A 63,478-nucleotide genomic window follows, 5' to 3' on the forward strand; every position below is an offset into this window, starting at 1 on the left:
TACTCATTGTTACTGAAATTCTTAAATGCGGGAGAAAAACACGTTGCTGAAAAGATTTGAACGTGTGTTATCGGCCTTGTTGTTACTGTCGTTGTTGTTCTGCTGCTTGATTGAAAACAACAAAAAAGGAATACCCCTGGGAAGCTGTCACGGTTTTCACATCAGGATGTTTTGCATTCACGAGGCACTCAGAATTCCTATTTTTATCCGAGCACATGACATTTTAATAACCGTCAAGTTGTGGCAATTTTTACCTAAACACTTGACAATCCAATGAGATGTACACTCTATGAAGGTTGCCACCATTTCCACCGTAGACCAAACCCAGACATATTTCCCAGTCAGCACGGAGTCTATCGGTACACTGCGATGTTCCGTAATATGGTTCAACGCAACACCGACAGCAGATCTCGCTACTAATTCGTTCCTGCTGTCCGAACGGGCAGTGATGAGAAGGAAATTGGTACTATTTGGACACATATATGTAGGACGGACGACAACAAGAAGAATTAAAAGTTTGTTGTTCGGGGAAAAATGGAAGGTACCGGAAGGAGAGGAAGACCTCGCAGAGAATGGGGCTTGATGACAACGACGACAACGACGACGACAGAAAGAGATCGGTGCCAGAAGTGTGGGACCACCACTTGAGCCATATTGGCACAAGACAGAGGAAAGTGGAAACAAATTATAAAATGTTAAGTGGACACCTATGGAGCCGGCTATCTGCCCATGGACCGTGATGATAATGATGATGATTTCAGAACAGAGATGCCAATTCCTGGACTGTCAAAGCCAAATGTGGACCGGTGGCAACCCTTTAAATATACACGCACACACAGTACACACAACAACAATAACACGCACGCACACAGTACGCACAAAAACACCAACACGCACACACACAGTACGCACAAAAACACCAACACGCACACACTACACACAACAACAACACGCGCACACACACACAGAGAGTATAGGGGAAGGATATCGATGTTTGTTGGTAGCCGAGGCGACGGCGATGTGGGTTGCGACTGGGGTTGGGGGGTGGGGGGGGCTGCTGCTGCGTGCGGGCTGGCCGACGACGGACAGAGGCCGAGGTGGGGGGGGGGGGGCGCCCCTCCACACCGATCTCCTAGCCCAGCGTGGGCCCCTGCAGGCCGCTGCTCAACTTGGGCCCTTGCAGGCCGCTGCTCAATTTGGGCAGCTTCGCTCTCCGCGCCGCCACGAGCGACGGCGACGACGACGGAGGAGGAGGAGGAGAAAGCAGCCGCGTCGTCAGAGCCAACGGCTGGGCCGCCGCTCCAGCCCGCACGCCGGGGGCCGACGACGCGGTCCTGCCGGGGCCTACGACAGGCCTCGACGCAGCGGCCCTGTCATAGTAGCAGGAGGAGGAGGAGGAGGCGCTGGCGGGCGACGCTCGTGGAGGCACGTGGCCGGGCCGCTCGCCATGGCCCCCCGGGCGCGGGCGCTTGAGGCCGTTGCTTTTGCCGTTGCTCTTGGCGGTCGGATGGACGGGGCCCGCCGCCGCCGCCGCTGCCGCCACCGCTGCCGCCGCCACTGTGCCGATGGCGGTGCGGGTGGCGGTGCTGGGGGCGGTGCGGGTGGCGGTGCTGGTGGCGGTGCGGGTGGCGGTGCTGGTGGCAGTGCGGGGTGGCGGTGCTGGGGGCGGTGCGGGTGGCGGTGCTGGGGGCGGTGCGGGTGGCGGTGCTGGGGGCGGTGCGGGTGGCGGTGCTGGGGGCGGTGCGGGTGGCGGTGCTGGTGGCGGTGCTGGTGGCGGTAGAGGAGGAGGAACCGTTGGTGAGGCCGTTTGGCTGCGAGGGCTGCGAGGGCCGCTCGGCGCAGGCCGGGGTTGGGCTGCGGTTGGAGGGGGCCGCCGGGGCCGGCCCCGCGGGGGAGGTCGCGGGGGGGGGGAGGGGGGGGAGGAAGAGGGGGGGGGGCCGCGTCTCCTCTCGCGCAGGGCCTGACTCTTGAGCTGTGCCTCCAGCGCCGCCTCCTGCTGCCCGCGCCGCATGCCCACGCACACGGGGAACACGCGGTAGCGCAGGGGCAGGGGCCCGTCCTGCACACACACGCACCGGTGAGCAAAGACACACACACACACCGGTGAACACGCGCACACACACACGCCGGTGAGCAAAGACACACAGACATAAAAAGATCCCCCAAGTAGCCTTAACAGACTGTTGGGGCAAGTGCTATTAGTGAGTAGCACCTATGAAGGCCGGCACGGCACATGTGGGGGTGGGTGGCCAACACCACGCCCGGCCGCCTTTGTCTCCCTAGTGGCGATATTTTACGCGCTGCACCAGGTACTCATTTGAGGCCGAGTCGACCTAGGGGAGGCCCAGAACGGGTTCTGATCAATCGTCACCGGTGTTGGTGGTCGCCGAGCGGGATTCATAAAGCGCACGGCACGCTAACCGCTGCACCACCGCCGCACCACCAACAGCATGGCTCGGAGCCTGCAAGGGTCGGGGGGTGGGTGGGGTAGAGGGGCAAGCAAGGGGGCAGGGCCAGGACAGCCTCCGAGTGCGGCTCGCTCACCCGTCTCCACGCGTAGATGTAGGCGATGTCCATGAGCGTGTAGTAGTCCTTGAGGCTCTCGTCCTCGTACATGACGTCGACCTGCGGGGCGGTGCGGTCACACGCGCGGTCACGCAGGCCCCGCACGCACAAAGACGACAGACGCCATTCTCACCCCACCCCCACCCCCCCCCCCCCGTGTAGCCTGTAACAGGCTGTTGGGGGTCACGTGCTGCGAGCAGCAGCGCCTATGAAGGCCGGCACTGTGATACACAAGGGGTGGGTGGTCAGCACCATTCCCGGCCGTCTTTGTCTCCCCGGTGGCGATGTTTACTACACACCACCGCACCAGGTGCTCATTTGAGGCAGAGTCGTCCTAGGGAAGGAGGAGGCCCAGGACCGTCACTGTTCGTGGCTTTGAGTGAGTGGGAAATTGAATTCTGGTCGCCAGGTTCGTAGCGTGGCACGCTAACCGCTGCCGCTCCCCCTTGTATGCACGTGTACACACACACACACGTCAATACACACACGCAGATTCAGGAAAACAACGCGCGCACAAAGCCAGATGTTCAAGTGCCACAGCGGGGGTTGTTGTGCCACCTGCGTGCCGACTTCCCCTCCAGCGTTGCGCTCTGCTAAGAGGCAGCTGCCTGTCCATGTGTCATGGTCGCACACCGACCGCCGTTTGTTAGCGTAGCGTGAGCTCACCTGGTAGTTGCTGGGGACGTCCATTTTGTTTCTCAGGAATTTCCGCAGGTGCATCACCGCCATGGCAGCTGGGCACTGCAGGTAGCGCTTAGCGCAGTCCTACAGCGGCACGGGGTGACACATCAGCAAGGGGTGACACGGGGTGGCACGGTGACACGGGGTGACCGGGGTGGCACGGGGTGACACGGTGACACGGGGTGACGCGGGGTGGCACGGCAGGCACCAAACACAGCACGCGGAAGTCCTGCACAGTGTGGCCGTATTACAAGGGGGGGTCAGGTGCGGCAAACAACTCAGCCGGGGGGGGTCATAAACTCTCAACAGACGCTACGCGCTCAGGAGACTAAGCGCGGGGTCACAATGCCGATCCATTCTGAAAGGGCCGCCGTCGCCGCTACTGCGGCGGCCGGAGTTTGCGTGATGACGGTTTAAAAACAAAACAATAAAAACCCCACCACTGTTGTTATAACGGCCGAGACTTCAGTAGGGAATGCAGGGAGCTCAGCTCTCTGTGGCCGCCCCCACCCCCAACGTATCTAACCTGCACGAGCCATACAGCAGCTTTACCTTGCCGTTGATCTTGAATTCCTCGCTGTTGGGAGCGCTGCAAAAACACAAACGCAGTTCAACGACACACCGCTGTTCCACGTGGCGTCTGCAGCACAGACAAAGTGATAAATAGTAACGTGTAAAAAAAATATATATACGTATATATGTATAAAAAAAAGAATTTCGCTAATTTGTTATAATTTTCGAATTTTACGTTGGGTACTACAAATGTGATGCTGCCCTGGGAGTTAAACTTTTTCTGCCGTCGTACGTAGCCAACGGCGCGAATCGGAGGCGCGGGCAAATGATGGCGCTTTGAGTGGCAGATTTGTGCCGGGCGCGGCAACCACACAGGGGTGTAACACAAACGTGACCCTTTCCTGCTCCGGCCCAGTGGTGGAAAATGCACATTCCTATGGCCGGGAGTGAGTTTTACGCACAGCACAAGCCCGCTGCTGTTGACTTCCGTACAGAGCAAAACTCATTTATTGACCCCCCTGGAAGCAGGACGATGGGCCGAGTGAACCCTGGCGAGCAGGATTGAAAGTCCGCTCCGTTCTGATGGCAAGCCGCACACGTTAAGCGATGACTCACCGTACAAATAAGAAATTACAAAATAATTAATTACTGGATCACCACCACCACCACCACCAGCAGCACCACCACCACCACCAGCAGTGCGATCATCACCACCACCAGCACCATCACCACCACCAGCACTAGCAGCACCATCACCACCACCAGCACCACCACCAGCACCAGCAGCACCATCACCACCACCACCACCATCACCACCAGCACCAGCACCAGCAGCACCATCACCACCACCACAATCACCACCACCACCACCACCGTGGTGTGACTGCGCCACTCACGCGTGGCTGGCGGCTGCATGGTGGTACTCGATAGAGAGGCTGATGATCTCGTCGTCGGTGATGATCTGCTTGTCTTCGTCCGCCACCTCTCCCCGCGCCTCGTTGGAGCCGACTGCAAACGGCAGGCGGGTGGACGGGGAAACCGGCGTCACGCTAAGAACACGCTAAGAACATTCCAAGAACCCCACCGTGCGGCACGGATGGTGACAACGGCCCGATCCCTACGCCGCGATCGGTACGTTACATCTCCTTAAGCGGCATCCTTCGATTAGCACGGTTGGCTACGTACGGTGTGAAATAACATCAACATACGTACAACATACGTACAACATACGTACAACATACGTACAACATACATACAACACGCGTCGAGCGCCAGCCATCGTGTAACGCCTGCACTCCGTGGACTGTGCTGGCAGCCAGCCCGGTGGCGCATCGCCTGCAAGGCTGGTCTCTCCTGCCCTATAAAAACTAATCTAAAACTAACTACAAACACATTTATTTTTTACTACCAGGTAAGGCCCACTGAGCTATGTAGCTCATTTTTCAGAAGAGACCTGTCCATCACAAATGACAGCCCAACGAAGTGGTGGCTTATCGTCACGTGGACATTTAAATGCGTGATGTCGATTCGAAATGTGGGGGAGAAAAACCGGAGGACCTGGAGAAAGATCCACGCGACCACGGGGAGAGAGAGAGAGAGAAAGACACGCAAACTTCAAATATACAGCAGGCATCAGGGGTCGGGATCATAGTCACGACCTCCTGTATCAATCACCTCCACCACTGGCATTATCATCGCGACATTGCCAGAGCAACCGCCACCACGTACCGCTGGAGAGGTCCCACTCACCGTCAGCCGCAGGGTGCGCTGAGTAGAAGTCTCTCCTCCTCTTCATCTCGCCTGCAGCGACACGCAGGGGACGTGTGAACATGGAGAAACAGGGACAGAGGAACGCGGGACCCCAGAAAACGGTCTTGAGAATCGGCGATGCCTTCCTGGATAATAAAATTAAATTTTAAACCAGTGCGGGGGGGGGGCCTTGTTTTTATATCGTGAAATGGTAAAGGCACCGTGACCATTGCCAAGATCAAGATGTTACCACGACCACACCACCACCACACCACCGCCAAAACGAGTATCTAAGTGCATTGCGTACGCATCAGCACAGGGAGAGGAAAATGCAACTCCACCCCTCCTTGCGTGCCACAGTGCCGCCTTCATTAGGTGCTGCGAGTAGCAGCAAACAGTCTGTTAACGGCTAGACGGGGGGGGGGGGGGGGGTCTTCGTCTTTGTTGTGATGCCAAGGGGACAGCGCGAGCGCAAAGAGGTTTACCTTTGAAGAGATCGGGGACGAGTTTGTAGACGATGTCTTGCAAAGTCTTGTCGGACCTGAGACACGAGGGACGCGTTAGTGCCAAGCGTGTGAACGTGGAGCTGTCATCTCCATCTGGCTGTCGCCTGATGAAGCTAGTTGGAATTACCGGCGAAACGTCGTATTCAGATTGTAAATGTTGTGGCTTGGCTCTCCAACACACCGGTGTGCTGTACTAGTGATGAATTGGCACATTCTGTTTACGTGACAAACCTTACTAGTTGGCTGTGTCGGGTGGTGGCGGGTTTAACGACTTATTTATATATTTACTAAATCTAACCCAAGCAAATGTAAACCTCTATTATGGTAGTGTAAAGACTTAACTTCAAAACACGACGTAAAAAAGTGGGACTTTTGTTTATTTAGATTTTCAAGTATTTTTGAAGCTTTGGGAGAACCGTGCCCGTGGTGTCCCCGCGCGGTTGCTGCCTTGCTGTAGGAGCTGTTCCTATCCTGTAGGCAGAACTTTTTTCGCACCGTACGTAGCCAGCCGTGCTAATCGGAGGTGCGGGGGAAGGACAGCAAACTAAATGCAAAAAGCGGTCGTCAACAAATTAATTTTCAATCTGGGATTTTAAAGTGCACAGCTCCGGTGCCTTCCTGATATCGGAAGGAAGAGCGTTCCAGACGGCCGCAGAAGCGCATCTGAAAGCTCGCGATGTGGTGGCCGTCTTTGTTCTACGGTCAGCCAAAAGCCGCCGCTGCTGCTGCTGCTGCTGCGAGGATGACCGGAGTTCGTGCGATGATGGTTTACGCTCCTCGACAAGATCAGCAGCGAGGTACTGTGCGGTTCATTTGCGGCAAGCACTTTGTACGTGACGAGTGCGACGAGGTGCTAATGCCCGTGCGGCGAGGGCTGGGACGTGTGCATGCACCACGGTCCGCAGCCAGCCGTGCTAACCTGAGGTTGAGGAGTGGCCGGGTCTTGTGCACCTGGACGTCGCACACCGGGCAGAACTTGCTCGACTCCAGGTAGCGGACGATGCACGTCTTGCAGACTGCAAAGGGACAAAGACAAAGGTAACGATCGCCCCCGGTATAACCCACCACAGGCTGTTAGGGCAAGTGCTGTTAGCAAGCACCTATGAAAGCCGCTATGGCACCTTTGTCTCCCCAGTGCTTATATTTACACACCGTACCAGGTGCTCATTTAAGGCTGAGTCGACACAGAAGAGGCCAAGAACCCGGTTAAAATATTTATTGGTGGAATTGAACTGGGGGTCGCCGTGCTCGTAGCGTGGTGTGCTAACCACTGTGCCACTGCTCCCCACAACAAAAAACAAAGATCCCCCGTATAGCTTCAACAAAGTGATGTTAGCGAGCACCTATAAAAGTTGGTATGGCACGCGAGGGGGTGGGTGGCCAGCACCAGGCCCGGCCGCCTTTGTCTCCCCAGTGCTCGCTAAAAGCACTTGCCCCAACAGTCGGTTAAGGCTATACGGGGGATCTTTGTGTATGTGCCTGTGTACACGAGTGTGTACGTGTGTGTACACGAGTGTGTGCGTGTGTGTGTGCACCACTAGTGTGTGTGTGTGTGCAGTATGTACACTACTAGTGTGCGTGTGTGTACACGAGTGTGTGTGTACAGGAGTGTGTGTACACGAGTGTGTGCGTGTGTGTGTGTACATGAGTGTGTGCGTGTGTGTGTGTACATGAGTGTGTGCGTGTGTGTGTGTACATGAGTGTGTGCGTGTGTGTACACTCGTGTGCGTACACGAGTGTGTGCGTGTGCGTACACGAGTGGAGACACTCGGTGATGGTGGTGGCGTCGATGAAGTATCCCCCGCACAGCACGCAGATGAGGTGCGGATTAAACTCCGTCATCTTGATGCGCGTCGTGCGGTGCATCATTGGGTGGCTCATTCACTGTGACGATGAGGAGGACGGGGAGGGGGGGCAGAAGAAGAGGGGAGGGGGGAGGAGGAGGTGGGGAGTGAGGACGAGGAGGGTTGGGAAAAGAAGAGGGGGAAGACATCAACAATGGCATCGTTAGTGATACAGGCAGAGAGAGACACAGAGACACAGAGAGAGACACAGAGAGGGATAGACACTTTTTATTTGACCAGTCAAGGGCCCAATGAGCTGCGTAGCTCAGCCAAGTGGCTGATCATCATCATCACTTTGGCTAATGCGATAAATTTCCTAACACTTTCAATGCGTGATGTTGATTCTAAATGTGGAGGGGGGAAAACCGGAGGTGCTGTAGACAAAATCCACGCGACCACAGGGAGATAGACAAGCAAACTGCAAATACGCACGGCAATATAGCGATAGATAGACACAGAGATACAATATAGCGATAGATAGACACGGAGATACAATATAGCGATAGATAGACACGGAGATACAATATAGCAATAGATAGACACGGAGATACATCTGCTCCCGATAATATTGGTCTGGAAAGCCCATGGGCCAATCAACGACAGATCTGTTAACATGTGAAGAAGAGAACAGTTATTTACGTAGGATTTGACTCATAACGCTCCACAACGACGCGTGGCGGGTTGGAAGCCGAGTGGCACTCATCCTGCGCCAGTGCTGGAAATTCCACGTTTCTATGACGGGATTGAGTCTCGCGATTGCCGCGACGTCGTGATAAGCCCTTCGCAAATATTGTACAATACGCCATCCACGGTAATCACATAATTTGCGGGGTATTTTTCATAACATTGTTGTTCATTTCATTTTCATTCAATATTATTTTGATTTCCTCACGAATTATTAACCAAATAACGCGTTAATTGTAGTTTTAAGTATGAGTGCAGTCGTGCTGATTAAATCGTGGAACCCGCATGCCACTCCGAGAGTGGCCACCAGAGGGCGATGCAGCTCCACTCACCACTCACCCCCCTCACCACTCACTCACCCCCCTCATCACTCACCCCCCTCACCACTCACCACGCCCACCACTCACTCACCCCACTCACCACTCACTCACCCCCCTCACCACTCACTCACCCCCTTCACCACTCACCACGCCCACCACTCACCACTCACCCCTCACCACTCACCCCTCACCACTCACGCCTCACCACTCACCCCCCCTCACCGCTCACCACTCACCCGCTCACCACTCACCCGCTCACCACTCACCCGCTCACCACTCCCCCGCTCACCACTCACCCCCCTCACCCACTCACCACTCACCCGCTCACCACTCACCCCTCACCACTCACCCCCCTCACCACTCACCACTTCCCCCTCACCACTCACCACGCCCCCCCTCACCATCGCTCTCTAGGATGTGCAGTGCTATGGAATAAATATCACACAACAAGACAAAGATCCCCCGTGTAGCCTTAACAGACTGTAGGGGCAAGTGCTGTTAGCGAGTAGCAGCACCTATGAAGGCCGGCACGGCACACGATGAGATGGGTGGCCAGCACCACGCCCGACCGCCTTTGTCTCCCCCCAGTGGCGATGTTTACTACACCGCACCGGGTACTCATTTGAGGCCGAGTAGACCTAGGGGAGGCCCAGACCCGGTGTTGGTGTCGATCTCCCTCTCCGCACAACGTGTCGTCACGCACACACACACGTGATCCATGTGTAGATACCCAATTGCATCATAGGGAGTGATGGCGGCGTAAGCCGCAGGCATAAAACCCGTGGGGTATCTATACATGGATCACCGTATATATATTTTTGGTGAGTAAACTGTTTGCGAACACCGTTCAAGGCTGGGGGACTGTGGTGTGACCGAATACCAAGCCCAGCCGCCTTCGTATCCAACCATCGTCTATTTCACACACACACCGCCCCAGGTAAACTCATTTGAGGCTGAGTCGACCTAGGGGAGGTTCAAGATTTTCGCAGCAGCCGCAGTGGGTTCACCACCACCACACCACTACTGCTCCTCCCTTGAAGAATGGCAGGAATCACTGAATGTCACGATCTACGGCTCTGACACGTTCACCACACGTTCACAAACACACACAAGCAGAGGTAACACACACAAACACACACAAATACACAAGCAGAGTTAACACACAAGCAGTGTTAACACACCCACTTAATACACAAGCAGAGTTAACACACAAACACACACAAAGTTAACACACACAAATACACAAGCAGAGTTAACACACAAACACAAATACACACACAGAGTTAACACAAACACACACACACACAGAGTCAACACACACAGAGTTAACACAAACACACAGAGTCAACACACACAGAGTTAACACAAACACACACACACAGAGTTAACACACACGAACACACATGCAGACTTAACACACAAACACAAGCAGAGGTAACACATTCACATTCAATAACACTCCGTGGCCTTAAACCGATTTATGTTTCACAACAGACGATGTTTTGGGGACGTTCTTCATAGGATAGATAATATGATAGCACATACATTAAGTAGCGTATGCTCTACAGGAGTCATTGCCCGAAACGTTGCCCCCCCACCCCCTCCCATTCAAAGCCGCAGTATCATTGACGAATGCGTCGAGGTCTACATATATATATAGAGTATAAACACAAACATCCCCCGTATAAACTTTAACACACTGTTGGGAGCAAAGTGCTGTTAGCGAGCGCCTATGAAGGCCGACACGGCACACGAGGGGGTGGGTGTTCAGCACCACGCCCGGCCGCCTTTGTCTCCCCAGTGGCGATGTTTACTACACACCGCACAAGGTGCTCTTTTGAGGCCTGGCAGAGGTTCACACAATCGCCATTGGCAGTAAAGCAGAAGTCGATCTCGTGTCGCCCGGTTCAGAGCAGAGCGCACCAACTACTGCGCCACCGCTCCTCTTCATGTAGACACACAGAATATGTATTTATTCTGGAGGAGGAATCCGATGAGCTGTAAAGCTCTTTAAAAAAAACAGATGTTCAGTGTTGAACCACGAGGGTCAGTACGTTACAACAAACAACACAAAACACACTACGATAGGAGGGCAAAGTCTAGGAAAGTTGGTGCACAAATCGCTTAAAAGAAAACAATTACAAATAACACGAAACATGTTTTTGTATCTTACCAGGTAAAGCCCACTGAGCTGGAGAAGATATTGTTCAGCAGCGACTTGACATCACCAATGACAGCTCAACGAGGTGGGACATTTAGAAGAGCCAAATACTTTATCTCCAAAATAGGCGGGCGACCCGAGTTCGATTCATACTCATTAAATAATGAGACATCCATTCAACATCGAGAGAAATTACTTGAATGATACACGTATGACATTCTGATAAACATATTATAAAGAGTGATATATTATTGTTTATACCTACGTGACTTTACTGAAAGAACCAAAGAGTATGGATTCCTGCAGTCACGAAAGCTTCAAATCAAGATTGAGATTCGATATATTGGATCAGATTAGTAGATGTTAGATTACGAGTTATCTGTTATTTGATGAGATATCTACGGTGAGATTCGATTATTAGATATTAGGTGATGTATCGTTTAAATGATATGTCCGTTGGGTTAGGATATTTACATCTTATCGAAGACATATGTATGTGGTGCCTTATTGCAAGGCGCTTTACAACAATTATAAAATGGTACATAAGATGATGGGGGTTGAGATGAATGGTAAGTTTGTTATGAAAAGTGGTGGTGTAGTTATGGTGACAGTAGAACAAGTGGGGGTGGTTAAGAAGGTGTCGGGGTAGTGAATAGGGTTAGAGTCGTGATAACCGTGTTGGTTAACATCGTTGTTTAACCATACTTCATCACGCTGGTCAGGGTGGGTTGATAATTATCACTCGGCACTGGCGTTTTGAGCTGTGTTCTAGAGTCGAACTCAGGAGACCGAGATAATAGTGCAGCTTACTGTCTGCACGTGTAACGTTGTAGGAATAAAACAACGTATAGCATAAACAGACTGTTGGGGCAAGAGCTGTTAGCGAGTAGCACCTATGAAGGCTGGCACAGCACACGATCGGGGTGGGTGGCCAGCACCACGCCGGGCTGCCTTTGTCTCCCTCGTGGCGATGCTTGCTACAACACACCGCACAAGGTGCTCATTGGAGGCTGAGTCAATCTAGGGGAGGCCCTGGACCGTTGCAGACAGTGAGTGGGAATCGAACTCTGGTCGCCGGGTTCGTAGCACGGGTACACACACGCGTGCGCACAAAGGGCGAACACGTGGTTCCCACACGACGCATGAGCACACACAGAGACAAACATCTCCATGCATGTAGCCTGAACGGAACGCACCGCACGCACGCGCGCGGACAAAACGTGCAGCAGAGGGGCTGTTAAGAAACATTCCTAGACGACTTATTTATGAACACGCACATATGGTGTAGTGGTGATGCTGCTGCTGCTGCTGCGTTGGCAGCGGTGCACACAATGAACAATAACACTCAAACACATTCGTTAATAATAACAACACTGGGGCCTTGCAATTTAAAATAAACATAATAGGCGACGTTTCAGGCAACGGTCCTTCTGTTCGGAGCCCTTTGGCTACGAACAAGGAATAGTTCTTCGAGTTAAGGTCAAGCAATGGTGTTATTGACGAATGCATATCGTTTAGTGCTATTGAAGCGTACGACTTTCTCAAACACACAAACACTAAACTCGTGTTTCACGTATATACATACATAAACACGTTCGATATATACACACACACAAGCACATCGATAAAAAAAACATATACAAATCTTCTCCCGTATAACTTTGACATATTATTGGGGCAAGGGTTGTGAGCGAGTCTCGCCTGTGAAGGGCGATGCACGGCCGAGAAAGAGCAACACACTAAACCGGTCCTGGGCCTCCCCTAGATCGACTCAACCTCAAATGAGGACCTGGTGCGATGTGTAAACACCGCCACTGGGGAGACAAAGGCGGCCGGGTGTGGTGCTGGTCACCCACCCTCTCGTTTACCGTGCTGTTCTTCATAGGTGCTCGCTAACAGCACTTGCCCCAACAGTCTGTTACAGGCTATCCGGGGGATCTTTGTCTTTTAGCAGTGTATAATATACATATATATGTGTACATTTATATTTATATATTTACGTATGCGCGCGTATACATATATACATGTTTATATATGTATGTCTATGTACGTATACACACGCACAATATTAATACGCATTTCCGCGTACAGTTTCGTTATACAGAATACGCACGGCCATACACAGAGCGCACGGCCATACACAGAGCACACGTGTATACATACATACATACACATACTACACATACCCCGACATGCATACGTCCATCCATACGCGACACACACACACGTGCTCATGTACAACACATGCATATAAAAGGAAGCATTGCATTAATAAATCATCGACGGCGGCATACATTTTAATAGATGTTTGCGAGTGGACGCGCCGATACAAATACTGTCGCAGTTCTAGACGGGACCACACACCAACCATTTTGGTACAAATGTATAATGCTATATATACTCTTTGGTTCTTTCGGTAAAGTCACGTAGAAAGAAAATACAATAAATAATAGAATACGACGTTTCGATTGCAACACAAGCAATCGTCATCAGGTATGAATGAATGAGAAAACAAACATAGTAAACTTAGAAATGTAATGCAATACAACACAGAGAGTCGGCTAACACAACAGTGAACACTTTACCTGGTTGATTACGTTCTTCCAAATATTGTTTTGAAGTTAAGTGTGAGAGAGACAAACACAGACACGGAGAGGCATACACAGAGAAACACACACAGAGAGAGACAAACACACAGAGACAGACACACAGAAAGACAGACAGAGAGAGAGACACATGGGGGAGAGACACAGAGAGAGACACACAAGCAGAGACAGACACACACAGAGACAGAGAGAGACACACACAAGACACACACACACAGAGACACACAAGCAGAGAGAGATACACACATAGACACACACACACACAGAGACAGACACAGAGAGAGAGACATGGGGGAGAGACACAGAGAGACACACACAAGCAGAGAGACGCACACACACAGAGACACACACACAGAGCTATAATACTACCGTCAACTCTCTGTGATTGTACAGTTACTGCACAAGGATGAAATCCGTAAACCAAAAAAAGATTACCGAATATCAGAATCCAAAAAAATATTTGTCCTGGAGGCGGAATCCGTTGAGCTGTGAACCTCTTTTTCGCAAGTGATGTCCAGATATTGACACGGGTTGGCGAGTTACAAGACGGAGGGTGGGGGGGTAAGTCGCTCAAACAAATAAGTAAATCTCTTTTTCAGAGGCGACATTGACTATCGCAGATCACAGCTCAACGAAAGTGGCTTCTCATCATCACGCGGGGATCGATTGGGGCCAGAACACCCCGAGCATCGACACTTCTAAACGTGGAGGGAATGAAACGAAGGCAATGGAATGAAACGAAGGCAATGGAATGAAACGAAGGCAAGGAAAATGAAACGAAGGCAATGGAATGAAACGAAGGCAAGGGAATGAAACGAAGGCAATGGAATGAAACGAAGGCAAGGGAATGAAACGAAGGCCATGCGATTAAACGAAACGTAGATGATGTGAGAGCAACACGAGCGGAGTGCGATTGCGTTTAAACACTCGGCAGGGTCAACATGAGCCCAGAGCTGCATCTTACTGCTACTGCAGTTGCTGCACACACAGACACAGATCCCCAATATAGCCTGCACAGACTGTTGGGGCAAGTGCTAATAGCGAGTAGCACGCCTATGAAGGCCGGCGCGGCACACGAGGGGGTGGGGTAGGTGGCCAGCACCACGCCCGGCCGCCTTTGTCTCCCTAGTGGCGATGTGTTACGCCAGGTACTCATTTGAGGCCGAGTCAACCGATCACACGAGCCACGGGCATTATCGGTGAACCGAGTAATTCGCCCGCCGTGGAGTGTGACGCTAAAGCCGACAGACAGCAGAGGGGAGAGAACGCCTATTGAAGATAATAATACATTTATACGGTACCTATACATACTGTAACAGTCTATACAGCAATACGCACACACATACATGTGCATATGTATATATCCTGATTTACATATATACGCGCATTGGTATACACACACAAAGGTAGAGATCACCCGTATAGCCTTCACAGACTTGCGGTACAACATACAGAATGATTATATCTGTTGGACTTTTTTTTGCGAGTATCCAAAGTGTTGAATAATAATAAAATGCTTAAACCTTGCTGGCAATAAAACAGGGAGGCATGAAGACGTTCAAACATCGAATACGCGCACTTCTGCAAGGCATCAAGTCTGCGTGAACCACAACGACTTGTGGGCAAACATGCAACACAACCATGCTTGGATAAAAGAAATAATAATCATCATCATCATACACGCATTGTTGCTTTGAAACTGATTTGCCTACACCAGAGGTGGCCTTCTTTTTGGCATCGTTTCACTCGTGTCAGACCAGGGGACAGTGCCCCAAGACGAACACGATGTGCACAGTTCAACACACGAGCTACAGGTTTAGTACGGCGGTCGTCAAACAAAAAGAACGAGAGGAGAGAGTTTTTGTTGGGGGAATTCGGTCAAACAAAACAAAACCCCTCGATATTTCAGTACGAAGACGGTGGTGGAGCTCCTTGACAAAGAACGGCCACGAAGCAGCGGTTACTTAAAGAGCCACTGGTTTAGTACAACACAGGATGTGGTACATCTTAGTACAACGCAAGAGATGTTATACTACGACAAGACTGCCTTGAGTAATGAATACATGTTAATGCAACACGCACAATCCATTTTAGTTCAAACACAAGTAATGCGTTTAAACACAGATAATACATTTTAGTATAACACACAGAATACATTCTAGTACAGAATGTATTTTAATACAACCCACAGACTGTTTAGTACAACATACAGAATCCATAGCACAACACACAATGTATTATAATATAACACGGGATATTATATCATTTGTACAACACACAAAATGCGTTTAGGTACACACGGAATTCATTTTAGTACAACACAGAATAAAACATTTTAGAACAAACGCAATGCATTATAACAGTACAACACCGAATGCGTTTTTACACACAAATTCACACAGCTATGCAGGCATATTCACAAATGCATCCACACACACACTCAGCTATGCTATGCATGCATATTCACCAATGAAGCTACACACGCATACACACTTAGCATTGCATATGTATTCACCATTGCATCCACACACAGACATGCATGATGTATGCGTTTTCACCAACGCATCTTCACACGCATGAGTTTTCACCAAGGCATCCACACACACAGCCATGCATTAATTTTCACCAACGCATCTTCACACGCATGCGTTTTCACCAAGGCATCCACGCACATTCACACTCAGCTGTACAGCCTGCACTCCACAGCCAGCGTGCGGACACACACAGCGTGTCGTCATAGCGCCAAATCATCGATCCGTCGATCACCGGCGACGCTCAGAACCCGGAGTCCGACGCGAGCCCCAAACTCCGCCGAATCAACAAATCGTCGAGGTCCCCCCTCGCTTTCTCAAATCGCACCGTATTTCCCCCGATCATAAGACGCATTTCAGCTGCAGGCTTTCAAACGAAATATTTGGGAGAGTGGCAGTGTGCGTCTTATAATCCGGTGCGTGCGTGCGACCAGATTTTTCCATCTGGAGCGTCTTATAATCCGGAGGACTGCGGCATTCGGTGAGCAGTGCACCACGCTGTGGCACGGGGCTATGTGACCCGGGGCGAGGGGATTAACGTCGCGAGAAACAGCTTGGGTAGTTGACATACTCCTCTCACTTGCAATTCTAAGAGCATCACGTGTGCCTTTGGCCGAAACGTCACCCAGTTGTCTATGTATACACACACGTGACAAGCCTTACTAATTAGCTGTGACGGGTTTAATGACACTTTCAAATATTTACGCGATCCAACCCAATTTTTTTGTATTTGTGGGTCACTATACCGAGTCTATGAGTGTCTCGTGCGAGTCATTGGTGACAGGGCTGAGGGTCATCATCATCAACAGGTGAGAACTCGGTGTAAATCACTGTGAATAAAGGGCCATCGCCCGAAACATCGACTATATCATACATGTATCTGTTTTCCTTTCAAGGCCACGATGTTGAACTTTGCGGGGAGCGGTGGTGTAGCGGTTAGCGCGCTGCGCTCACGGCCAACACCACTGACGATTTATCTTAACCGGTCCCGGGCCTCCCCTAGGTCGATTCGGCCTCAAATGAGTACCTGGTGTGGTATGTAGTCAACATCGCTACTGAGGAGACAAAGGCGGTCGGGCGTGGTGCTGGCCTCCCACCCCCTCGTGTGCCGTGTCGGCCTTCATAGGCGCTACTCGCTAACAGCACTTGCCCCAACAGTCTGTTACAGGCTATGGGGGGGGGGGTCTTTTGTGGACTTCTTTCGCACCGTACCCAAGCCAACCGTGCTAATCGGAGGTGCAGCTGACAGCGCAATAGGCGCGCTCCGCTACGCAACAACAAGGGGGGGGGGGGGGGCGAACTGGGAGCCTGCCCGGACGGAGCCCGCGGGCGAACGAGTTCACGGAAACTCCCGGCGAGTTTCACGGAAAGAATGGGAAGAGGAAGCGAGGCTCGGAACTCCAGTGGGGAGCGAGACACAGAGAGAGACAGAGAGAGACAGGGAGAGACAGCGAGAGAGAGACAGGGAGAGAGAGACAGTGAGAGGGAGACAGGGAGAGGGAGACAGACAGCGATACAGAGAGACAGCAACAGCGAGACGGAGACACAGCGAGAGAGGGAGACAGAGGCAGAGAGATACAGAGACAGAAACAGACACAGAGACAGAGAGGCAGAGAGAGAGACACAGAGAGAGAGAGCGAGAGAGAGAGAGAGAGACAGCGAGAGGGAGACAGCGAGACAGAGACAGACAGAGAGAGACATCGAGAGAGCAGCGTGGCTCTTCGGCTCAACGCGAGCACCGGACGTAGCAGCGGCAGCAGCGGCCCCCAGACCCCGGCGTGATTTACTGCGCAGCGCCGCGGAATCGTCTCTGTGCCGCGCTATAAATACAACCACTGCGCGGTGTGTGTGTGTAACGCGGTGTCTGTGTGTAACGCGGTGTCTGTACGTGCGTGTGTGTGTGTGTGTAACGCGGTGTCTGTACGTGTGTGTGTGTAACGCGGTGTCTGTGTGTAACGCGGTGTCTGAAGGTGCGTGTGTGTATGTAACGCGGTGTCTGTACGCGTGTGTGTGTAACGCGGTGTCTGTGTGTAACGCGGTGTCTGTACGTGCGTGTGTGTGTTTGTAACGCGGTGTCTGTACGTGCGTGTGTGTAACGCGGTGTCTGTGTGTAACGCGGTGTCTGTACGTGCGTGTGTGTATGTAACGCGGTGTCTGTACGTGTGTGTGTGTAACGCGGTGTCTGTGTGTAACGCGGTGTCTGTACGTGCGTGTGTGTGTTTGTAACGCGGTGTCTGTATGTGCGTGTGTGTGTGTAACGCTGTGTGTGTGTAACGCGGTGTGTGTGTGTGTGTAACGCGGTGTGTGTGTATAATGCGGTGTGTGTGTGTGTAATGCGGTGTGTGTGTAATGCGGTGTGTGTGTGTGTAACGCGGTGTGTGTGTGTAACGGTGTGTGTGTAATGTGGTGTGTGTGTGTGTAACGCGGCGTGTGTGTGTATAACGCGGTGTCTGTACGTGTGTGTGTGTAACGCGGTGTGTGTATAACGCTGTGTCTGGCTGTGTGTGTGTGTACGTGTGTGTATAACGCGGTGTCTGTACGTGTGTGTGCCACGCGGTGTGTGTATGTAACGCTGTGTGTGTATAACGCCGTGTCTGTGTGTGTGTGTAACGCGCTGTCTGTACGTGTGTGTGTGTAACGCTGTGTGTGTGTGTGTAACGCGGTGTTTGTACGTGTGTGTGTTTGTGTAACGCGGTGTGTGTGTATAACGCGGTGTCTGTCTGTGTGTGTAACGCTGTGTGTGTGTGTAACGCTGTGTGTGTGTGTAACGCTGTGTGTGTGTATAACGCGGTGTGTGTGTGTGTAACGCTGTGCGTGTGTATAACACGGTGTCTGTACGTGTGTGTGTGTCACGCGGTGTGTGTGTATAACGCGGTGTCTGTCTGTGTGTGTGTGTATAACGCAGTGTCTGTGCGTGTGTGTGTGTCCGCTCGTCACGTCCCTCTGTCCCGACGCTGCTGCTTGCGCCAAGTAAGATTCGACACCGCACAGTCGAAGCAGAGAGGAGCAATCACATAGAGACACCCACATAGACACAGTGTCTCTGTGGGTGTCTCTGTGTGGTTGTCTCTGTGGGTGTCTTTGTGTGTGTCTCTGTGGGTGTCTCTGTGGGTGTCTCTGTGTGTGTCTCTGTGTGTGTCTCTGTGCGTGTCTCTGTGCGTGTCTCTGTGGGTGTCTCTGTGCGTGTCTCTGTGCGTGTCTCTGTGGGTGTCTCTGTGCGTGTCTCTGTGCGTGTCTCTGTGTGTGTCGAGGCGGTGATGAGCGCTGCTGCTGCTGTTGGTTGTGGGAAGGGAATGAGAGGCGAGGAGGGAGAGGCTCACTGCGTGGATTGGGCTGCCCGGCTTGTGGGGGGAGCAGTGAGTTGGGGTAGCGCGGTTACAGACGGAAGAGAGAGAGGGGGGGAGGCGAGAGAGGGTGGAGAGAGAGAGTGAGGCGAGAGAGGGTGGAGAGAGAGAGGGAGGCGAGAGAGGGAGGGGAGAGGGAGGAGAGAGAAGTGAGAGGGGGGAGGGAGATGCGCACTGTACTGGCGCGATTGGCTGCACGCACACGCGCGTTCAACTTGACGGCAATGCGCGCGTATTTACTAGATGTGCACATTTTCTGCACCATGCAAGTCCTCAGATCCCCCGGTTATTAATAGTGTTGTTACAGACTGCAGGAGCAAGTGCTGTTAGCGAGCGCCTATTAAGGTCGACATGGCAGCGCACGTGGGTGGCGCGTGGCCTCTACCCCCCCCCCCCACCAATGACATTCGTCTCCCGGTGTTCGGATTACGGCTGAGTCGACTTAGGGGAAGCACAGATCCAGACCCCGCCTGGCAGTGCTGCTCGTGCTGCTGCGCTACGAACCCGGCGACCCGAGTTCGAATCAAAACCCCGGTGACGATTGTCTGAACCGGTCCTGGGCCTCTCCCCTAGGTCGACTCAGCCTCAAAATTAGAACCTCGGCGCGGTGTGTTGTAAACATCGCCGCTCGGGGAGACAAAGGCGGTCGGGCGTGGTTGCTGGCCATCCAACATCCCCCCCCCCCCGTGTGCCGTGCCGGCTTTCATTAGGTGGTGCTGCTACTACTCGCTAACAGCACTTGCCCCAACAGTCTGTCACAGGCTACACGGGGGACCTTTATCTTGTGACCAATGGGCAAGAGGTTTAAATAGCTTCATGTCGTCTGTAGCGAGCGAGTCACTCAACGTAGAAGAAGGGTCGTTGCTCGAAACGTCGCCTATTGCATGCGTTCCCTTTCAAGGCCCATAGAGTTATTAACAGTGAACGAGTCGAGGTATTTAACCAACGCAGCAGCAGCAGCGGCGGCAGTAAGACCGATACCACATAGTTAACTACTCAGGATGTTATAATATCAACGGGACCTTTTTTGCGTTCATCAAAAAGTGGAAAAATAATGGTACCCGTAGATGTAACTGCTCAGACCCGAGCTATTGATATAAACACTGTGTGATACGTGCATTGTATGTGTCCTGTTCGCCTTCTGCCGTTGTTATTCTGGTCTAACACTGGTGGTTGAGACAATGCTGTCGTCTCCCCCGTGTAGGACAATCAGTTTCAAAGACAACGCAGACATGATTCATGACAGAGCATGTTTGGCATGTTCTACCACATGTATGTGTGTAGTTAATGCTAACTTGATGTCTGGCAATAGGTGTGTGTGTGGATTGTGTGTTTGAACACCTATCACACCTCCTGTGTCCCATTGCCAGCCAGGGTAGTAAAGCCTCCCTCTCTACGCTTACTTTCGATATTCTCGAAGGGATTCTCGAAGGGATAGAAACCGCACGTCAGGTACAAAGGGTAACCCCCGAAGTCTGTAACTCAACGCGCTGACCCCCCCCCCCCCCCCCCCACTTTGAGAAAGAAACACAAATCCCGAAAACGACAATCTAAAATCTTCTTGGTTCTTTCGGTAAAGTCACGTAGAAGGGAAATAATAAAATAAATAAAATAAAACCTTTTTATTTTATCATTTCCCTTCTACGTGACTTTACCGAAAGAACCAAGAAGATGAATCCCTGCAGTCATGAAAGCTTTAAATCGACAATCTAAAAGTTCGAATTTGGAGCGACCAGCACGAGCCAACGTCATCTTTGGTATCGGCAACTCACGCGCAGACGACCTCCCCCACCCCCCATCGCCAGTGGACCGAGTAACTTGGCATCCCCGTGGTCGGAGTGCGACGCTACAGTTGACAAAAAGCCCGCCGATAAAGTCGGGGGGGGGGGCTTTGTGGTTCGTGCGAAGACGACGACCTCCCCCCGCCGACATCCGCCCCGTGTCGCCTGTCACGTCTCGACTGTCGTGGGTGGGGGGGGCACGTGCTGTTACAGCGAGTCGCAACCTGTGAAGGCCGGCACGGGCACGACACGAGGGCGTGGGTGGGTGGCCAGCACCACGCCAGGCCGCCTTTGTCGTGGTGCTGTTCACCCCACTCCCCTCGTGTGCCACGGTGCCGGCCTTCATAGGCTGCGACTCGCTGTAACAGCGCTTGCCCCAACAGTCTGTTCAAGGTTTTGCCCGAAAATATCGATGGCGATCACTCATTGCCCATTCAGTCAATAAAAAAACCCACGTCAGGTACAACTCACGCGCACACACAACAACAACAACAATGACACAGAGACAAAGATCCCCCGGGGTAGACTTAACAGACTGTTGGGGCCAAGCGCTGTGAGCGAGTAGCACCTATGAAGGCCGGCACGGGCACACGAGGGGGCCGGGTGGACAGCACCACGACAAAGGCGGCCGGGCGTGGTGCTGGCCACCCACCCCTCGTGTGCCACGGTGCCGGCCTTCATAGGTGCTACTCGCTAACAGCACTTGCCCCAACAGTCTGTTAAGGCTACACGGGGGAGCTTTGTCTGTGTGTGCACACGCAGTCTGTGTACTCGGCCTCGTGTGTAATTAACGCGCATCCACACACAGAGGGTCCTATTAAAGTCAACAATGAGCCTCAATGCTACCAAAACCCTAACAAACACACCGATCCACAATGGCGCGTTGTGGAGACACATGCGAACGAGCGCCTGCATGACATATCGAGGCGAATGCCGACTCCGACCCAGGGGGGTTGTGTTGTTAGATCCACGCCCGGCCGCCTTTGTCTCTCCCCAGTGCCGATCGTTATTTTTCTTAATTTCATGACAATAATAACACTTATGTGAGGCCGATTCAACCGTCGGTTACCCAGGTTCGTCACGGATGTTGTGGCCGTGAGCTAGGGATGGTGAGCGAGAGATGGTGAGCTAGGGATGGTGAGCGAGAGATGGTGAGCGAGCGAGAGATGGTGAGCGAGAGATGGTGAGCGAGCGAGGGATGGGGGTTTCTAAATCTCGGTTCGCCCGTGGTTTGTAGGCGCGCACCGCGCTAACCACCGCGCCACCACTCCCCGCGCAAGACCACCGGCTTTTTTAAAATCGAGATTGAAAACTCATTTCTCCACGACAACTATTTGTCTCTTTACTTTATTATCCTCCCCACACCCCGCACACGCCACCGCTTGGCACGGTTGGATACGTACGGTGCGAAAGAAGTTCAACACAGAAAGACGTTCAACACATTGATATAGCAGCAACGGGGTTGTCAAGCCGTGGGCTGCCTTCCGTAGCCGCCTCGGCGTTTTGGATGACGACGAACGATAACGAAGACAATGCATACAAAGAGACAAAGATCCCCCGGATAGCCTTCAACAAATGACGCGGGGCAAGTGCTGTCACAGCGAGCACCGATTCAGGCCGGTAAGGTGGGTGGGTGGCCAGCACCACGCCTCGGAAGCTCACCCGGGCACTCTTTCATTCCCCTCTACAAAGACAAAGACCCCCCTCCATAGCCTTAACAGACTGTTGGGGCAAGTGCTGTTAGCGAGCACCTCTTAAGGCCGGCACGGTACACAAGGGGGTGGGAGAAAAATTACGCCAGACCGCCTTTGTCTCTCCGGCGGTGATGTTTACACACTGCACCAAAGATCTCCTGTACAAGCCCTTTGCCAGGCTGCTGGAGCAAGTGCTGTGAGCACCTCCGATGACCACGGTTGGCTACGTACGGTGCCACAGAAGTTCAACAAGCTTGGCGAGCAGCACCTATGAAGGTCGGAAGGGGCACAACACGAGGGGGGCTGGGTGGCCAGCAGCACGCACGCGAACACTCACTCACGCACTCACGCGCCGTACATGGAGCGTGTCTGCGATTCCTAGCCGAGCCATTGCGCCCAGTGCCGAGGAGAGAGAGACGGGGCAAGCCAGAGATGGCTACGTACGGTGCGAGAGAAGTTCTACACACACATTCGACAAGTTAGCGGCAGTACAGCGCGCTCGCCTGGTAGAGCGGTGTCATGCATAGTGGTGGCCGGGCTAATGAGATCATTACTGACGTTCAATTAAGGGCATACAGCTGCGCGGAAAAAAGTGCGACTGTGCAGAACGCATCGCTAGAAGGGGTGCGCGGGATGTTGGCGATCGATGGTGGTGGTGGTGGTGATGATGGAGAGCGGTGGCGCAGTGGTTAGCGCACCGCGCTACAAACCCGGTGACCCGAGTTTGATTCCCGTTCACGACCAATACCAGCGACGAATATCTGAACCAGTCTTGGGCATTCCCTAGGTCGACTCGGCCTCAAATGAGTACCTGGTGCGGTGTGTAGTAAACATCGCCACTGGGGAGACAAAGGCGGCCGGGCGTGGTGCTGCTCACCCACTCCCTCGTGTGCCGCGTGCCGGCCTTCATAGCTGCTACTCGCTCACAGCACTTGCCCCTACAGTCTGTTCAAGGCTTGCCCCAAATATATATGGCCATCGCTCATTCCCCATTCATTCAATCCATTCATCATCATCTATTAGAATCAATTTCGCTTTCACCGAATTCACGCATCATCACAGATTCGCCCCCTCTCATCCATTGTATCCACCTCATCTCCACCATTAAAGTCACACGCGCGTTGTTGTACCGTTCTTAATTCTCTGTGAAGCGCTTTATAGATTGCGTATTTGATGTTAAACACACGCATGCACACACGCATGCAACGTCTCTCGCTCTCTCCACGGAGCTGAACGAGACAGCGACTCCGGCATCAATAAAAACACGGAACAGCGCGCACGCACAACAAAGGCACAGAGACAAAGGTCCCCCGTATAGGCATAACAGACTGTTGGGACAAGTGCTGTTAGCGAGCACGGCACACGAGGGGGGTGGGTGGCCAGCACCACGCACGACCGCCTCTGTCGCCCCAGTGGCGATATTTACTACACACCGCACCAGGTATTCATTTGAGGCTGAGTCGACCTAGGGGAGGCCCCGGATCGGTTGAGATAATCGCTACCACTGGTGTTGGCCGTGAGCGGGAATCGAACCCGGGTCGCCGGGTTTGTAGCGCAGCGTAGCGCTAACCTACCACGGGCACACAGATCCGTACGTTACGCTACGCGCTGACCCAGTCCTGAAGTATATCCACAGGCAGCTATGCCAACACACACGTGGGCATCGATTCACACAGCAATCGATACGGGGAGGTGGTGGAGCCAGGCCCGGGAGGGGTTGTGAGCGGTGGAAGCCGGATGGAGTCCACCGTGGAGATGTTGACTACCTCGCCTGATGTGCAGGAGGTCGTGGGTTCGATCCCGACACCGACGCCTGCTGCTGCTGCTGTAGATTTGGAGTTTTCCTGTCTCTCTCACCGTGCTCACGTGGATTTTTTTCTCCGGGACCTCTGGTTTTTTCCGTCCGCATTTAGAATCAACATCACGCGTTTAGACTATTCGGCTGCTGATATGCATTTCCACACGATGCTGAGCCACTTCATTGAGATAGCGTCTGTGGACATGTCGCTTGTGAAAAAGAGCTCTCTATATAGCTCAGTGGGCCCTTACCTGGTAAAATAAAAAAAAATGTTTTAGTTTTAATTCGATGGTGGCCTAAGACCAGAGGACCACAGTGCCCCTCTTCAGGGAATGCTGATGGGGGGGGGGGGGGGCTTTGTTTACGGTATTCACAGCCGGCTGCTGTGTGCGCTCAACGCCACGGCACACTCTCCGTCTCTGGCGTGCGAGTCGATCGCATCGTCTCATCTCCACGGCGGTCGCTCTCCCGCACGTGTCGTAGTGCCAGGCTTGTCCGTCGGCCATCATCGTCGTCACCATGATCGTCGTCGTCATCGTCGTCCCTTCCAGCCATGATGTGCCCTGCCCAAAACCCACTTTTCTAAAGAGCTACCGGCAGCCTTAATTATAAGTGTGCAGCGCTATCATTAACTCGAACGCTAAGCGGAGCATTTAGGGCAGCTGTCACAGGCTTGCTGGCTCTCCTCCTTCTGTCGTACGGCTGCTGATGTCGATGCAAACAACGACGATTTCACCATTCAGGTGGTCAAGCCAGACAACCGCGTTTAAAGGAGCGGAGTGTATCATCATCGCTGTGCCTGTGTATCGTGGCATCGCGTCGCTATACGTTGCACGCTCTGCTCTGGATGACCACAGTCTGCATCAGCAGCAGGCCACGCTTTCCCACCTGATGACGGAGTCTTGTGTTGCGCCCGAAACGTCGTGATTTATTTTATTTTTTATACCTACGTGACTTTACCGAGAGAACCAAAGACTGAGGAGGTTTGTTTTGTGTTACATTTGTGCATCGGGGTATCTGCATCTGCTGCTGCCATGGTCTGTGCAGTGTATGGGGTTTAGGGTGGACCAGGAGCTTCTTGGAAGATCAGAACCCAGGAAGATCTTCTGAGTTGGTTGTCTTTCCCAACGAGCTGTGTGCGAGCTATTTTGAACTCCATTCAGCTTCCCCTGCTTGCTGGCTCTGACACTGCCCCTGTGGACATCTGGGCAGCACCATGTCGCGAGGGCCCTGGGACACACCGACACTACAGGCTTCCGAGCTCGACCAGGAACTAACTACGGCGGTGTGACCACAACACCGAACGCTCGCTCGTCCTTACCAGGCAGGGCTCAACAGCTCGCTCGAGATCGCTGATGCCAGGCTGGCTTTGTAAGAAGACATTAGCGGCAAACGACACCCGACCCCCCCCCCCCTCCACGACCCCCCTTGGTACAAGGTACACACACGCGCGCGACCATAATCATCATCCTATATTCCACACCTACGTGTGGTGCAGAAGAAGTTCAATATAAAAAATGCCTAGCGCGTCACAGCAGTGGCCTAACACGTCACAGCAGTGGCCTAATGCCTCACTGCAACTTGCACCTTCACCCGACACGCATGGAACCCAAACCCCCAGCCCCTCCCCCCATCACTCAGTGGATTCCTCCAGGATTCAGGGAGTAAGGTAAGGCCCCCCTGAGCTATGCAGCTCTGTTTCAGAAGCGACATGGCCACAAACGACAGCTCAACGAAGTGGCGTATCACCATGTGGACATTTATAGCAGCCAAACACTCTAAACGCGTGTTTCTAAATGTAGAGGGATAAACCAGAGGACCCGGAGAAAAATCCATGCGACCACAGGGATAGAACAACACGCAAACTCCAAATATACAGCAGGCATCAGGGCCGGGATCGAACCCACGACCTCCTGTAAACCAGGCGAGGTAGTTAACATCTTGCCACCGTGGTGCCGGAAGCGCTGCGTCTAACGCCGTGACATCGAAGCGTTGTGGGGGGAGGGGGGAGCCAGAAGCGGGGGGCCCAGGGCGGTCGCGCCGGTCCGCCGTGCATCCTTGGGGCCGGCTCCGGCCCTGGTTGGCAACGGTCACTCGCGAGAGGTCGTGGTCAATGCCGGATCGGAGCAGCAGCAGCAGCAACACGAACGGCGGCCGGAGCAGCAGGAGCAGCAGGAGCAGCAGCAGGAGCAGCAGCAGGAGAAGTGCGGCCGAGTTGACGTGCCGCTTTGCAACGCAGCGAAACACGCGCTGCGGTTAACGCTGCGGCTACGGGAAGTTTGTCCGTACTGTATGTTGAACTTCTTTCGCACCACCGCACGTAGTCAACCGAGCCATTCGGTGGTGCGGAGGAGGGACAACAAACGAAACACAAGAAGCAGTTCTAAATGAATGAGTTTTCAATCTGGATGACTTAAAAGTGCACAGCTCCCTGTGGCTTAACAATATCGTAAAGAAGAGCGTTCCAGACGGCCGCAGAAGGCATCTACGAGGATGACCGGAGTTCGCGTGATAGTGGGTGGGACCAACATTGTGTTCCGTTGGCGCTAGAACACGGCACGGAGTGCTTACTAGTGTTGCGTTTGGAGTGGCACGGCAGCGAGATGTCATCGCTCTCACTCACACCACAGACTCACTCACACCACAGACTCACTCACACCACGGACTCACTCACACCACGGACTCACTCACACCACGGACTCACTCACACCACGGACTCACTCACACCACGGACTCACTCACACAACGGACTCACTCACACCACAGACTCACTCACACCACAGACTCACTCACACCACAGACTCACTCACACCACAGACTCACTCACACCACAGACTCACTCACACCACAGACTCACTCACACCACAGACTCACTCACACCACAGACTCACTCACACCACAGACTCACTCACACCACAGACTCACTCACACCACGGACTCACTCACACCACGGACTCACTCACACCACGGACTCACTCACACCACGGACTCACTCACACCACGGACTCACTCACACCACGGACTCACTCACACCACAGACTCACTCACACCACAGACTCACTCACACCACAGACTCTCACACCACGGACTCACTCACACCACGGACTCACTCACACCACGGACTCACTCACACCACAGACTCACTCACACCACGGACTCACTCACACCACAGACTCACTCACACCACGGACTCACTCACACCACAGACTCACACCACAGACTCACACCACAGACTCACACCACAGACTCACTCACACCACAGACTCACTCACACCACAGACTCACTCACACCACGGACTCACTCACACCACGGACTCACTCACACCACGGACTCACTCACACCACAGACTCACTCACACACACCACAGACTCACTCACACCACGGACTCACTCACACCACAGACTCACACCACAGACTCACTCACACCACAGACTCACTCACACCACAGACTCACTCACACCACAGACTCACTCACACCACAGACTCACTCACACCACAGACTCACTCACACCACAGACTCACTCACACCACAGACTCACTCACACCACAGACTCACTCACACCACAGACTCACTCACACCACAGACTCACTCACACCACAGACTCACTCACACCACGGACTCACTCACACCACGGACTCACTCACACCACGGACTCACTCACACCACGGACTCACTCACACCACGGACTCACTCACACCACGGACTCACTCACACCACGGACTCACTCACACCACGGACTCACTCACACCACGGACTCACTCACACCACGGACTCACTCACACCACGGACTCACTCACACCACGGACTCACTCACACCACGGACTCACTCACACCACGGACTCACTCACACCACAGACTCACTCACACCACAGACTCACTCACACCACGGACTCACTCACACCACGGACTCACTCACACCACGGACTCACTCACACCACGGACTCACTCACACCACGGACTCACTCACACCACAGACTCACTCACACCACAGACTCACTCACACCACAGACTCACTCACACCACAGACTCACTCACACCACAGACTCACTCACACCACAGACCAACTCACACCACGGACTCACTCACACCACAGAGGAGTTCCCTCCCATCATGAGCGGTCCACCCGAGTGCTGGACCACTGCTGCCCCCCGCACCTCCCGATCCGCACGGTCGGCTGCGTGCGACGTGGAAGAAGTTCAACGCAACAGCTCGACTCGTCAACAACACGACGACGTTTCGGGCAAGGACCCTTCTTCGCAGCAAATCCGAAACGTCACCGGTCATGTATTCAGATTGTATGTTTAAGTCCACGGATTAATGCGTTGAGTTTGTGTTAGTGTTGTGTTAATATTGGGTGTTAAGGTTTGTCTAATAGTGTGCTAATGTTGTGCTTGTGTTACGATTGTGTTCATATTGTGTTAACATTGTGTTGATATTGTATACCACTGTAAATGCCGCATCACAACATGCCGTGTTTACACTGGGAGGCCGCTTGTTACTGCCGTGCAGCCTTTACACTCTCAAGACAACGACGACGATGACAACAACAACAACAACAAACGAAGCTCCCCCGTATAGCCTACACCGACTGGTAGGGCAAGTGCTATGAGTGAGTACTGTACAAAGGCCTACATGGCACACGTGGTGGTGTGTTGCAAGCAACACGCCCGGCCGCCTTTGTCTCTCCCTTAGTGCTGATGTTTATAGACAAGGTACTCCCCGTTTTAAGGCCGAGTCGGACTAGGGTAGGCCCAGAACCGGTTCGCCAGGACTCGAAATTGCTGGGTTCTGTGGCGACGGCGCGCTAACCGCTGCGCCACCACTCCCCCCCACTCACACAAAGACCCCCGTCACGTACAGCCTGGGCGCGTGTGTGTGTGTCTGTGTGTGTGTCTGTGTGTGTGTGTGACGATGGCTGACGATGTCCCTGGTTGGCTCTCGTCTGCCTGTCCGGCTGTGTTTGTCCGCCTGTACACACACACACACTAGTGGTGTACATACTGCACCCACACGCTCTCCCAGCCTGATCGCTGCACGCGTGTGTGTCGCTGCGTATGTGTGTGTGTCTGTGTGTCACCCAGTGTGTGTGTGTGTGTCTGTGTGTGTGTGCCTGTGTCTGTGTGTGTGTGTGTCACTGTGTGTGTGTCGCTGTGTGTGTGTGTCACTGTGTGTCACTGTGTGTGTGTCTGTGTGTGTGTCTGTGTGTGTGTCGCTGTGTGTCACCCAGTGTGTGTATCGCCCAGTGTGTGTGCGTGTCTGTGTGTGTGTCTGTGTGTGTCTGTGTCGCTGCGTATGTGTGTGTGTCGCCCAGTGTGTGTGTCTGTGTGTGTCACCCAGTGTGTGTATCGCCCAGTGTGTGTGCGTGTCTGTGTGTGCGTCTGTGTGTGTCGGTGCGTATGTGTGTGTGTCGCCCAGTGTGTGTCAGTGTGTCACCCAGTGTGTGTGCTTGCTCGCCATGTGTGTGTGTGTGTGTCTGTGTCACTGTGCGTGTGTGTCTGTGGCTGTGTGTCGCTGTGTGTGTGTGTGTCGCTGTGTGTCTATGTGTGTCTATGTGTGTGTGTCTGTGTGTGTGTCGCTGTGTGTGTCATTGTGTGTCGCTGTGTGTGTGTGTCGCTGTGTGTCTGTGTGTGTCGCTGTGTGTGTCACTGTGTGTCTGTGTCTGTGTGTGTCGCTGTGTGTGTGTCTCTGTGTCTGTGTGTGTGTCTGTGTGTGTGTCTGTGTGTCGCTGTGTGTGTGTCTTTGTGTGTGTGTGTGTGTCTGTGTGTGTGTGTCTGTGTGTGTCGCTGTGTGTCGCTGTGTGTGTGTCTCTGTGTCTGTGTGTGTGTGTCTTTGTGTGTGTGTGTGTCTTTGTGTGTGTGTGTGTCTGTGTGTGTCACTGTGTCGCTGTGTGTGTGTCTCTGTGTCTGTGTGTGTGTGTTGCTGTGTGTGTCGCTGTGTGTGTCACTGTGTGTCTGTGTCGCTGTGTGTGTGTCTCTGTGTCTGTGTGTGTGTCTCTGTGTCTGTGTGTGTGTGTCTGTGTCTGTGTGTGTGTCGCTGTGTGTGTGTCGCTGTGTGTCTATGTGTGTGTGTCTTTGTGTGTGTCTGTGTGTGTGTCTGTGTGTGTGTGTGTCTGTGTGTGTCACTGTGTGTCGCTGTGCTAAGACAACAATTCGCCCTTTGTCACCGTGGTGTACAGTGCGCGTGGTAGCGAGCGAGCCCACGGACGCGCGTGCGTGGCTCGCCTTTGTTCGAAACGCGCACCGCACACACAGAGACACACACACACACAGTGACACACACACAGAGACACACACACACAGAGACACACACACACACACAGAGACACACACACACACACACACAGAGACACACAGACACACACACAGAGACACACACACATACACACACACAGACACACACACCACACATACACACACACACACACCACACAGACACACACACACACACACAGAGACACACACACAGAGAGACACACAACACACACAGTGACATACAGTGACACACACACTACACACACACACTACACACACAGTGACACACAGTGACACACACACACTACACACACACTACACACAGTGACACACAGTGACACACACACTACACACACACTACACACAGTGACACACAGTGACACACACACTACACACACACTACACACAGTGACACACACCACATACACACACTACACACACACACACACAGAGACACACACACAGAGACACACACACACATACACACACAGACACATACACAGAGACACACACATCACACATACACACACACAGAGACACACACACCACATACACACACAGAGACAGTGACACACACACACTACACACACACAGAGAGACACACACACACTACACACACACACCACACAGACACACACAGAGAGACACACACACACAGACACACACACACCACACAGTGACACACACACAGAGAAACACACACACAGTGACACACACAGAGACACACACACACACAGTGACACACACACCACATACACACACAGAGAGACACACACACACAGTGACACACACACAGACACACACACCACATAGACACACACATACACACAGTGACATGCACATACACACACCACACACACACAGAGAGACACACACACACTACACACAGTGACACACACACCACACACACACACAGACACACACACACATACACACAGTGACATGCACATACACACACAACACACAGACACACACACCACACACACCACACACACACACACGAGCATCACAAAAACAAAGATACAAAGATCCCCCGTATAGCCTTAACAGACTATAGGGGCAAGTGCTGTTAGCGAGCACCTATGAAGGCCGCAACGGCACACGAGGGGTGGGTGGCCAGTACCACGCACGACCGCCTTTGTCTCCCCAGTGGCGATGTTTACACACCGCACCAGGTACTCATTTGAGGCCGAGTCGACATAGGGGAGGCTCGGGACCGGTTCAGATAATCGTCACCGGTGTTGGCCGTGAGCGGGAATCGAACCCGGGTCGCCGGGTTCATAACGCAGCGCGCTAACCGCTGCACCACCGCTCCCCACCAATAACACCGACCGCCTTTGTCTCCCCACTAGCTCATTCACGTACCTCGCCAAGATACTCGTCGTATACTGTAACCATCATCAAGGCCGAGAGACAGAGAGAGTCAGGGTCCCCAAAGTCAGGGTCGGATCCCACCACCACCCACCAAACAAAGACAAAGACCCCCCGTGTAACCTGAACGGACTGTTGGGGCAAGTGCTGTTAGCGAGTGGCAGCGCCTATGAAGGCCGTCACGGCACACGAGGGGGTGGTGGGTGGCCAGCACCACGCACACAAAGAACCCTGCGCACACAGCACAAGCCAGCAGCAAGCACGTGTGAGTGAGTGTGTGTGGTGGACTTCTTTCGCGCCGTACGTAGCCGACCGTGCTAATCGTGAGCTCGCAGGCTTGGGTTGTTTCCACGTCGAAATAGGATCGACTTCCTAGCTCGGTCCGGACACATCAACTCCTCTCGTTTGTTGGCGCCGTACGGAACCTTCATGTTGCACTCACGCGACACACAACACCGAGCGTGCCTCCACACGATACAATAGCAACTACAACTATTTAAACTACTAAATATGTTTTTATTTTATTTTACCAGTTAAGGGCCCACTGAACTATCGTACTCCTTTTCATCGCAAATTAAAGCTCAACGAAGCGGTTTATCAGGTGGGACTTTCATAGCAGACACAAATATTGATGTTCATTCTACATGTGGAGGGGAAAACCCCGGTGGGACCCGGAGAAAATCCACCTGATCACAGGCATAGAGACACGCAAACTCCAAATAAGCAGCAGGCGTCAGGGTCGGGATCGACCCCACGAACCCCTTGCATACCAGGCGAGGGAGTTGACATCTCCTAGCCACCGTGGCGCACTCTGTGATCACCGCCTTCACTGCCTGCCACCGCGTGCTCCAAGTGACCACACGCGTCGTGTGGTCAACAAGTAGCACGTGCTCTAGAAGACGCACACGTCCATAACGCATCATCATCATCATAATACCATCATCATCACACCACGTGGTCGGTGTGTGTGTCGTCTCTTTAACGGAGGAGGAACGGCAAATACAACACGAACGCTATCGGAAAGCACTCTCATCAAGGTACACACACGGTACGCACACACACAAGATAAACACACACAAGGCACACACACAGGGTACACACACAAGGCACACACACACGGTACACACACACACAGGGTACACACACACACGGTACGCACACATAAGGAACAAACACTCTGTACACACACACACAGGGCACACACAAGGCAAACACACAAGATACACACACACAAAGGCACACACACGGTAAACACACACAGGGTACACACACGGTATGCACACAAAGCACACACACAGAAGGCACACACACAGGGTGCACACACACGGTACACCCACACACATAGTATTCTCAATGTTGTCACCACGTTCGACCGCATAGCCGCATCTGAGTGAATTCAAACCGCATAGCGCGAATTTTGGGTACAAATGTAGGCGAGATGCACGCACGAGGGAAAATCGCACAAAACGAGCCCACACAGAGCGAGGGGAACGCGCACTGTCACCATACACAAGAAGAGACTAGAATCGTGTGTTCTGTGTGCATTCTTGTCCATGGTCATGGCGTGTTGTATATACCGGGCATCACGTGCTATAAATGAATATTAGTTGCTTTTCCGCGTAGTGGTCTATAGTCAACGTGTTCAGTTTATCATCATCATCATCATCACCACCACGTGTTTCTGTGATCTTATTTATACTACGCATTGTGCCATCATCGTCGCGAGTTGTATAGCAATCGGGTGTTCGATGTGCACCACGTGTGCTGTGACTATAACACGTGATTGTCACGTGTTCTACGATTACCACGAACACTATTCATACTACTCATCATCATCACGAAGATCGCGTGTTGTTCACGCATTGAGCACTGCGCTCTACACACGCGGCACGGGTTGCACGATTGCCACGCGTTGTTCTTGCAGACATTGATTTAGGGGAAAAAACACAAGCGGGTAACCCCGTTGTTGTTGTCCGAGCGTGCCAACGTTCCGAGCAAGCAAGCAAGCAAAGGGGGCACGGGAACAGCAGCAATCACTGCAGCGCGCCACGCCGCGAGCCGGTGGTGCGTGCGGATCTTTAGCGATTCACTCACAGCTGACGATCCTGGTCTCTGTATCATTGTTGTTTAATAATATTGACGACGATCATCATCATGTTATAATTGTGCATTCTAAAAGAAAAGGAATACGGATGTAATTGTTCGTCGTTATGAGTGACGAGTCAAGAAATATATCTCAGTGCACCCAGGTACTCATTTGAGGCCGAGTCGATCTAGGGGAGGCCCAGGACCGGTTCAGATAATCGTCGCCGGTGTTGGTGGCCGTGAGCGAGAATCGAACTCGGGTCACCGGGGATTTCTAACGCGGCGCGCTAACCGCTGCGCCACCGCTCCCCACAGGGGCGTTTCACGTTCGCGCAGAGCGCACAGAGGGTCGCGTGACACGCGTGGGCAGTGACACCACCAACATGAGCAGCCATGGGCAATGCACTGCTGCATGAAGCAAGTAGGTCCCCCTAGCCCCTAGCCAGCCCTCTGGGCGGACCAACTCCGTGTCGGGGCCGTCGACGGGAAGTGAGTGAGTGCAGGCGCGGCAGCAGCGCGTGTTGCGGTACGGGCTGATTGATTGACTCATTGCACACGGGCGGTATGCACGCGCACACACACCGCACACACGAGCACACACACGGGCACACACACGCATATCCACCCGCACACACACACACACACGCACATCCACCCGCACACACACGCACATCCACCCGCACACACACACACACGCGCGCACGCACACACGCACACCCCCGCACGAACACACACGCACACACACGCGGGCACACACACGGGCACACACACGCGCAGCCCGGGACACAACCGCGGAGATAATTATCAACCTTGTCACGGTGTCGGCCTTACGAGGTGCTACTCGCTAACAGCACTTGGCCCCGACCGTCTGTCGAGGCTACACGGGGCATCTTTGTCTTTGTGGAGCGGTACGAAGCCGGTGACACAGAATTCCATCCCCGCTGACGTCAGTGACGATAATTATCTGAACCCCCATCCAGCGCCTCCCCTAGGTCGACTCAGCCTCAACCGAGTACTCGGTTGTGGTGTCTAAACATCGCCACCGGGGAGACAAAGGCGGTCGGGCGCGGTGTTTGCCTTCAAAGCTGCTAGCTAACAGCACTTGCCGCAAAAGTGTGTTAAGGCTATACGGGGGATCTTTGTCTTGTTATACAAGTGCGCTCGCCTGTGTGTACAGCACACACACACACGCGGGGGTGTTCACGCGTGTTCACTCCTCCACACGCGTGCTCACCACAATGAGTGTGTTCATCACACGCGTGCTCACCACAATGAGTGTGTTCATCACACGCGTGCTCACCACAATGAGTGTGTTCATCACACGCGTGCTCACCACAATGAGTGTGTTCAACTACACAGGTTGCACGATGCAGTTGGTTGGTGTTCCATGCACGCGTGTTCACGAGTGTATTTAATATACACACGTGTGCAATTGTTCACTAGTGTATTTACGAAAAAAGTGCGTTCACGAGTGACTTGACGAGACACATTAGCGGCGTTCACTCGTGTGTATTTAACACACGCGCGCGTGTGTGTGTTCACGTGCGTATTCATTAGACATTAGACACGTGTGTTCACGCGTGTTTTCTTAGTGGGGTGCGCTACGAACCCGGCGACCCGGTGTCGATTCCCGCTCGCGGCTACCGATGATGTGTCGGCAACATCGCGCCACTGGGGATACAAATGCGTCCCTGGCGTGGTGCTGGCCAGCCCACAAACCCGCGTGTGCCGTTCCGGCCTTCGTAGGTGCTGCTCGCCACGAACAGCTCCTGTTCCCAACAGTCTGCAGAGGCGACACGGTGAGTCTTTGTCTTTGTCTCTGGACACGCGTGTGTTTTACGAGTGTAGGTGTCACACAGTACCCGTTATCACAGCACGTGTCACACAGCACGTGTCACACAGCACGTGTCACACAGCACGTGTCACACAGCACGCGTCACACAGCACGCGTTACACAGCACGCGTCACACATCACGTGTCACACAGCACGCGTTACACATCACGTGTCACACATCACGTGTCACACAGCACGTGTCACACAGCACGCGTCACACATCACGCGTCACACATCACGTGTCACACAGCACGTGTCACACAGCACGCGTCACACAGCACGCGTCACACAGCACGTGTCACACAGCACGTGTCACACAGCACGTGTCACACAGCACGTGTCACACAGCACGCGTTACACATCACGTGTCACACATCACGTGTCACACAGCACGTGTCACACAGCACGCGTCACACAGCACGCGTCACACATCACGCGTCACACATCACGTGTCACACAGCACGTGTCACACAGCACGTGTCACACAGCACGCGTTATTCGCGTTGTTTGATTTTCGATTCTCCGGCTACAGGCGCGGGGGGGGGGCTCGTGGCGCCCACAGCCCCCCCCCCCCCCCCCCACAGGCCGCCTGTCAAGACGCACGGCGGCTCAAGAGACTCCGATGGCGAGACTCGCAGGAGCGCGGTGCCCGGTGACCGTGTCGCGGGGCATTGAACCAGGGGCCGACAGAAGATGAAGACGAAGTCGACGATCGAACGCCAAACCAACGAGATGCCGTTCATCTCCGTCAGACTCCCCCAGACTCTGCCCCGGGTGTGTGCGCTGCTGTAGGGAGCTCGTGGGGTCTCCGCGGGTCATCCTCATCCTCCTCACCACATCACCTCCTCATCCTCCGCACCTCCACCACGCACAGGACATTGATTTCCGTACCGAAGACACGCGCGCGCGCACACAGACACCTAGCACACGAGCACGCGCACAGACACCTAGCACACGAGCACGCGCACACGAGCACGCGCACAACAGCCGCCCCCCTCCGCCTACCCCCCACCACCCCACCACCCCACCACCCACCACCCCACACCGTCCACCCCCCGTCTCCAAAATCAAGCCCCGCGCCGTCTCCACCGCGAGTGGACTCTGCGAGCGATGGGCGCGCGCGCGATCAATGGGGGGCGAGACGCACGCGCGTGCAATGCAAACAGCAGCACTCAGGCGCGCCGCTGGCCGACTACTGCGTGTGCGTGTGTTCGTGTGTGTTTGTGTGTGTGTACGTGTGTGTACGTGTGTGTGTGTTCGTGTGTCTGTGTGTGTGTATGTTCGTTTGCGTGTGTGTGTGTTTGCGTGTGTGTGTGTGTGTCTGTTCGTGTGTGTATGTGTGTTCGTGTCTGTTCGTGTGTCTGTTCGTGTGTGTTCGTGTGCGTCTGTTCGTGTGTGTGTGTTCGTGTGTCTGTTCGTGTGTCTATTCATGTGTTTGCGTGTGTCTGTTCGTGTGTCTGTTCGTGTGTGTTTGTGTGTTTGTGTGTTCGTGTGTGTGTTTGCGTGTGTCTGTTTGCGTGTGTCTGTTCGTGTGTGTCTGTTCGTGTGCGTCTGTTCGTGTGTGTTTGCGTGTGTGTGCCGGCCTTCAGAGGTGCTCGCTAACAGCACTTGCCCCAACAGCCTATTAAGGCTATACGGGGGATCTTTGTGTTCGTGTATCCGCGTGCACGTATGGAGTTCGATTTCCGCTCACGGCCACGAACACCAGTGACGATTATCTAAATCGGCCCTGTGCCTCCCCTAGGTCGACTCAGCCTCAAATGAGGACCTGGTGCGATGCATAAACATCGCCACTGGGGGAGACAAAGGGGGCCACCCACCCCCTCGTGTGCCGTGCCGGCCTTCACAGGTGCTACTCGACAACAGCACTTGGCCCCTACAGTATAGGACTATAAGGGGAACCTTTGTCTTTGTATGGTGCGCATGTTATATTTGTCGCATGCTTGTGTGTGTGTGCGCGTGTTCGCGTGTATGTCATTGTTATGCATGGTTATGTCTGTGCGTTTGCGGGCCCGTCTGCGTGTGCACGTGTGTGTGTGCGCACGCGTATCTATGGGTGCCCACGCACGCGTGGATGCATTCACAGCCACGAAGGGAACAAATCAATAACGCATGAATATGATTAGGCGCACGAGTCGCACGCGCGCACACGCACGTACACGCGCACGCGCGCACGTAACCACACACGCACGTACCCAGGCGCACACACACGCACACACACACGCACCCACGCACACACACGCACCCACGCACACACACACACACACACGCACCCACGCACACACACACGCACCCACGCACGCACCCACGCACACACACAGGCACGCACGCACGCACACACACACACACACGCACCCACGCACGCACCCACGCACACACACAGGCACCCACGCACACACACACGCACCCACGCACACACGCACACACGCACACACACACGCACCCACGTACACACACGCGCGCCCACGCACGTACCCACGCACACACACACGCACCCACGCACGCACCCACGCACACACACAGGCACCCACGCACACACACACGCACCCACGCACACACACACGCACCCACGTACACACACGCGCGCCCACGCACGCACCCACGCACGCACCCACGCACACACACACGCACGCACCCACGCACGCTGGCTTGAGCGATCACCACGACGCGCGCGGGTACCTCTAGAAAAAAGTCCCCCCCCCCCCCCGTATAGCCTCAACAGACTGTTGGGGCAAGTGCTGTTAGCGAGTAGCACCTATACAGGACGGCACGGCACACGAGGGGGGAGTGGGTAACCAGAACCACACCCGACCGCCTTTGTCTCACCAGTGGCGATGCTTACACACCCGCACTCGGTAATCATTGTATGCTCAGTCGACCTAGGGGAGGCCCAGGACCGGTTAAGATATTCGTCACCGGCGTTGGCCGTAAGCTAACCGCTACACGACCAAAGATCCCCCGTATAGCCTGAACGGACTGCTGGGGCAAGTGCTGTTTAGCGAGTCGCGTCTACCACCACCGCTCCCCATAACGCGCGTGTACACACCTGCATATGGGACATACCCATTGCCATTTATATGCGTTCAATACCCCCCCCCACTTCGCTCAGGAAGGGCTCACAAGTGACGTCATCACATCTACCGCTCTATTCTAGGAACGCAACAGGAGGGTTTCTACGCGGAATCTGTCTGTCGCCTGATGAAGCTTGTGGTAATCACTCGCGAAACGTCGTTCCCAGATTGTAAATGTCGCGGCTTTGCTCTCAAATACACCGGTGTGCTGTACCAGTAACGAATTGGCCACGTTCTGTTCACGCGACAAACCTTACTAGTTGGCTGTGTCGGGTGGTGGCGGGTTTAACGACACATTTACATGTTGATATTGATCGCGAAAGACCCACTTGCGTGTTCATAAGATGAGCAAGCAGACTGCCGAGCACCCAAACGAGGTCTCTCCCCACGTAGCACGCGGCCGATACTTCTCGCGAATTCCGTGACGCCACACGGAAGCCCCACTACCGTGTCACTCGTCGCACGCGCAACTCGCGTTATCATCGTTGTTGTTGTTATAATTGTTGTTGTTATCGTCGTTGTTGTTGTTGTTATCATCGTTGTTGTTGTTGTTATCATCGTTGTTGTTGTTGTTGTTGTTGTTGTTATCATCGTTGTTGTTATAATTGTTGTTGTTCTACCAATACTGAAATTGGGGCAAGCGCCGACTCCACGGATCGATTTGTAAACTCTATAGACACGGCTGCTCAATCAATTGCACAACATAAACCCTGAAACTCATCATCACCGCCTTAGAACGGTAATGTATGTACCGTCTGCTGAACTTATTTCGCACCGTACGTAGCCATTATTATTTTACAGTAGGCTGACGTTTCGGGACATGGTCCTTCGTCAGGGACAGAAAGACAGCTTTGGGTTGGGGCAGCGAGACTTCACTGACAATTTCACAAGCGTCTTAGTTCCGATCAATAACACCTCCAGAGCAGCACGGCTCGTTGGCGACGTACGGTGCGAAAGAAGTTCAACATACCGTACGTGCAATAACGTCTTGCAACCTCGCATTGGAGGAGGAGGAGGAAGAGGAGGAAGAGGAGGGGGGGTGGCAGGGAGGGAAGCGCCGATTGCACTCTTGCACGATGAAGGGGGGAAAACATGTGAACGCAGGGCGAAGTAATTTTCGGTGCGAGCGAGTTACTAAACAAACAACGAAAAATAATAATCACAGCAATCGGTTGCCCGGTTTTTGCCTCTCCGAACCGAGTTCGCCATTCCGACAACGGTTACCGGTTTTAATCCGCACCGCCGCTTTTGAAACCGACTGAGCGGAAGCGCCGATGATTTACACGGAGATTTGTAGATTGCTGAAGTGACCCACAGGCTCATGGACTCACGGACTTGCACAGAGACCCACAGACTCATGCAGAGAACCACGGACTTGCACAGAGACCCACAGACTCATGCAGAGACCCACGGTCGTACACAGAGACCCACAGACTCACACAGAGACCCACGGTCGTACACAGAGACCCACAGACTCATGCAGAGACCCACATACTCATGCATAGAACCACGGACTTGCACAGAGAACCACAGACTTACACAGAGACCCATGGACTTACACAGAGACCCACAAACTTATGCAGAGAACCACGGCCTTGTACAGAAATCCACAGACACACAGAGACCCACAGACTCATGCAGAGACCCACGGACTTACACAGAGAACCACAGACTTACACGGAGACCCACACAGAGACCCACTTTTTTGTGTCGCAATGCGTGTATCCTGCCGAATCCGTAACTTTACGCTACACACACGCACGGATATGTCGATGTATCTGTAACGTCGCACGAAGGAATGGTGGACGATGGTTCAAGAATAGGGGCAGAACAGAACCCGAAGAGTGGAACTCGTCCGAGAAGTCGTTCCGTAACACACGGGGGTGGGGAGACGGAGCTTTGAAATCGATCTCGCGTGTAAGGGGCAACAGGCGCCTGGATCGGTATCCGTACGCATGGCAAGATTGTCAAGAGGTGACGGGGGGTGTTCTTCATCAAGCAGTGGATTGAGCATGGCTGATGATGATGCTCCTGATGGGGTACTAACAACACGTGTGCGTGCGAGTGAACGTGCTGTACGTGTGCGCCGTGCCGGCCTTCATAGGTGCTACTCGCTAATAGCACTTGCCCACCTAACAGTGTGTTCAGGCGATACGGGGCATCTTTGTCTTGGTGTGTGTAGCGGAGCAGTTTGTGCGCCGCAGATACGAATCCAGCGACCCCAGTCCGACACCCGCTCACGACCAATAACAGTGGCGAATATCCGGACCGGTCATAGCCCTGCCCTAGGTCGACTCAGCCTCAAAACGAGCACCTGGCGCGGCCTATAAACATCGCTACTGGGGAGACAAAGGCGGTCGGGCGTGGTGCTGGCCACCGTGCGTGCCGGCCTTCATAGGTGCTACTCGCTAACAGCACTTGCCCCCAACAGTCTGTTAAGGCTGCGTGTCGCTGCATGCGCGTCTGCAACGCGGTGCAGTTCCGTGTCAGCTCGTGCCGTGCGTTTGTCATTATTAATCACGCGTGCGCGGTCCGGTAAGGCATGCCATGCAGTGCACAGATTAATGTATAATTATATTATGACGACAACAACAACAATCATTGACGAACACACATTTGCCAAACAACTGTTGAACGAACAACTCCTCCCGCACGCCGTGTCGCGGTGACGATTTGACCATACTTCACCACGCATGTGTATCAATGTGGGTGTCGTTGCATAGCTCAACCAGAGAGAGACGTAACCAGGTATTGAACTCAGCGCTCGCCGGGTCGGTTGCATCGATATATTACGCGCCGTGGGCGAACCACATCTCTCTATGTTCGTAACCAGAGAAACAAAATACAAAGATCCCCCGTGTAGCCTTAACAGACTGTTGGGGCAAGTGTTGTTAGTGAGCAGCACCTATGAAGGCCGGCACGGCGCACGAGCGGGTGGGTGGGTGGCCAGCAACCACGCCGGGCCGCCTTTTTCTCCCCAGTAGCGATGACTTTTACACACCGCACCAGGTACTCATTCGAGACCGATTCGACCTCGTGAAAGCCCAGGACCGGTTCAGAAAAATCGAACTCGGGTCGCCGGGCTCGCAATGCAGCACGCTAACCAAGACACGACTACCACCGCTACCCACGCACCAGGTAAGTAATAGACGGTAAACACACGGACACACAAAAACAACGATCTCCCGCATAGCCTGTAACCCGCTAACAACACTTGCCCCAACAAAGACACACACACACACTCACTGGCACGTGTAGGAACAACCGCGGAACCATCAAATCATCGCAACAGCGACGAGTCGTATTCCCGAAAATACCGCGCTCCTCAAATCGGATGTCCGACCCGGCCCTTTCACGAACACAAACGAGCAGTATAAGTTCGTCTCAAAAGACAAATAATACAAAGATCCCCCGTGCAGCCTAAACGGACTGCTGGGGCAAGTGCTGTTAGCGAGTCGCACCTATGAAGGCAGGAACGGCACACGAGGTGGTGGGTGGCCGGCAACCAGCGGCGATGATTTTTACTACACACACCGCACCGGGTACTCATTTGAGGCCAAGTCGACCTAGGGGGGAGGCCCAGCACGGGTTTAGATCATCGTCACCGGTGTTGGCCGTGAGCGGGAATCGGATTCGTATCGCGCGACGCGTCTCATGCACACAACAACACGCGCGCGTGGTCATCAAACGTGGTTGTTGTTGTTGTTGATGCTGCTGCTGTTCCTGCTGCTAAAACCGGAACGAAAATCAGAAGCAAACCCCGAAAATAAATCGCGCGATGAGAAGATATATATTTGCGACGCCCCACGACGTGACAAAGACCCTCGCTGTTGTTTAGAAGACTCGAGTCAACACGAAGTCTGCCTCCGACTTGGTGCGTGATCAGCAAACAGCATCTCGAAGTGCCGTGCGTTAATTTTAGTTTCACGGTTAAGGGCAAGACGGCGATTGGATATAGACATTGCCTGAATTCAAACTCACACCACCACCACGCCTAACCGATGAGTTCAACTTGGCCTGTTTGTAAGAATCGAGTCATCACGAAGTTTTCCTCCGACTCCGTGATGAGCAAACATCATCTCAAAGTGCCGTGCGTTTATTGTTGTTGCACGGTCATCATCAAGACGTTTGTTCGCGAGACATTTGCACGAAAGAAAACTCACACAGCCACCAACACCACACCGACGAGTTCGACTTTTAAACACCACGGGATCTGTGCGTCTAAAGTCCGCTGTTCATCGTACACGCAACGCAACCATCGCTGCTGCTGCCGCTGATGATGCTGATGTCACTTGCCGACTGCGGCGGGCGAACATGTTGATAAAGTTCGGAGAATCCCTTTGGTATAACAACACTCACCACACAACTACGCACGCGGTGTGTGGTGTGGTGTAGTGTGGTGTGTGTGGCGTGGTGAGTAAATGTACAAGTGGAGCGGTATTCTCGCGTGCCACGTCCGCTGGCGCGTGGGGGTGAGAAGAGGGAAAAGCGGCGAGAATGTCGCGCCGTGCGGGCTCGCAGTGGCCTCTCTGTCTCTCTCGCGGGAGAAGTTCTCTTTGGTGGTGGTGGTGTGGTTGTTGTTGTGGTTGTTGTTGTGGTTGTTGTGGTTGTTGTTGTGGTTGTTGTGCGTAGCGGCAGCATCGCGCGCGAGTCTCCCCCGAGAGGCGTGAAACGAGAACCCCGACGACTCCGCCATTTTCTCGACGCGAAAACTCCCGAAAGGGGAAAAGCAGCGAACTGGCCGGCGGGCGCGCAGAGAGAGAGAGACACAAGTTTGGTGACACACACACAGACACACACATACACACACACAGAGACAGACACACACAGACAGACAGAGAGACACAGACCGAGAGACAGACACACAGACAGTCAGAGAGACAGACACACAAACACAGACAGAGAGACAGACACAGACAGAGAGACACACACACAGACAGACACACACAGACAGACACACACAGACAGAGAGACACACACAGACATACACAGAAACAGACACACACAGACAGAGACAGACACACAGACAGACACAGAGACACAACTTTGGTAACACACAGAGACACACAGAGACAGACACACACAGAGACATACACAGACATTCACACAGGAGCACGCACAGATACACAGGAAGACGACACACGAATACAGAGGCACACAGACACACTCAGGCGCATACAGTGGCAAATACACACAGAGAGACACGCACAGAGACAGAGAAACAAACACACAGACAGGGAGACACACACACAGACACACAGAGGCACGCAAAGATACATACGAAGACGACACACAGATACAGACACACACTGACACAGATACATACACACAGGCGCATACACAGACACACACACAGAGACACAGACAGACACACATACATACATAGATACATATGAAGACGACACAAATACAGACGCACACTCACATACATGCATACATGCACAGACGCACAAACACACGGACACACAGGCAGACACACAGTCACACGCGGACGCAGACACATGCGTACACACAGGAGCACACACACAAACATTCAAAGACACGCAAACACAGACACACTTGCACACAGATACATGCACACACAGGCGCATACACACACAAACGCACATACATCGACACACCGATACACACAAACACACACAGCCACAAAGACTGACACACAGACACACAAAGATACACAAAGTCCCCCCCCCCCCGTATAGCCTTAACAGACTGTAAGGGCAAGTGCTGTGAGCGAGCAGCACCTATGAAGGCCGGCACGGCACACGAGGGGGTGGGTTGCCAGAACCACGCCCGACCGCCTTTGTCTCCCCAGTAGCGATGTTTACTACACACCGCACCAGATACTCATTTGAGGCCGAGTCGACCTAGGGGGATGAGGCCCAGGACCGGTTCAGATAATCGTCGGCGCTTTTGGCGGCCGCGAGCGGGAATTCGAACTCGGGTCGCCGGGTTCGTAGCGCAGCGCGCTAACCGCTGCACCACCGCTCCCGCGCGCACGACACTACCACGCAGACGCACACACAAAGGCAAAGATCCCCCGCCTAGCCTTGGCAGACTGTTGGGGCAAGTGCTGTTACAGCTCACACTGACACACACACGTGTGTGTGTGTGTACACCATCCCGCCCGTGTGTGTTTACTCTGCGCTCGGCTGTGTCCGCGTTAACCCACGAGCTCCGTCGATATTTTATTTTAATTTATTTCATGCCGGGGAAATCGGAGGTTCTAACCACCGCCCCCCCTCTCTCTCTCCAACTCTCACCCCCCCGCCTGCTCTATGCCGACCTTTGCGACGGACACTGGCGCGTGTGAATGTCAATGCACTGCCACCACTACCACTACCACCACCACCACCACGATTGTCACCCACACAGAGACGCACAAGCGATGACGGCGAGCGCGGGCGGCACTCAACCAATAACAACAACAACAACGACGATGACGAATCCCGTGGGCTCGGGTAGCCCGTGCACAGCAGCAGGCAACGACGACGCACATCGACATCCACCACCACCACCACCACAAGGGACGCCGCAAATTTGCTGCGAACGCGTGAGAATTGTGGAAGCTGCAATGCGCGAACGCACGCGATCGTGCACACACACACAGTCACACTCACACACACTCACACGCACTCACACACTCACACGCTCACTCACGCACACACACACAGTCACACTCACACACTCACACGCACTCACACGCTCACTCACGCACTCACACACAGTCACACTCACACACACTCGCATACACACTCACGCACACTCACACACTCACTCACTCGCATACACACTCACACACTCGCATACACACTCACACACTCGCATACACACACTCACTCACACACTCGTACGCACACACACAAACCAGTCACACACACGGTACCGCGCGCGCACAACACAACCACCATCGTCAACACAACAACACACACCACACCACACAACACGTGCACAACGCACCACGCACCACACACAACACACGCCAGCATTGTCCATCCGCGACCACAGTGGTTGGTGGTGTTGGTGGTGGTGATGATGGAGAGGGGCGGAGAGAGACGCAAGCGACGCGGACAGAGAAGAGGGAGACGATCAGCGGGCTCCCTGGCTCGGGTCTCTACCCACTCGGGGTGGGGGGGGCGGGTGGTGGTGGCGGTGTTGGCAATCACCGCTCGCACCACTCCGCCCAGCGCCACCACCACCACCACAACAACAACAACATCATCATCATCATCACAGCAGCGAGACCGCCTCCCTCCCTGCTGCCTGCCTGCTCCCTCTCGCTCTCCCTCTCTCTACGTCGCGTGCATTCACGCCACGCAGCCATCTTGGAACAGCCCCGCGCGAGCGCAGAGACCGCGGCGGAGTCGCCGCGACTCCACGGACCCCCCCCTCTACCCCCCCCTCTCCTCCTCCACCTCCTCCTCGCTGCCGCCCGTCACCGCGACGCCTTCCACGGCGGCCCCCCCTTCCTCGGGTGGGGGGCACCCCCCCCACACACACAGACCCCCCCCCCACACAGACCCCCCTACCCCCCCCCCCTCCTGCGTGCCCCCGCCGCAGCTCACCTCGCGCGTTTTTGTCCTCCTCTGGCGAAGAAGGGCTCCTCCTGCTGCTGCTCCTGCTGCTGCTCTTCCTATTCCTCCTCCTGCTGCTGCTACTGTATCTGATGCTACTGCTGCTGCTCCTGCTGCTGCTCGTATCCCTCCTGCTGCTGCTGCTGCTGTATCTGCTGCTGTGTGCGCACGGGCGGCAGCGGCGGCGGCAACGACGACGACGGTGATGATGCTGTCTCTCTCTCTCGTGTGTGTGGTGGTGGTGCGAGAGGGGGGAGAGAGGGAGGAGGAGGGGAGAGAGAAAGGGGGAGGAGAGAGACGGAGCGAGGAGGAGGAGGCGGCGGCGGCCGTGCGCGGTGCACGGGGAGGAGGAGGTGCGTGCCGCGGCTGCTGCTGCGGCTGCGTTCGGCTGGTGGGCGGGTTGGGGAGGCGTGGGGGGTTGGTGGCGATGCTGGGGAGGGGAGGGGGGGTGGATGTCCGGGGGGGGGGGTGTGTGGGGCACCACGCGGTGGGGTTCATCCCCCACCCCCCCCCCGGCCAGCCCCGCCCCGCCCCGCGAAGCCCTGCCCGCTGCTGCTGCTGATGATGAGGCCGCGCCGGTCACGTGGTCACACGACTCCCCCTCCTCCTCCCACCCCCTCCATCCACCAACCCCAACCCCCTCCACCCCAGAGAACTCCCCTCGAACACCGCCCAACCCCTTCTCGCACCCCCCCCTCCATCCCTCCCACTCGCCCCCACCAACCCAACACCGCCCCCCCCCACGCGCGCCTCTCGGCTCCGCGTCCGATGCCTTCTTCTCGCTCCACAATCCATTCCCAGTTGCGGGGAGTGAAGCGTGGTGCCACGATCTGCTGCTCCTAGCCCCGTTCACGAGCTCCTAGCCCCGTCCACGAGCTCCTAGCCCCGTCCACGAGCTCCTAGCCCCGTTCACGAGCTCCTAGCCCCGTTCACGAGCTCCTAGCCCCGTTCACGAGCTCCTAGCCCCGTTCACGAGCTCCTAACGCGAACGGCCGCAGAGAAGAGCCACTCCGCGGTTGTCCATGCGACTGCTGCTGCTGCTGTTGTTGTTGAGCAGCATTGTTGTTGTTATTGAACAGCGTTGTTGTTGAACAGCGTCGTTGTTGTTGTTGTTGCCTGCTGTGGTGGTAGCTCTGAACCTGTGATGGGTCTCCCCACTCAGCACACGCACGGACAACGCGTGCGTGTGATCGGCACGACCTTCATAGGTACCCGTTAACAGCACTTGCCCCAACAGTCTGTTTGAGGCTATCCGGGATGCCTTTGCCTTTGATAAGTAACTACTCACTCACAGCACTTGCCCCAACAGTCTGTTTGAGGCTATCCGGGATGCCTTTGCCTTTGATAAGTAACTACTCACTCACAGCACTTGCCCCAACAGTCTGTTTGAGGCTATCCGGGATGCATTTGTCTTTGATAAGTAACTACTCACTCACAGCACTTGCCCCAACAGTCTGTTTGAGGCTATCCGGGATGCCTTTGTCTTTGATAAGTAACTACTCACTCACAGCACTTGCCCCAACAGTCTGTTTGAGGCTATCCGGGATGCCTTTGCCTTTGATAAGTAACTACTCACTCACAGCACTTGCCCCAACAGTCTGTTAAGGCTATCCGGGATGCCTTTGCCTTTGATAAGTAACTACTCACTCACAGCACTTGCCCCAGCAGTCTGTTTGAGGCTATCCGGGGGATATTCCCCCCATGTCTTGCTGTGTATTTTATCCTCATCGTTATTGTTGTGATTCATATTATTATTGATTATCCCGGGTGCGGATGATAACGAACATATGTTGCCGCTATGAGAACACGGGGGGGGGTGGTGTTGGTGCGGGCGGGGGTTGTTGTTATTGTTGTTGTTGGTGCGCGCACATTTGCGGCGCGCGGAGGCGAGAGAGAGAGAGATTGCAGGAGGAGCGAGCGAGAGAGAGAGATGGCGAGAGCGAGATGGAGAGCGAGCGAGTAAGAGCGAGAGAGAGATGGCGAGCGAGCGAGGCCCTGCGCTGCATGCAAATGCGGCGGGGGGGGGGGCAGACACCAGCGTCGCGTTCCGAGCACCGAGGAATCGCGCGCGCACCGCCCCTCGGCCAAAGCTGCTGCTGCTGCCGCCGCTGCTGCTGCTGCTACTGCTGCTGCCCCCGCTGGTGTTGCTGCTGCCGCTGCTGCTGCCGCTGCTGCCGCTGCTGCTGTACACGCGGCGTGGTTGTTGCACAACGCGAGACGCGAACGGGCGAGCGAGCGAGCGAGGCTTTGAGCCACACAAAGGAGGGCGATGAAGGAGCTTCCTCGCCGCTCTTTGCCGCCGCACACGCGGCAGCATCTCACACGCGGCAGCATCTCACAGCGGCAGCAGCAGCAGCAGACAAAGATGATGCCACGCGTAGCCTTCGACGGAGCGGTCACGGCAAGTGCTGCTGGCGGAGTGGTGGTCGGCACCAAGCCCGGTCGCCTTTGTCTCCCCAGTGCCGATGATCACGACGCACCGCGCGCCACGTGCTCGTTTAAAGGCACGCGAGTCGAACTGGTTGGCCGCGCCGGTGCGCTAACCGCTGCGCCACTGCTCCGCACTCACGGCACCGGCGTGTGTGTAGGTGTACACACACGTGTGTATGTGTGTAGGTGTACACGTATAGCGTTTGCACCTGCAGCCGTCACGACGAGTTTGTGTGTAGGTGACGTCGGGATCGGTGTCGTTATTCGGGCGTGTCCCGCCTGGTCACGCGGGAATCAGAATATGTATCCACACAGGAGGAGGAGGAGAAATCCGATGAGCTATAAAGCGACATGTCGATGTCGCAGCAACGACAACTCGCGAACGGAGATCTCGCAGACTCGGGAGCCGACTCGGAGCCACGCCGAGTCGCCTTGAAGACCCCCCCACGCGCCCCCGACTGGACATCTGGCGGATAAAAACAAAGAGCTTCATGGCTCATCGGATTCCTCCAGCATTAATAACGAACCCGAATCTGTTATTCGGCGCGCCTTCGCTGCCTCGCGTCCGTCTGTTGCAACTGCCTCCCCTAGGTTAACTCTGTGTGTGTCACTGTGTACGTGTGTGTGTGTCACTGTCTACGTGTGTGTGTGTCACTGTGTACGTGTGTGTGTCACTGTGTGTGTGTGTCACTGTGTGTGTGTCACTGTGTGTGTGTGTCACTGTGTGTGTGTGTCACTGTGTGTGTGTCACTGTGTACGTGTGTGTGTGTCACTGTGTGTCACTGTGTCACTGTGTGTCACTGTGTGTGTGTCACTGTGTGTGTGTGTCACGATGTGTGTGTGTGTGGTTACCACTCGCCACTGGGGCTGTTAAGCCGCATTGTCCATGCGGTCGCTGTCCGGCCTTCATAGGCGCTTCCAAACAACGCTGGGACGCAGCACACCCTGTGTGGGGCTGAGCTACACAGAGCACGACGCCGGCCTTTGTTTTGTGTTTCTGTGCACGCGTGTCTGTGTGTCACTGTGTTACTGCGTATGTCTGTGTGTGTCACTGTGTTACTGCGTGCGTGTGTGTTACTGTGCGTGTGTCTGTGTGTGTCACTGCTGACGTGTGTGGGCCACTGTGTGACTGTGTTACTGTGTTGACCGTGTGTTAGTGTGTGTGATAGTGTGTGTGTTAGTGTGTGTGTGTCTGTGTGTGTTACTGCGTTCACCGTGTGTTAGTGTGTGACTGTGTGTTACTGTGTGTGCGTGTCTGTGTTACTGCGTTGACCTGTGTTCCTAATGTTGTCTTTGTGTGTCACTGCACGTGTGTCTGTGTGTGTTCCTGATGTTGTGTCTGTGTGTGTTCCTGATGTTGTATGTGTGTGTCACTACGCGTGTGTCTGTGTGTGTCACTGCACGTGTGTGTGTGTTCCTGATGTATGTGTGTGTTACTGTGCGTGTGTCTGTGTGTGTCACTGCGCGTGTGAATGTGTCTGACTGTGTGACTGAGTTACTGTGTAACTGCGCGTATGATCGTGTGTGTTACTATGCGCGCGCGCGTGTGGTATGTGCGTTGAACTTATTTCGTGCCGTACGTAGCCAACCGTGTGTGACTGTGTGCTACTGCGCGTGTGTCACCGTGTGCGTAACTCTGTGTGTATGTCCTTGTGCATGGGGAGGTCGACTCAGCCTCAAATGAGTCCCTGATGCGGTGTGTAAAACATCGCCACTAGGGAGACAAAGGCGGCCGGGCGTGATGCTGCCCACCCACCCCCTCGTGAGCTGTACCGTCCTTCATAGTTGCTCGCCAACAGCACTTGCGCCAACAGTCTGTTCAGGCTATACGGGGGATCTTTGTATCATTTCGTCAGCTGACCACCCCTGCCCTTGTGGTGTGCCGTGTCTGCCTTCATAGGGTGCTACTCGCCAACAGCGCTTGCCCCAACAGTCTGCTTCAGGCTACACTGGGCATCTTTATCTTTTTAATTGCACGTTTACTCCACGTGTACTCCACGTGCGGTTTTTCTGTATGCCGTTTGCACCGTTGCGTGTGTGTGTGTACGTCTGTGTGTGTGTACGTGTGTGTGTATGTGTGTGTGTGTACATGTGTGTACGTGTGTGTGTGTACGTGTGTGTAATTGTGTGTGGTGAGTGTACGTGTGTGTGTGTACGTCTGTGTGTGTACGTGTGTGTATGTGTACGTGTGTGTATGTGTGTGTGTGTACGTGTGTGTGTGCACGTGTGTGTGTGTGCACGTGTGTGTGTGTACGCCCGTGCGTTCGCAATGTCCACGGGTCTTTGTCTTTGCTGCCGTGCAGGGCCGTGCACGTGTGTGGTGTGTGTACGTGTGAGTGTACGTGTGTGTGTACGCGTGTGTGTACGTGTGCGTGTGTGTGGTGAGTGTACGTGTGTGTGTGTACGTGTGTGCGTGGTGAGTGTACGTGTGTGTACGTGTGAGTGTACGTGTGTGTGTGTACGTGTGTGTGTACGCGTGTGTGTACGTGCGTGTGTGTGGTGAGTGTACGTGTGTGTGTACGTGTGTGTGTGTGTGGTGAGTGTACCTTGCCACGGCCGTGCACTGAGAGAGTGAATTGCGGAAGGGCGAGCGAGCGAGCGAGAGGGGGATCTCGAGGCGGCGTGGAGCGAGACTCTCGCTCGCTCCGCGCGGGGAGGAGACGCGGGGTGGGTGGGTGGGTGGTAGGCGGACTCTGTACAAACGATTCTCTCTCTCGCCACGCTACGAAACAGCTTTTGAACACACGCGCAAAGACACACCGACTGTAGCCATGTGTGTGTGCACCACACGTGTGTGTGTGTATATGCACCGCGTGTGTGTGAATGTGTATGCACCACGTGTGTGTGTATATGCACCACGTGTGTGCACCACGCGTGTGTGTGTATGCACCACGCGTGTGTATGCACCACGCGTGTGTGTGTATGCACCACGCGTGTGTGTGCTCCACGCGTGTGTGTGCACCACGCGCGTGTGTGTATGCACCACGCGTGTGTATGTATATGCACCACGCGTGTGTGTGTGTATGCACCACGCGTGTGTGTGTGTATGCACCACGCGTGTGTGTGTATATGCACTACGCGTGTGTGTGTGTATATGCACCACGCGTGTGCGCGCACAACAAAAGACAAAGACTCCCCTTGCCCCGTGTAGCCTCAACAGACTGTTGGGGCAAGTGCTGTTAGCGAGTAGCACCTATGAAGGCCGACACGGCACACGAGGGGGTGGGTGGCCAGCACCACGGCCGACCGCCTTTGTCTCCCCAGTGGCGATGTTTACTGCACACCGCAGCAGGTACTCAGTTGAGGCTGAGTCGACCTAGGGGAGGAGGCCCAGGACCGGTTCAGATCATCTTCACTGGTGTTGGCCGTGAGCGGGAATCGAACTCTGGCCGCCGGGTTCGTAACGCAGCGTTGCGCTAACCACGACACCCACCGCTCCCCCATGTCCACACACAGTGACACACACACACACACTGCGTGCAGCACGCACTTTGTGTGTGAGGGCTGCTATACGTCTCCCTGCCTGTGTGTGTGTGTGCGTGTCACTCAATGCCAATCAATAACAACCACACGACATAACACCACATTGTGCCCTTAATAGGAGCTCACTGACAGCGCTTGTCCCAAAAGTCTGAGACCACGTGGGTATGCTTGTGTGTATATATTGCACCGGAGATGGGGAGTGGTGGTGTAGTGGTTAGCGCGCTGCGCAACGAATACGGCGACCCGAGTTCGATTCTCGCTCACGACCACCACCAGTGACGATTATCTGAACCGGTCCTGGGCCTCCCCTAGGTCGACTCAGCCTCAAATGGATACCTGGTGCGGTGTGTAAAACATCGCCACTAGAGAGACAAAGGCGCCGGGCGTGGTGCTGGCCACCCACCCCCTCGTGTGCCGTGCCGTCCTTCATAGGTGCCCGCTAACAGCCCCTTGCCCCAACAGTCTGTTAAGGCTACACTGGGGATCTTTGTCTTTGTACTGCACGTATACTTCACGTGTGCATGCAGTCCTCCTGGATGCCATTCGCATCGTTGTGTATGTGTCTGCCCGTGTGTTCGCATCGTCTGGTTTTATTTCCTGCAAATGTTTAGCATCGTCGCGTATACACCATCGCTTCTGTGCACTTGTGTGTGTGTATATATATACTGCGTGTATACTGTGTGTGTATATATACTGCGTGTATACTGTGTGTGTGTATATATACTGCGTGTATACTGTGTGTGTGTATATATACTGCGTGTATACTGTGTGTATATACTGCGTGTATACTGTGTGTATATATACTGCGTGTATACTGTGTGTATACTGCGTGTATACTGTGTGTGTGTATATACTGCGTGTATACTGTGTGTATATACTGCGTGTATACTGTGTGTGTATATATACTGCGTATATACTGTGTGTGTGTATATACTGCGTGTATACTGTGTGTATATATTGTGTGTATATTTTGTGTTTGTGTCTAAGCGCTGGGCGCGTGTGTGTGTGTGTCGATTGGCACGCGTGTGTGTGTGTGTCTCTGTGTATACTGTGTGTGTGTCTGTGTATGCTGTGTGTGTGTGTCTCTGTGTATGCTGTGTGTGTGTCTCTGTGTAAACTGTGTGTGTGTATATATACTGCGTGTATACTGTGTGTGTCTCTGTGTATGCTGTGTGTGTGTGTCTCTGTGTATGCTGTGTGTGTGTCTCTGTGTATGCTGTGTGTGTGTCTCTGTGTATACTGTGTGTGTATATATACTGCGTGTATACTGTGTGTGTCTCTGTGTATGCTGTGTGTGTCTCTGTGTATGCTGTGTGTGTGTCTCTGTGTATGCTGTGTGTGTGTCTCTGTGTATGCTGTGTGTGTGTGTCTCTGTGTATGCTGTGTGTGTCTCTGTGTATGCTATGTGTGTGTGTGTGTTTCTGTGTATGCTGTGTGTGTGTCTCTGTGTATACTGTGTGTGTGTATATATACTGCGTGTATACTGTGTGTGTCTCTGTGTATGCTGTGTGTGTGTCTCTGTGTATGCTGTGTGTGTGTCTCTGTGTATGCTGTGTGTGTGTGTCTCTGTGTATGCTGTGTGTGTGTGTCTCTGTGTATACTGTGTGTGTGTCTCTGTATGCTGTGTGTGTGTCTCTGTGTATGCTGTGTGTGTGTGTCTCTGTGTATGCTGTGTGTGTGTGTCTCTGTGTATGCTGTGTGTGTCTCTGTGTATGCTGTGTGTGTGTCTCTGTGTATGCTGTGTGTGTCTCTGTGTATGATGTGTGTGTGTGTCTCTGTGTATGCTGTGTGTGTGTCTCTGTGTATGCTGTGTGTGTGTCTCTGTGTATGCTGTGTGTGTGTGTCTCTGTGTATGCTGTGTGTGTGTCTCTGTGTATGCTGTGTGTGTGTGTGTCTCTGTGTATGCTGTGTGTGTGTGTCTCTGTGTATGCTGTGTGTGTGTCTCTGTGTATGCTGTGTGTGTGTGTGTGTCTCTGTGTATGCTGTGTGTGTGTCTCTGTGTATGCTGTGTGTGTGTGTCTCTGTGTATGCTGTGTGTGTGTGTCTCTGTGTATGCTGTGTGTGTGTCTCTGTGTATGCTGTGTGTGTGTGTCTCTGTGTATGCTGTGTGTGTGTGTGTCTCTGTGTATGCTGTGTGTGTCTCTGTGTATGCTGTGTGTGTGTGTGTCTCTGTGTATGCTGTGTGTGTGTGTGTGTCTCTGTGTATGCTGTGTGTGTGTCTCTGTGTATGCTGTGTAGGTCCACGTCTCGCGTGGAGGAGGACGCGCCATCTGTGTATACGAGATTCAGACATGCGGGTTGATCTGTATCTGTGTGTCCGCGTGGAGCGGTGGTGCAGCGGTTAGCGCGTTGCGCTACGAACCCGGCGACTCGAGTTCGAATTCCCGCTCACGGCCAACACCGGCGACGATTATCTGAACCGGTCCTGGGCCTCCTCCCCCCTAGGTCGACTCAGCCTCAAATGAGTACCTGGTGCGGTGTGTAGTAAACACCGCCACTGGGGAGACAAAGGCGGTCGGGCGTGGTTCTGGCCACCCACCCCCCCTCGTGTGCTGTGCCGTCCTTCATAGGTGCTCGCTAACAGCACTTGCCCCAACAGTCTGTTAAGGCTACAAGGGGGATCGTTGTCTTTGTGTGTATGTACGTGGCCGCGCTTTGAACTGGGCGATCCGGGTTCGATTGACGCTCATTTGAAACCGCTCCTGGGCCTCCCCTAGGTCAACTCAGCATCAAATTAGTACCTGGTGAGGTGTGTCGTAAACATCGGCACTGTTTTGGGGAGACAAAGGCGGCCGGGCGTGGTTCTGGCCACCCACCCCCCCTCGTGTGCCGTGCCGTCCTTCATAGTTGCTCGCTAACAGCACTTGCCCCAACAGTCTGTTAAAGGCTATAGGGGGATAATTGTGTGTATTTCGGCTTAAAGTTAAGTTAATCAGCTTCATTTGCACAGACCATACCGTACATGTACACGTGGACTGTGTGTGTATAGACTGCGCCGTATTTGTGTGCGTCTGGGCCATATGTTCTGGTTTATTAGCAATCACCTTGTACTATCCTATAGTCTCAACGTGTGTGTGTGTGGCTCCGTGTGTGTATGCGTATGCATCCGTGTGTGTGGACTGTATCTATGTGTGTGTCCACTGTGTGTGTGTCCGTGTATATCCGTGTGTCCTCGTGTCAATGTGTGTCCGTGCGCGTCCGTGCGTATCCGTGTGCCCATGTGTTTGCGCAGTGTCCGCGTGTAGCTGTGTACGTGTGTGTGTCCGTGTGTGTGTCCGTGTGTAGCTGTGTATGTGTACGTGTGTGTGTCCGTGTGTAGCTGTGTATGTGTACGTATGTGTGTGTACATGTATGTGTGTGTACGTGTGTGTCCGCGTGTAGCTGTGTATGTGTGTCTGTGTGTGTACGTGTGTGTGTACGTGTGTGTGTATATGTGTGTCCCCTTGTGTGTGTCCGCGTGTAGCTGTGTATGTGTACGTGTGTGTGTGTACGTGTGTGTGTCCGTGTGTAACTGTGTATGTATCCGTGTGTGTGTCCGTGTGTGTGTGTCCGTGTGTATGTGTCCGTGTGTGTGTGTCCGTGTGTGTTCGCGCGTATCGTGGGGAGCGGCAGCGCGCAACGCTACGAACCCGGCGACCCGAGTTCGATTCCCGATCACGGCCACCACCGGTGACGATCATCAGCTGAACCGGTCCTGTGCTCATTTTAAACGTCTCCCTCTCTCTGGCGCGGTGTGCAGTTAACATCGCTACTGGGGAGACAAAGGCGGCCGGGCGTGGTGCTGGCCACCCACCCCCTCGTGTGTCGTGCCGGCCTTCATAGGCGCTCGCTAACAGCACTTGCCCCAACAGTCTGTGAAGGACTGCCTCTGAGCACTTGCCGATTGAGTGCGCACGCAGATTCGCACCGACCGCCAACCCACACCCAGCGCGCCTCTCTCACTCAATACGGGGGCCCAAAAAGCCCGGACACGTATATTGGGATTGGGGGTGGGGGGGGTGTTTGATTGATTGATTGTTCGTCATGGGGAACTCTTCACGAAGTATTCGCGTGTTGCGCTTTCGCAGGGGCCACGCAAACCCTCCCTGGGTCGTTCCAACTGTGTCCCGCCCGAGCAAGTACTGCTATGATATATCTATTGTATCACGTCGCACGGGGGTTATTTAATTAATATATATACTTAAGTCGTCAAACTGGCTTCAATCGATACTAAGCGCATTTGTGAGTTCTGTTTTAACACGAATTTAGAATCAGTCATATGTTTGTCTCAGTTTATGATTATTAATTTTTTACAGCGGTGTAATATCTCAACTTTCATCATCGACTATGTCTCGTGGTCTCAATTGATTGAGGGCTCTTGCTCAAGTTTTATAAGAAACGACGGCTGTGACCCCGACAAGAAGAAGGGGGAGATACTGCGATGTTTATAATGATAATAATCGTGGGTAACATATTGTCTTAGTGAATACACAATTACAATGTGTTGATGCCAGTGCTAAATTAAATGGAATGACCCGATGCGTCCTGATTTTTACAAATGATAACCGACAAATCATCGGTGTGGTATATGGACATGCAACGTATATGGGCATTCCGGGTATGTGTACATTTAGGGTATATGGGCATGCAATGTATATGGGCATGTAGGGTATATGGACACACATTCTATATGGACACACATTCTATATGGGCACACATTGTATATGGACACACATTCTATATGGACATACATTCTATATGGACATACATTCTATATGGGCACACATTGTATATGGACACACATTCTATATGGACACACATTCTATATGGACATACATTCTATATGGACACACATTCTATATGGACACACATTATATATGGACACACATTCAATATGGACACGTATTCTATATGGACACACATTCTATATGGGCACACATTCTATATGGACACACATTCTATATGGACACACATTATATATGGACACACATTCTATATGGGCATGCAGGGTCTATGGGCCCACTGCAGGATTAACGCTTTCGCCTGTAGTTTATATCCGTGCATTGCGTTTATTTGTCTTGTGTAGGGGAGTGGTGGTGTAGCGGTTAGCGCGCTGCGCTATGCTACGAACCTGGCGATCCGGGTTCGATTTCCGCTCACACCCAACATCACTGACGATTGTCTTAACCGGTCCTGGGCCTCCCCTAGGTAGACTCAGCCTCAAATGAGTACCTGGTGCGGTGTGTAGTAAACATCGCGACTGGGGGAGACAAAGGCGGCCAGACGCGTGGTTGGCTAACCACCCACCCCCTCGTGTGCCGTGCCGGTCTTCATAGGTGCTACTCGCTAACAGCACTTGCCCCAACAGCCTGTTGAATATTATGCTGGAGATCTTTGTCTGTTCTTGTCAACATGTGTATCATCACGTGTATCATCATGTGTCTGGGCGTATGGACATGCAGGGTGTGTGTATCCATCTAAACGTTGCGTGTGAATGACCGTACGTGTATACATCTCAACGTGTGTATATATGTGTGAACCCGCGTGTATAAAATACACACATGGTGGCATGTACTCTATTACAACTTCACACAATGCGCGTGTGTGCGTGTGTATACTTATGTAATAAGGGACTCGATCCTGGTTCTGTCTCCGTCGTCCTTTATTCGGGTTCTTACACTTTTCCCGCACGGCCCTCGCTCAGAGCTCTCCCCTTGGCAGCTCCGTAGCTGCCCTCGCTCCCGTAGCCTCCACACCTCTGCAGCTCCGCTGCAGACCCCCTGTGCAGTCCTCCGGCTGCCCTCACTGCAGCTCCATCGCTGCCCTCACTGCAGCTCCACCGCTGCCCGTCGTTCCTCCGTGCTTGGTCACCGCTGGCCGACGGTGCCAAGTCTTACCCTCCGTGTATGTGGCGATCTCGCCACTCCTCGACCTCCGCCCTGCGTGGCCTCACTCTAACTCTGTCTCCCACACTCCTCCCTCTCTTCCGGTAACTCTCCCTTAAGACCTCACCCCTCTCTCCCACGTGACCTAACTCCTCCCCCCATGACGTCATATCCGCGAAGCCGTTTACGCCCGCATTACACCACCCTCCCCCGTAGAGAAAATCCAGCCGACCTCGGCTGAACAATAACGAGACAAGTAATGCGAGCGAGCACAACCATCACACATTCAAGGACAACGAAGCATACAATAAATATAACAACAAGAACAACACAACAGTAAAATTTAACGAAATGTAAGGGACTTTGAGCGCGTTCGGGTCGCCGGTCCGTCCCGGACGGGCGGCGGCCCTCCTGCAGACCGGGAACGTGACGGGGTTTTAGGAGCGACAGGATGAAGTCCTCCTGTCACTATTGGAGGCCCGTCAACGTCCCGGTCCCGTGTCCCTGAATGCCCAGCGTCGGGGGTGCGTTGCGATCGTGTCTGCGACGGGGTCGGAAGGGCGGCGGGGCTCGGAGTCCCCGCAGCCGTGGTAGGCACACCCCGAGCAGAGTCTCCTGTCTCCAGCAATGTCACGGCCGGCTGGTCTGTAAAAGGTACGACAGGCGCTCTTGCAAGGTCAACAGGCACAGGCAAGGATGAGTCGGCAGCCACAGACCCCGGCAAGGCAACATCGGGAGATGACGCATCGTCTCGAGGGGCCACATATGGTTTCAAGCGCGACGTGTGAACGAACCAATGCCGAGATCCAAACCGAACACGCGCAGACTGTGGGTTGGGAACCTCGATGAGGCGGACCGGCCCTTGCCATGGTTTGTGTAATTTAGGCGAGGTACCTGGCCGCACCTGCGGGCAATGGAGCCAGGCCATGTCCCCCACCTTCCAGGGGCACTCCCCCTTCGAGCGTCGAGCACACCGCTCGTTCCGGGCCTGGGCTTTGGCAGTAGCCATGCGGGCCCCCTCCCGTGCCTCAGTAACCCGGCGAACAGTATCCCGAATGTAATCAGGAAGAGGCTTAGCAGGTCCCCTCACTCCAGTTCCCAACTGCACATCCATTGGCGGCACGTTCTCGCGACCATACATAAGGAAATACGGCGAATATCCTGTAGCCGCATGCGGCGTCATTCGGTATGCCGAAAGTACCCCAGGGATATGCAAATCCCAATCCGATTGTTTTTCACTCACGGTGTGACACAACATGGCGGACAATGTCCGATTTAGCCGTTCGACCATACCATCCGTTTGCGGATGGTAGGGAGATGTCCGTATCTTTTTAGTTCCAAGAGCCGCGCACACCTCCCCCAACAATTTAGAAGAAAAATTACGGTCTTGGTCTGTGAGGAGCCTCTCCGGCGCCCCCTTGTCCATACGTATCCGAATAGAATGGCGTCTGTGATAGACGCCGCTGACTGGTCAGGCAAAGGCCAGGCCATCGGCCAGCGGGAGAGGTACTCTACCCCAACTAACAAGTATTTATTTCCCTTAGCGGATGGCGGGAAGGGTCCCAAAATGTCCAACGCCACCAATTCGTTAACTCTAGACACCTGAATAGATTGTATGGGCGGCACATATGGTTGTTTAGGTGGTTTCCGCCGGGCACAATCGGGATACGCGCGAACGTGACCGACGACATCCGTTGTCATGCCGTGCCAAAAATAGTCTTGCTGCAGCGTCAATAGGGTCTTCTGCACCCCCAGATGTAAAAGCGTGTCCCCATGCAGAGTCCTAATCAACTCGTACCGCAAGGATGCCGGTACAACCAGACGCCAGCGTTCCTGTAACCCTTCCCTCCACATCAGCAGACCATCACGGAGAGCGGTTTCCGGCATACCACCTGTACCCAGTCCCCCACTCTTCTTCGCAGTCCGATTCCGTAACGAGACCAATGAAGCATCCAACATTTGTTCCCGAATCCACACAGCCCTTGGAAGATTCAGAATCCCATCAGCCGGTCCCGGCTCCTTTGGAGCTTCAGGCACGTCGACCGCCAACGCAACAGGCTGAGGGGGTTGCTGAATCGGCGCACATCTATGCGTCCCCGACGCGCACGCGCAAGGGGATGGCTGCGGCAACCTAGAAAGCGCGTCCGCATTCGCGTGACACACCCCCTTCCGATGGTGAATTTGGAAGGAAAATTCTTGCAGCGTGTCCAGCCACCGCGCCAACTGGCCGGATGGTTGGTCCATCTTAAGAGCATACTGCAAGGCCGCATGATCCGTGCGAACAATAAACGAACGACCGTAGAGATACGGTCGAAATTGGCAGAGAAAGAAAACAATAGCCAAAAGTTCCCTGCGTGTGACGCAGTAGCGAGTTTCTGCGGGAGACAAACCCCGGCTACCATACGCCACCACGCGTTCCACACCACCTTTTGATTGAGACAACACGGCCCCAATGCCCGTGTCACTCGCATCCGTATCCAGAATGAAGGGGTGATCGAAATCAGGATACTCTAACGTCGGTGCGTAGCCAGTCGATCGCGTAGGCTCTGAAAAGCCGCCTCTTCCGGTGGTCCCCAAGCAAATTTCCTTCCTTTACTCGTAAGGAGGTGCAAGGGCCTCGCGATCGTCGCGAAATCCGGAACAAACCTCCGATAGTATGAGGCAAAGCCCAAAAAGCGACGTACATCCCCCACCGTGGCCGGGGTCGGCCAGTCACGGACGCATGCTGTCTTGTCCGGATCCGTGGCCACCCCGTCCGCACTTACGATATGCCCCAAATAGCGCACGGACCGTTGCAGTAGGTGACATTTCTTAGGCTTAAATTTCAAATTTGCGGAACGCATCCTGGCGAACACCGCCTCCAACCGCAGTAAATGCTCATCAAATGTGCGGCTGAAGACGATAATGTAATCTAAATATATCAGACACGTCTCCCACTGCAACCCCGTTAACACCAACTCCATCAACCTTTGAAATGTGGCAGGGGCAGCATTCAGCCTCATCGGAAGACAGTTAAATTGGAATAACCCCTGCGGCGTACGGAAAGCAGTCTTCTCCCGCGAGGGTTCGTCAAGGGGAAGCTGCCAGAATCCCGAAGAGAGATCTAGCGTTGAAAAGAACTTCGCCCCCGACAAGGCATCGAGGGAGTCGTCCATACGCGGCAGGGGGTACGCATCTGCCACAGACACTTTATTCAACTTACGAAAGTCGACACAAAAGCGCAATTTGCCATCCTTCTTTTTAACCAATACAACAGGCGCGCCCCATGGGCTGTTAGATGGAGATATTATGTCCGCAGCCAACATGTCATCCACTGCCCCTCGAATCTGATCTCGCTCCGCCAGACTCATCCGATGCGAGTTCAACCGAATAGGGGCAGCGTCCCCTGTGTCAATGTGATGGTAAAGCAACGAGGTGCGTCCCAAGTCCAAATCGTCGGAGCTAAACACATCAGAATAACTCAATAATAATTTACGAAGCGCACAACGTTGTTCACCGGAAAGGGAAGAATTTTCCCCACACAATTCGGCGATCCAGCGATTATCAGCGGCACCAGGACCTGAAACACCACCAACCACGATCTGGCTGCCCAGATGATCTTGTGCCGTAAACGCCATAGTGGCATGTGCCACAACCGTACCAGCAGGCACACACACATTCTCAGAACTTGCATTAAGCACCTGCAGAAACGGCTGCTGGTCATGCCGGACAATAGTTTGCGCCCCAACGAGCGCCGCTCCGCCCGTTATAGTGGCGGACGGCGACAACAAAATCCCAATTGCACCCTGACGACCAGGTACAGGCTTCCGATATCGCAAGAAGATAAGCATCTGTGAGCCAGGTGGAATATCAACAGATACCTCGGACAGCGCCTGCACCTGAGCGACCGGAGCAGGTCGCGCCCAGGGCGACTGTAGAAACGTAATTTTCCGGCCACCCGGTAATTCAATGCAGTTTTGATTAATTCGAATTAGAATGGGCATCTTGGCCAGGAAGTCAGTTCCCAATAAGCAAGGAACCGCGAGGGACCTCGAAATTAACACAATTACCGAGGCCGACACTCCCCCGATAGATATTGTAGCGTCCACCTGGCCCACAATGCCCATGCTACCCCCGTTGGCAGCGACGCAAGAATCGTAAACCGGACGCACGGCCTCAGGTGGGATGTTCAACAGATGGAAAATGACATCCGATATAATGGTCGCAGACGCCCCGGAATCCACTAACACACGTACGTCCACCCCTTGTATAGAACCAGGTACGGTGGACGAGCCAGTAGCGGCCGCGACGACCCGCCGTGCCAATTTACGCCACTGCGTTACCGAGCGATGTGGCCCAGTCGATGGCTTCCCCCCGTTATTAACAACATCCGGATCGCACGACAACGGTGATGAGTGAGGTGTCAAGCCTTGCCGGGTGTCTGGTGCGCACCGACTTGCCTGTCCTGGAGGATCCTTCCGTGGCACGTCCGCTGACGAGGCCTCCTGCTGGGGCGGACCCGGGACGCGGGCCCAGCAGTCCCTGGCGTAATGGCCTTTACGGTCGCAGCGGAAGCAATCGATGTTGTTACGCCGCGCCGCAGGCACCCCGTCCCGACGCTCCCGTGGCGGTGGCGCAGATCGCGGCCCCGGCGTACTGCGGGCCGACCACTGAGCAGAGGCGGCTGTCAGCTCCTGCGGGCCCCCCCCATCAGGAACGTACACCGCCATCTTGGGATCCCAACCCGCGGCACCTCC

The 63,478-nt window shown here is 53.9% G+C and overlaps 1 protein-coding gene across 2 annotated transcripts; it reads right to left on the bottom strand.

The window, feature by feature from the left end:
- Positions 1-200: 200 nt before the first annotated feature.
- LOC144724520 (uncharacterized) lies at positions 201-47,365 on the bottom strand. 2 transcript variants are annotated; one of them, XM_078603733.1, is made up of 10 exons: positions 46,957-47,365; positions 7,769-7,898; positions 6,934-7,030; positions 5,994-6,049; positions 5,488-5,559; positions 4,656-4,767; positions 3,799-3,835; positions 3,232-3,330; positions 2,545-2,625; positions 201-2,059 (listed from the first exon to the last, which is right to left on the bottom strand). In XM_078603733.1, exons 2-10 carry the CDS (start codon positions 7,893-7,895, stop codon positions 1,133-1,135), a joined length of 1,608 nt encoding a protein of 535 aa, XP_078459859.1. In that variant the 5' UTR covers positions 7,896-7,898; positions 46,957-47,365; the 3' UTR covers positions 201-1,132. The 2 variants fall into 2 exon arrangements, with proteins under 2 accessions (XP_078459859.1, XP_078459860.1); XM_078603734.1 differs by having other exon boundaries at positions 5,509-5,559; positions 46,957-47,362.
- Between the last annotated feature and the right edge of the window lie 16,113 nt (positions 47,366-63,478).

This window comes from Lampetra planeri, chromosome 21 (assembly GCF_965212315.1).
Source record: "Lampetra planeri chromosome 21, kcLamPlan1.2.h2, whole genome shotgun sequence".
Classification (NCBI taxonomy): domain Eukaryota; kingdom Metazoa; phylum Chordata; class Hyperoartia; order Petromyzontiformes; family Petromyzontidae; genus Lampetra; species Lampetra planeri.

Excerpts from the sequence above, each read along its gene's own strand:
- LOC144724520 (XM_078603733.1), bottom strand. The coding sequence starts at position 7,895 with ATGAGCCACCCAATGATGCACCGCACGACGCGCATCAAGATGACGGAG. Across the intron at positions 4,768-5,487 it reads TGAGTGGGACCTCTCCAGCG|TCGGCTCCAACGAGGCGCGG; the intron begins GTACGTGGTGGC and ends TGCCGTTTGCAG. Across the intron at positions 2,060-2,544 it reads ACATCTACGCGTGGAGACGG|GACGGGCCCCTGCCCCTGCG; the intron begins GTGAGCGAGCCG and ends GTGTGTGTGCAG.